Genomic DNA, 60948 nt, shown 5'->3' with positions numbered 1-60948 from the left:
TATGAGTTATATTCTTCAAGATTAAATGGCTATATATCATTCATGTAAAAGTCAAAACACAGGAACACAGATTGCCCCTTTAAAGGTTATAATTATCTTTGAATTGCATCAACTTTGATTCATATGGATATTATGCTTGTTGGTTGACGGATGTCATGGTATAAAGTTTACACCAATGACTTATATAACACAATTGTGTTGTTCAAAGTTCACTACAACTTTAAGAACTGGGAAATTCTGAGTTTTCTCCCCCTTCTTTTTTTTCTACATTTTCTTCAGGAAATCACATGGAGGTGCTGTCGTACTCACATGACAATCTGAACTATGGCAGGCGAGATCAATGAAGGTAACGTGCAAACGAAATCTCTATGTATATCAAGCGTTGTATCATGTTGGCTCGTTTAAACGAAATCAATCTTGTAAGAGTCATATTTGTTTTAGATTAGATTCAATATGATACGTGGAAGGGCTACAGTCAGTGTTCAGCCAACATTATTACGATCCCAACGCCATGATCTTGAAACCCCGTCAACTTTGACATAATTATGCTATAGAGTCTTTTTTGAGAACATGTGTTAATCAAGGCATCGCTACTATATAACCTTACGGAATACATTTGAGTTTTGAGGAATTTAGTGTTTGTTGTTACGGTAGTTTTTACGCTGGTGTTGCACTGGTTTTACCTGGCAGGGCGGACTACATTGGCTATTTGTTTTGGGGGCAACAGCCTATGCATTTTTCGAATCATTAAAATATTTTTAAGTGTTAAGGATGAACGTTTGCCAATTCCAAGTGCATATTTAGCACCTGTTAACTTTAACCGCAGTACAGTAACCTACTGTTATTGCGTGGATGCGCCCAAATGTCTTGCGCCCCCATGTCATGCCTCCTTTGCATAATTGAACAGTAGCTTTAAAAAAATAAGCGGGATGGGTGACACGTTAGATGCTTTTGTGAGGTAGATGCTCACTTGGCGCTTTCCTATTTCCGCGAAGTCACAACAAAATACAAATGTCAATTGATACAGCCATGCATTCTCATTGGAAGAGTAGTGCCAGAGTTTGGATTTGAGTACCGGTATTTGGAATTAGGGAAGTATTTACAGTAGGCTACATCTTCTCTTAATGAGAAAATAGCCCATCTGCAACACAAACTATTTCTAATATATTTGGGGTTTCATACAGTCCAAGACTGTGTTCATTTATCAACGTGACTGTAAATATAGGATTATTAGTTAGTGTTAAATCACATGGTCTACTATGTTGTTTGTATTGGTGTAGTACGTTTTGTTATGCTGTTTGTTCATGAACTGTCGTGACCATTTATCAACTTCCAATCTAATGCAATGTGCTCCTCTCAGGATCAGTTCCTCCATACTACAGGGAGGTGTATGAAGCCATCCGCAGTAAGACAGATGAAGGAGTACAGGTGGAGGTGTTCCAGCGGTTGCTCAACAGGACAGATCTCCCGAAAGCTGTGCTAGGTCAGGTGAGCAGAAATAGCTGCTTACCAGTACTCATCATTGAACTGCTGTAAAATGGCAACAAAATGTTATAAGGAAGCATCGACTGTTTAGGCTCATGCATTTTTCATTGCACACAGCTAAAACAGGTTTGTTATAAATGATATAAAGGGATATAGCCCTTAGAACTCAGAGTAGAAGAGTAAACAGCGTTCTTTGGCACATACCAAGACTGAGATTTGTTGTACTTTTGATGTAGTACTGTAAGTACAAGTTCCTACATACCAGTTGCTGGAAAGGATGGTCATTTGTGTGTTTTAAGAGTGAAATCATTTGGTTTCAGTAAAGTGATGGCATTTAATTATGTGCTTGGCAGTACTGACTTTCTCTTGGGTCCAGAGCAGTGGTATCTGAGGGTATGAAGTTGAAAAGTTATACAATTGCAGTTGGACATGGAACATAGAATATAATATAAAATTGAATGTCCATGGAAATGCTTCAGAGAGGAATCAACTAGTTTTGATTAAAAAAAAAAAAGAATGTCCATGGAAATGCTTCACAGAGTAATCAGGAATCAGTCCATGGAAATGCTTCAGAGGAATCAACTAGTTTGATTCACTAGCACTGTTGAACCGTGCAGTATATCCTTACTGTGTACTGGGCATGTATTGCAATGACAACCTTTAAGAGAGTCATATTATGTTTCTTTTCTTTTCCAGATTGCTGAGCATGTTGATTACACTGATGGATTCTTAAGCAAGTTGTCCCTCTATAAAGCACTGGCATTGATTGCTCTTGCTCAGCAAGGAAAGCAACCAAGCCCTAAACTACTGGAGAACTGCATACAAGGTAAGCCACTAAACTACTTGTTGTCAAATGACAGCACTGTAACGTGTAGCTTAATGAATAACTGAGCAATTCTTTAAAATGTGAGCGCAATAAACCTTCAGACCCATATAAACAGTTTCTGTTAGAGCAGGTTCACAGACTTTTTATTTTTCTTCATTTACAATGAGCTTGGTATTTCTTAGGTTTCTCATTTAATTTCTTTGTATACCCCTAGAGCCTCCTATTGTATGAGCTGCCAATGTATGCACAGACCATTAAATGTTGAAGGAACATTTGTTATGTCAGGATTATGTTTATCAGAATCGGAATTGCTTTTATTACATCCAATGTACAGGTCCACAAGAGTAAAATTCTTAGGCTTAGTTCGACATTGGCATTGCAGCAGGATACAAGATCAACAATAATAGAATAAAGTACAATAAAGTGATAAAGTGATGGTAGTCGTACTACAGCGGGACCAGTCGTACTGCAGTGTAGTGAAGGTTAGGCCTATAATGTTAGAGGATGTGCTTAGAATCTCTTAAAGAGATGGTTCACTATTTTGACAGACATTTGTATTTTAGATACAGTATAATCACAATTTTGCTGATTGACCCAGATGGTTTTAAGACTTAAAACCCAAAAATGGGGAAAAAAATGAAAAAAACGCGTGCGAAAAAATGTCGCGCGCGCGCGGTCAGGGCTATCCACCACCAATGTAAAAATTCCTGGAGGAAACACTGTAAGTGCTTAAATTCTGTAGCAGTTATGCACAGTTTCTCTGCTGTAAATAAAGTCCTTCTTATAGCAATGTGACTGCCAATGGCCCCTGGTCCTAGCATAAATAAATGTTTCTTATGATGACTGATCTATAGATGATTCACTTACCGTACTTTAGACAAATGGACTTGCAAGTCTGCTAAATGTCAAACATGTAAATGTTATGTCCAGCAGACACTATCATAGATAGATTGTGAGTAAATGGGGCAAGTGGCTTGCTCCATTAAGCACCAAAACGTCCTTTTAGAACTTCCAAAGCTCCTGTAGATCTAGCACATATAACTGATCTCTTTTGTGGTGTGTTCTGCAAATCAGAGGCAACGTTTGAGTAGGCAGGAATTCTGACTGGGGGCTTTCGGTTCCCTGCACTCAGGAAGAGAAATAGATAGTCTTTGATTCAAACATTACTTTTGAAGAATGATCTGATAATATGCCCACTGAGAGCCCTCAGTGAAAGTTGCTTCACAAGTAGATTTGGAATTTTTAAAAGGATGGTGCTTAATGGAGCAAGAAGCGACTTGTCCATGTTTATTCTTGTTCTATCTCCAAGTTGAGTGATTGCTGGTGGACATAACAGGGTGCTGCATCCGGGAATACACCTCCCCTCCCCTCCCATGTTCATGAAAAAGGCATGGCTCAACACTTTTCCTGCCTGTTCTATCCTCTCTACGAGCTCTGTGAAAGTAACAAAGATAGGAACTCCTGACTTTCTCTAAAGCACATTTTAATGCCTTGGTTATCATTTCACTTCCTCATTCTCTGGTTAGGTCTTTGTGAAGAAAAGCATGTATTGCAGTGTATTGATTGCCAGTAGGTTGGAGAGGAGAGGGAGGAGTCTTGGGGTTTTTCACAGAGCTGAGTCTTGGGGTTTTTCACAGAGCTGAGTCTTGGGGTTTTTCACAGAGGTAGCCATTACCCTGAACACAGCCCTGAGTTAGAGCTCTGTTCCAAACCACATATGATTATTTAAAGGTCCTTGTGTTATTTCAGGTGCTGCCAATATGGCAGCTGACTCTGGCTGCATACTCTGAAACGGACTTGTCACGTTTTCTCTGCTGAGCTAGACTTGGTTTTCCACTTCCACTTAACACATTTCATTCTACTTCTGCCTTTCTTCGGAATGTGTAAGGAGGTTTGATTTCTGGATCACGTCACTCACACCCACATCTTTATTGTTTGTGTGCAGTAAAATCTATATGCCTCGCCGGCGAAATCAAATTCCAAAGAGATACGTTTGAATGTGAGAATTTAAATATCTGAGGGCTCAGAGGGCAATTTGAGGAGGTGAAATGTCAAGTGTGTACTGCAACACAACATTGAACATGCTTGCTTTTCCCATACATGAACAGCTCGGACCTTTTGACCCAACAACATGAATGTAACTAAACCTGTACTACAGGAAACCATACATTATGTTTATTTGGTTATCTTCATTCTTACATAATGGTGCAGCACAAGCATGGTGTGATTTTTCCATAGTGTGAATGAATCAACCTGTCACTGTTAGGGCTTTCACACCGGCAAAGAACCGTTCACCGTTCATGAACGCCCACGGGCTCGTTCGCCAGACAGCGCCAACGTTCGGAACCGGCACGGTTCTTTGCCGGTGTGAAAGCCCTATGTGTATAAGAAAGCACATAGATGTACAGGTACTTGTTCCCAACTGCATGAGATTCAGCTACACTTCCTGTTCCTTGGCCGTCCTGTTAAATAGTCCCTTCTATTTATAGATGGATAAATGTTTTCTTTATGTTCTGTATTTGACAGAGTTCCCTAAGCCCCAGCTTGGTGAGCTGAAGGACTTGAAGACCCTCAGGATGCAGCCTGCTCAAGAGAGCCCCCTTACGGTGTCCCAGACCCTGAGCAAGTTGCTGGCCAAGGATACTGTCCAGGTGGAGCTCATACCTGAGAAGAAGGGGCTGTTCCTCAAACATGTTGAGTACCAGGTCACTAGTCAGGTAAGTTTTAATGCACACCAACATTTTCTTTTTATAAGACTGGTCAATTAAATGATCTGAAAGATTATTTTTTGAAAATTAGTTCTTCCTTCTAACCTCAAATTACAAGTTGCCCATTGGTAAAGCTTACTGTTTTAATGTACAACAGGAGTGAAGGAAGAAAGATATCGAATTATTTCCTACTAGTACTCTATGCTATTATTTTTGCATTTTTGACGGTTGTAAAGGTTGTAAAGTTTGTAATGCTTGTAAGAGTGGGTCCAATCATGAATGTATGCAGACATTGCATCGTTTATACTGAATGCCTCAGCTGAACAGAGCTGGTGTTGTCTCTGTGCAGTGAGCGTTCACAATCAGCATGAAGCAAAGCCAAAGCATGATGAACACATCCATTCACAACCAGTCAATTCACAACCAAAAGTCTAGTATTTTAAAAATCTCGGTTATTCCCTCATGATATCTATTTGCACCTTTTCAGCATTTTAAGATATCTGTTTACCGGCGATACAGTGATTTCGATGTCTTCCACGAGCTTCTGCTACAGAGGTTTGCTTACAGAATGGTGCCAGCACTGCCACCTAAAAGGATGCTGAAAGGAGGTAGGAACTAATTGTAAACATTAACCTATTAGGAGGGTTATGCTTTGATCTACAGACGGCAGTGTTCCACTGTTCCAAACATCAGCGCTGGGGTCCTGTTACCCCAAGGGATTTCCTACACACTCGCTTGCCCTATATTCCCAAGGCAGACATTCTCCGTACTGTAATATTAGTGTTTCAAAGTATTAGTTCATGGCTTTATTACATAAGACTATGGGCCGGTTTCAGAGACAAGGCTTAAGCCTAGTCCTGGACTAAATCACACTTTCAATGTAAAATCTCCATTGAAGATGCTTTTTAGTCTAGGATTAGGCTTAAGCCTTGTCTGTGAAACCGGCCCTATATGACATCATCTGTTCTCCACTGAAGGAGAATAATTAAAGATTTTGTGTCTTGGATTGACCTGTCCACAGTCCTGACCTCCATGTCTGACCGGGACTTCATTGAGGGGAGGCGGCGGGCTCTGGGAAGGTTCCTTAACCTAGTGGCACGGCACCACTTCTTCTCCGAGGATGAGCTGGTGAAGACCTTCCTAACCTTCAATGGCTCGGTATGTGGCTCTCAACGCATTGTTCTGGAGCCTATTGGACAATGGAAGTGAATGGTGCCAGGCATAACAATTACATTTACATTTTTTACATTTATCCAAAGCGACTTACAATAAGTACATTTGTCTAAATGACTGCACTGGCTCCCTGTCAGTTATAGAATAGAATATAGATTATTTTACTAGTCTATAAATCACTCCACTGCCATGCACCCAAATACATCATGGACATGCTTGTAAGATACACACCAGGTAGACCCCTGAGGTCCACTGGCACTGAACTCCTGACGGTCCCAGAGGCCAGGACCAGGAGATATGGAGAGACAGCTTTCAGTATGCTCCCAGACTATGGAACACCCTACCTGAGAGCCTGAGCTTGTCCAACACTCTGGAAACATTTAAGCGAGACCTCAAAACCTACTTATCTACCTACTAATCTCGCCTATGTCCATCTTAGTTGTTGCTTTATCTTCTTTGCTCTTTGTGAAGCGCATTGGGTCACATTTTGTGAGATGCGCTATACAAATTAAATTTGATTTGATTTGATTTAAGTAAGTGAATCATCTATACAAACTATACATATCAGTCGTCATAAGAAAAAAGGCTATGCTCAGACTAGGGGCCATTGGCAGTCACAATGCTAGGAAGGATGGATTACTTTAGCGAAGGTGAAGAGGTCTGTAGGGCAGGGGGTGAAGAGGTCTTTTAACGATAATTGCTCACTCAACATTTCTCTCCCACAGGATGTTCAACCTAAATTGCGTGATGCATTCAAGAAAATGGGAGATGAGTTCATGACTAATCGAATTGCTACACAGGCAAAGGTTTGTCATGCTTCTATTGTCAAATATCACACATTCAGTATTCTGTGAAACAAATGGCTACCTCAAATCCTGTTTATATATCTATGTGAGTTTTTTTTTGTAAATTTGTGCTGTAGGAATATCTACCACCTGATATCCAGGCCCAGTTTTCAACAAGCAGAGAGCTGATCAGAAATATCCACAACAGCTTCCACAAGCTGCGGGACAGGGCAGAGAAAATGGCAGAGCGCTCCAAGGAGAACGCAACAGATCTGCTCATGTTTGGAAGGGAACTCAGGTACAGTGCTTACCATTTAAGGGCATACACTTTCTCTGTTGCTCTCTTTCCCAAGTGTTTTTGACCAAGCAAACCTGTTCTCTTTTCTGTATAGCTCCCTGCAACTGGTTTCTTTGATGTTGTCAAAGATGGTTCTTTTCTTTCTCATGGTTTTTCAAAATGTTTCTTTTTCCACTACTTTTTATCAAGGCTATTGTAAATGCAAACAGGAATGTTGCTCCTGTGGAACACATAGGTTTTGCTTTTGTGCAAATTGTGAATCATTACTTTTATTTTTTATTCACTAAGTAAAAATATTTTTATTCAATAATATGCTTGAAAATAAAATGAAAATTAAATAGAAAATTAGCAGCAAGGTACTGAAACAAAGTTGTGCTCTATGATGGAAAGTCATGCATCCTTAAGATGTTACCGTGCGTGCGCCGGTACCTATGGAGATGTGAGTGGCAATTGCGCTCTACAATTTCCTCTGTTGCACTTGAATGTGCTTGAAGCTAGAAAGCCGTGCCGCATACCCCATCATCGCCAAACAGTTTGATGTGCACAAATGCACAGTCAAGATCATACAAGATCTGATCCACATGTTTTATTCAGAGTATGCTTACTCTGTATAAAGGGCCTTATTCTGGGTAACACACTCAAAATTAAGTGGTTACATGACTCATGCCTTATTCCTAAATATTGCAATATTCAGAGTAATGTTGGATTATTTGCATGCATATAAACAGTCACTGTTGCAGCTTCTCTCATAATGCTTTTGTGTTGTGCAGTACACTGGGCTCAGACGGTTCACCCATTCCCTCTATGGCCTCATCACAGAGCACCTGGGGCATCTTGCGACAGTCTCTGAAAGGCCTGTCTGTGGAGTTTGCTCTTCTAGCCGACAAAGCTGCTCAGCAGGTATAGCTCAGCCTCCGGTATGCATGTCTCATACTCTAGTGTCTTAAGTGTTATTGTAAAGCTGTGCCACCCTGATGTGCAACATAACTTATTCATCGATATCTTTAGGGGAGAAGAGAGGAGGATGACGTTGTGGAAAAACTGAATCTATTCTTGGATTTGCTGCAATCATACAGAGTGAGTTTGTTTGAGAAATTATTCTTTAAAGTTCTTAATTCTTTATTATGAAATAATTAAAATAACTCTTTGGATGACTTGGCAACAAGAGTGAGGGGAAGATGTTGTATGTTTTACTAATTGGTTACCCGTCCCTTTGTGTTGTGTTCCATAGGATCTGTGTGAGCGGCATGAGAAGGGAGTTCTCCATGAACATCAGAGAGCACTGCAGAAGTACAGTGTGATGAAGAGGCAGATGATGAGTGCCACAGTACAGCCCAAGGAGCAGGTGTCTGTAGAGCAACTGGAGTCCCGCATTGTGCAGGTCTTGTCTTTCTTTTTTTCTCTCTTTCTCTCTCTCACACACACACACACACACACACACACACACACACACACACTAGGGCTGCACGATTAATCGATTTTAAATCGAAATCGCGATTTGAGATGGTGCGATTAGCAAATCGCAAAGCCTGCGATTTGGGATGCATTATACAGCGCATTTGATTCAACGTCAATGAACGCACACACCCAACAACACTGCACGTGAAACGCCCAGGTGTGAATCTGTGAAGACGTTTCAGTAGCTAGCAACATTCATGGTGTGGATAAATGGCTTCAGCAGAGCCAGAAGCAACGATTTAGTCCCGAAGAAAAACAGCACTTCTGTTGTAAGTATTTCGGGTTTAGGACGACAGATGTGCAACAAAAGCAGGTGTTGCGCACGACCTGTCGTGGAACAATCTCTACATCCAGAGGCAACACCACAAAACTGTATCAGCACTTGAAAAAGTACCACGGGCAGCTCTATGACGGAGAGTTAAGTGAACGTCCCGTAGCCCGGTCTAACGTTAAGCAAACTAGAGTTTTAGAGTCGTTTGCGGCTGTTACGCCGTATGAAAAGGGCTCACGAAGGCACCGTGAAATAACCAATTCCATCACGCATTACCTCGCTAAAGACGTGGTGTCTATTAACACTGTGAGCAACGAAGAGTTTAAAAAATGGAAAAAAACATCAGTACTATGCAATAGGGATGGACGGTTTCCAATTATTGAAACCGAAAAACCGTCAGAGAGTAAAACCGCGGTTTTCCGGTTAACCGAAAAATACATAAAAATTTTTTTTTTTAAAAAAAACTTTAAAAAAATAAAAATAAAAAAGACCGCCAATTTCTATTTATTGAGCCCTACTGCTACAATACACTCATGTCGAACACCATTAAAACACCGTAAGCACAGTCGCAACACATTTAGGCTACTTAGTTTCACAAATATAAGTGGAAAGGCAGACTTTTGTAAGCTACACCATACATGAAAACACATGAACACTTAACACACCAGCTCCGCTGATCCAGGGTGCACGCCTGCACGGAAGATCATCTCTTGGAACAGCGTCTTCAAAGTTTCAGCTGCTGCTCAATGTATTTAAATATTTGAATACTGCTCAATAATCACTGAAATATTAGACTTAGAATTATGCAGTGAACATACTTAAAGCTTTTCATAAAAACCACATGCCGCGAGACTGACTCGTCCTGAACTGTCGTAAGTCAATCAACAAAGAATGCCCCATCAAAATAAAAGTGCCCATGGTAGAGCTGTCAAAATAGAGCTTTCAAAATAAATGTACTAATACAGATAGAGATAAATACAGAACTACCTTTGCGTCACTAAGTGACCGCGTATCTTCTGAGACATGCGTTCTGTCATCACTTTCAGTAGCGCCTTCACACACAGTGGCGCTGTGCACAAACACTCTTGATCCGTATAGCTCTTGTTTTATTATATTGTGGTTTAGTAAATACTGCACTTGGAGTTACATTCAATGCATGATTTGTGCTATAGAACATAAATAAAGTTTGATTGATTGATTTCAAATCAAATCACATTTTATTTCTATAGCGCATTTCTCACAAAAGTGACCCAATGCGCTTTACAGAGAGCAGCGAAAATGATCTTATTAAATGTAAGCGAGTAATTGTAAAAAACCTTTCCTATCTACCAATAACTGAAGGCAACTATCTTTCCCATAGAGTGATTCGTTACCCTTAAATATAATCCCAATTAGATATTAATCCTCAGTTATTCTTCACAACTGACCAAACCTCTCACTCATTGCGCGGCCGATTCAGACTGTATCATTGTTATTTTCACACACGACAAACATGTGACATGTTCCAGTTTTATTCTTATTCTATTTTATTCTTCAAAAAAAAAAAAAAAAAAAAAAATCCGGTTTCAGACGGTTTTGATAAAAAACCGTTTCTATTTTTATAAACCCCGGTTTTCGGTTTAACCGAAAAACCGTCCATCCCTACTATGCAACAACAACCGGTCTGCGGTCGAGCCGTGCACTTACATACATTACGACGAGTTGAAGAGTTGCCGGCAAACGGTATACTTTCCTGCTTTATCTATTTCAATGTTTACAGAAAGGACCTATTCTTTTTTACTGGACATTTTTTATTATGACTTTATTTAACTTGATTGCAGTATGTGCAATATTTAGATGCTGCTCCTGAGCCATAATTAAATAACCTTGTTTGTAGAAAGGTCCTATTTTATTTTCATATTGGAATTGTTCAAAAATTTTTGACACTTGAGAGAAACAAAATGGCAGCTGTTTAAAAAACCCATACATAAATATGTTGTTCTAATTCATATCATCCTTGCATTAGAACAGTTTGATGGCATTAGAGCAGTTAACAGTTTGATGGTATCATGTGGTAATGCTCTCTGAAATTAGCCCATGATAGAAGGTGATAGACAGATTCATCCAATCACCTGCCAAGTATTTTTTGAAAGTACCTGCCCTTTTCCAAACAGCTTCCAATTAAGCTTTCCTAGATGGTTGTGTGAAACAAACCACCTGAGTCAGGTTAGTAATGCTCCATCACATGTTTTAATCTGAAGCTTGATTTTAAAGCAACCCAACTTTAAAGCAACCCAATGTAAGTTTAGTTCTTTCACTCCTAGCTCGGGCTGTGGGGGTGCTAGAGGAGGGAGCCTCTAACTTAAGTCCCCTGAAGACGTACAAACAAACTGCACGTTGATACGACCTTCCTAGCCGGAGATATGGCCACACTTTACAAAAACTTCCTTTGGGTCGCTTTAAACAAAAAAACGCAAATTAAATCGCAATCGCAATATCTGTCCAAATAATCGCAATTCGATTTTTTTTCCCCCAAATCGTGCAGCCCTAACACACACACACACACACACACACACACACACACACACACACACACACACACACACACACACACACACAAACTCTATGGGTAATCTTTCTATGTTCACAGTGACAGAGTGCATTAAAACACTGTTCCTTCCTCATTAAATCAAGGTTGTCAACACCCTTTGTGTCATTGCAAATACAGCCTTGTGATCTCCAAGACAGCCCCATAATACCAACATCATCATTATCCTTAAACCAATCATCATATGCAGATGCAGCTTCCTAGGGAGAGACTGTGTCCTCTTTGATATTGAGGAAATAATATATGTCTTGCTATAACCTCTCCACATTTTTCATACCAATGTATCTGTTTTGTTATTCTTCACAGCAAGAAAATGCCATTCAGACCATGGAATTGCGGAACTACTTCTCCCTGTTCTGCCTCCATCAAGAAACTCAACTTATCTTCACCTACCTCCCAATCACCTCTCATATTCTGGGGGCTTTCGTGAACTCTCAGGTTCAAGGACACAGAGAGGTGAGACTGGCCCTCTGACCAGTTAATCATAGTTTTGTCATGCCTGCCCAGACAGTAAATGTATGTCATTATGTTGATGGTTGAAGTACATAATGTACTTGTTGTTATTCGCTCTGGATAAGGGTGTCTGGTAATCTACTAAAATGTAAATTAATGTGTGTGGATTATATCCCTTTATAATAACACACTTGTTTTCTGTCTAGATGGGTGAAGTGTGGAACGATCTTCAACCGAAGCTTGGATGTCTCTTTGGTGGCAATAATGGAATGCAATCCCCACCTCTAACGCCCAAATAGACAGTCTGTTAGAGAGAAGACCCATGCCTCATTGTCTCTACGCTGTTGAGAAAGATGACAAACTGCACACTGATTTGCTAGCCAAGATGGTGAACTGTTTTCATGAAACCTTGAAAGAAACACTACATACTGTGCCTTAAGTAACAGAATAGTTCCATGCCTGGATGTTTTCTGCGATGTATGATGTATACTGTATTATACATGCATCCAAATTGTTGTTGTTTTTCACTGGGTTTGACCAGTCAGCTGAGCTAAATGGAAAGGACAAGATCGCCTTGAAGTAACAACTGAGCCAAGGATGCCTGGTGGTCATGAAAAGAGAACAGTGTTGGTTTCATAAATTACCTGGGGAATCCACAAAATGATGATGATGATTATTATTATTAAGAATGAGAATTATTATTATTTAAAATGTTTTGTAGCTCTGTAATATGAGGGATTTTCACCAGCACTGTAGTGTCTTATTATGTATAAGAAAGTATGTCTATACACAAGTTAAGCTAATTGAAGATGATTGCAGTAAAATATAAGAAAATGGGTTTAGGACATCAGTGAGACAATTGGCCTCATCTTTGAAATAGACCACGATAACTACCATGATAAATAAATATATTTTTGTATAGATTTTAGAAGAATAAATGTTTATGGAAATGTATGGTCGGCTTACTATTATACGGTTTATTGGGACTACAACATTTGTATCATATTACTACTGTCTTAATGAATGTCTCTACATTTGGGCTTGTGTTTGATATCCATGTATAGTCATGATATTCATGCATACACTACATAGAGATGTATATTCCTTGCTTAATTCTGTTTAGTTGTTATACTGTGAAAAGCTACTTTAGTTGCACCTGAGCCTAGATTGCAAAACTAGCTACCAAGAGCAGTGAGAGGTTTGATGAAATTACTAATAGGTGTTTTATAATTTATGGCTGTAACAACACTCCATTGGTCATTGATAAACATACCAAAGATGAACAATACTTTGCCACTTAAGTAGTGATTAGTGCAATTATGAAGTCTTAAGTAATGATTTAATGAAGTTATATTTCAGGTAGAAATCAAACATGTTGTATTCATTATTAGTGTCTCTAACCAGTTGCAATGTTTAAAGGTTTAAAGTACATTAAGATGTTCAGTGTTTACATAATATATAGTCTTGACAAACACTAGATTTAATATCTTTAAGATAGTGTATTGATATAGTATTTTTTCTTGGATTCCATGTCAAAATGTAATAAAGATTTTTTTTAAAAACAATGTTGTTGAAAAGCAGATTTTTATTCTTTTAATGCCTTGCTCTCTTAAAATAAAGTTATGCCAGAATAAAACAACTACAGTACAATAGTCTATTTGTGATTAGTTGTAAACTAAGACCTGCTTTACATCCTCTGTTGACTGAGCAGTAGTGTACTGTTGGAGCACGGCACTGAACAAGGCCAACTTTTGCAATATGGCATACATTTTTTCAAACTGTTTCAGGAAGTCCTCAGACTCTCAAAGCTCTCCCACTTCTTCCAATTTGTGTTCGATGATCAAGTCATGACCCTGGAATTTAAAATAGCCCAGGAATTTCTTCTTTTGAAGCAGCAGTGGAAACCACAGAATATCGTCAGCCCACATCTGACTGAAGGGTATGTTGTCAGAGTCAAACCACCGAGGCATCATCTCTACAAATAACAGGAAATAAATAAGTTTAATTCCGTCTAATAAAAACATAATATTATATAAATCAAATACAAATGTTCACTTCAAAACAGTAGGCCTATAATGTATTACATTGAGAAGCACTATATATACCATCTGACTCTGTTGGTTCCCCATTGTAGGTGTCTGTACTGAAAACATGGACATCAAGCAACTCTGTTTCTCCGATGAACTCAAATTTGATATTTCCAACCTTCTCAAGAACATCCACTGTGAGGCCACTTTCTTCAAGTAGTTCTCTGAAAACAAAAAGAGACATGGTGCAATTAAGAGGTAGTATATTGTGTATTGTTTGCAGTTCAGAATGGGGAAAAAACATTTCGGACTGATTATGAATTGCTTAACTTAATGGATGCTATGTTTATATGCTCATTCATCACCTCCTGGCAGCCTCTTCAATAGTCTCTCCAGTTTCGACCTTGCCACCAAAACCATTCCATTTCCCTGCTCCAAAACCTCTCTTTTTCAGGCCAAGCAGCACCCGGCCTGGCTGCACCACCAACACCAGGGTCAGCAGCTTGGAGGTCAACATTGCACCAGACTGACTGCAACTACCAAGCAAATCAGTGAGTGACTGGATATCTCAAGAAGTATGGTGCAAACGTTGCTATAACTGCTTAAAAATATACGTTTACTTTAAGTTGTCAGTCGTAAGATCTGTGAGCTGTTTAAACTTTATACTCAATCAACGGTTTTAGACAAAACATTAGCCAGAAACAATAATTTATATGAAAGATAGTTTATATGATGCGCTCCCGCGTTTACAGTAAAAGCCGAACATGTGTTCGCACTCGAATACGATGGATGGATGAATGGATGGATGGAGCTGTTCGTCTTAGGGAATGTGAAATTCTGGATGCGAAGTACAGTTGTTTCGTTGTAGATCTGTGGGGGAAACTGTGTTATTCTCAAATGTGTTCGACTGGAAAGCGGTGGCCGACCACAAAACGGCCGACCACAAAATCAATTTTTCCAAACTATTTTACGCTATCATCTCATACATGTATCGAACTATAAGAATCCTCGAACGGCTGAAAAATATTATTATATTTTGTAGTACGGTACGGTACGGTACATGCGTGTTCATAATGCTGCCCGATGTGGTGTCCTGCGCAGAGTATTTGCAGCTGTGATGTTCTCGGATTTAAAAAAAAAGAAAAAAGATGGCATCTGATTCTTCTCTGATGTCACGATTGCAGCTAAATACTGCAGGAAGGATTGCATCTTGAACACTAGCCTGTGCATACGTCAAACTATGTGGAACTTATGCTACTCAGTTCTACGAAGATCATATCTACATACTTCGGCAAGTCTCCTTAAAAAGATACCTCAAAATCTGAAAGGAAAGAGTACCGCTGATCAGCGTTGGATAAATCGGCAGCTAAACGACCCTTTTGTCAAAGCAGCCCATGTGCAGCATTATCGATGTAGGAGCGCCTTCAAGCTGTTGGAGATGGATGATAAATACAAACTTTTAAAACCTGGATTTAACGTGATAGATTGTGGCGCTGCGCCAGGTGCTTGGAGCCAGATAGCAGTTCAGAGGGTCAACTCAACTGGGGCTAGTGAGTGAAGCCTTTTCTCATTCGAGTGACACCTCGCTTATTTAGAGGTTATCCAGACTGTGTAGGCTATGTGTATTAACAACAACACTCTATGCTGACTACTATGCAACAACATACATTAGTACAGTAGCCTGTATAGAGCAACTCAAAGAGATTGCAGTGACCGACTGCCTACAGTACACTAAGGTTCTACGTAGAACCAAACTTTTTTTTTTTTTTACTGTCCCTGTTAGAACCATGTTGTGTTCCATAGAACCCTGTGTGTGTGGATGTTCTACATGAAACCCAAAACGGCTGTCCAGTGATTGTGAAGAAAGTGTTATATAATGCTATTGTAAGACAGTGACTTCCCACATGTCCACTTTATTTCAGATCAAGAATTACCCAATGGCACTGTGGTTGGGATAGACCTTCTGCGTATAGCCCCTCTGGACGGGGCCCACTTTCTGTCCCACCATGACATCACAGACTCTGCCACACATGCACAGCTCCTGGAACTTCTCCCCGGTTCCCAAGCGCATGTCATTCTGAGCGACATGGCACCCAACGCCAGTGGTTTCAGTGAGATGGACCATGAGAAACTTGTCACAATGTGCATGTCTTTGATTAAGCTGGCTGAGAGAGTATTATGTCCTGGGGGGTCTCTGATTTGTAAATATTGGGATGGGGCTCTTGCACACCTGCTTCAGGAGAAGCTTTTAGGAGTTTTCCGGGATGTCAGAACTGTCAAGCCAAAAGCCAGCCGAAAAGAATCATCGGAGTTGTTTTTCCTTGCTAGGATGTACAGAGAAAGAACATGATCAGATTGTTTGTCCTTTTCAGGCATTGATCACAAAAATCTAAGCCAAAAGCACACCAGATACAGTCTTTACTTGATTTATTTTGTATGTTGTTTATTAGGTATTTCCCATGATAATAAATGAACTATGTGGAAAAAAAGTGTCACAAGATGAAAAACTGAGGCATTTCTGATGAAATAGGAATTACCAGAAGATGGTGCTCTTGAGGTGTCAATAAGCTGCAAAAGTGTACCCCAAGTATTCTTCTGTAGGGGCCATTATCATCCTTACAGACAATTGGAATGCAGGCCATTGGGTATCAAACTCCATGTCCCACAAGTGTACAGTTCTTTGCATTTTAGAATTCATTGTCCTTTATAATAAATAGTTCAGGTTATAAAGTTAATGTATTTTTAAAAAAAACAAAAAAACCTGTCCAATAATGTTTTCATTAATGGGTTATAAAGGCATATAAAGCATGGCTAATGAAAAGGCTGATGCTACTAAAGCTGTGCATTATACATATTGTTGCTTGGCTTTCTGGGGACAGAGATATGCTGTGTTATTTGAAATGATTTTTAGTGGATTCCAATGAAGATTCTCCACCAGATAGTGAATACCTTGGGATCGAATGTTGCTCTGGCAGTATTTACGTTGCCTCTTTTTCTCTCTGTGCTTGACTGCTTGCTCTAATTATATTCCTTTCCGGTTTTGAAGCCACCCTGCTGGTAATAACTGGAACAAAAATGTATGTATCAATGTTGCAATAGACTACTTGAGTATTAAATATGGTAGGGATAAAATAGAGTAAATAGTGCAAATAATCTCACTTTAAAATGGACTTAGAGGATGTTGTCATGGTACCTTTGTTGGAAGAGCCCTATCTACAAGATATGATGAACCTTTCTTTAGGCAGTGGGTTATGAACTGCATGTCAATGAGTCCTCCCTAGCAGCAAGTCCGTTTAATAGACTGTCATTTTAGATCATAAAGGATTTTAATATTGTCGACACATGGTATCAACCATTCCATGTTAGTGCTTTGTCGTTTTCACAAAGAATGTCCAATTACCAATTACTATGTTTTCAAGCCAATTCTACACATTGATGCCTTAAATAGTGACTATATTCTGGTTCCACACCAGTCATGTTAACCATATTACAATGTGGTAATATTTATAGTGTGAGCTTATTGGTATGCAGGTTTACTTCTCCCTCCTTGATTTCCTCAGGTCTCATTAAGTTTGTTATCACTGTTGACTCAGAGGTTATCATATAACATAGTAGAATCATGACAGTACAGTATCTGCTGTGGTTTCTTCAAGCTCTTTCAGAATGGTGCCGTCTTTATTTTACAATTTACAAAATAATAGCATATACAGTCACGGCCAAAAATATTGCATTGCTGTCATCTCCACAAGCCCTCACCACTGGGTTCCTCCAGGGAACCTTCTACACCAAATCTCTTGTCTCAGTAAGTTTCTCACATGGTTTCTCCTACCACTGCTACGCAGACCACACTTAACTCTTCCTTTACCCCCCTCTGACTCACAGGTGGCAATATGTGTGTGTCTGCGTGTCTTGCAGACATTTCTGGATGTCAGCCCACCACAAGCTCAACCTTAACAAGACTGAGCTACTCCTCCCTGGGAAAGCCTGCCCTCTCCAAGACATCTCCATTACAGTAGAGAACTCTACAGTGACCTCCTCCCAGACAGCCAAGAACCTTGGGGTAATCCTTGACAACCACTTATCTTGTGCAGCGAAAATCACAGCGACAGCACACTCTTGTGAATTCGTCCTCTACAACATCAGAAGGATATACACCCATTCCTCACCAGAGAAGCAGCTCAACATCTGGTCCAGACACTGGTCATCTCCCGCCTTGACTACTGCAACACACTCCTGACAGTCTGATGGCTGACTGGCACCACCGCCTCTACGGGGTTGCAGCAGTCGCACTACCATCATTCACTTTTGTCGGGACAGCTGGTGGCTTGCATCTAAATACTAGCCAATTAAGGGGGAAAAAACATTTGGAGGGAAAGAAAATTGTCTTCAAATGTAATTATGGCAATGTTGTGATCACCTCTTTAATCGTCTGACTACTGGAAACAAATCTCAACGGCCTCAAGGGGACTGTTTGAAGTTAACTTTGTAATTTGTTTCTTCCAGGGAGCACTGGGGATCTCCAACAAACTTTTTATTATGAATTATGAGAGAAATGTATGAATGGAAATGTATTCCCCCATGGGTTCATAATAGATCTAACCTGCTCTCTAAGTGTTGTCTGAATGAGTTAATTTGCTCTTGTGCTACAAGCCTGCATGCTGGAGATTAGGAAGCTCTTTCAGAGGTTAAATGCATATAATCAGTCTAGTCATTTGAGTATATGTTTGTGCGTCGGAATTTGTCATACAAAAGAATTGTTAACTGAGTATTACATTCAGATGCTTCCCTGTTCCTTTTATATGATTTCTCTGGTTGAACTAGTTCTTACAGCACTTACAGTTAAATTAACTTGAAATCTCAGGATGGTGTTTGACTCTTTTTCTGCAATGCCACTTACAGTTCATAATTCGGATGGTTGAGCAAGCCAATTGACACAAAGACATTGAGAGACCTGTCTGTAAACATCTGGGTGCAGCGTCTCCTGGATTATGTGGGAGGGTAAAATGAGGCATGCAATTGAATATTCATACCTGCTCAAGCATTAGGTTGCCTGGTTACAACAGGATGTGCTCAAGTGGATCTCTACACCTTTAAGTATCTTTAAATCAGGCTTGCAGATGGTGTCCCAACTTCTCTGTAATTAGAAATGTCTCTTTCTGGAATGAATGTGAACATTGCACAGGTCCAGAAGAACTCAAGTGTTGGCTCTCCTCATCTGGGATATTTCAGTTCATGTCCATTTTGGAGAGAGAGGGGGGGAAAGTGAAAAGGGAGGCGATATCTTAAAAAAAGAAAAGAAAAAATCCATACATCCGTCCATGCAGTACATGCCCCAATCAGAAGTTTTCTTCTTAATTGCATGGGGTTTTGACAGTGGTACAGAGCTTGAAGGACCCTCCTGTTATGGACCAATTATTCCTTTCATTTAATTAACTTGTCAAGGGACATGTGTGTAACTGGTTTCTGGGGTCGTAGGGCTGGGCTGCAGGCTGGAGGACATATAAATGAGAAGTTACAGCAGGGATTGAATGGAGAGTGTGAGACAGATGGTGCAAGGGCTAATTCTGGGACATCTTACTTAATTTAACCTGTTACCTGTCAGACAGGGGAAATTATGTGGATCCTACTACAAGGAAAATACGGGGTAGGTTGAACATTTGTTCACAACACTTACAAAGCTCATTGATCACTAATATTGCAGTAGAAGTTGTTCTAACTTGATGCAGAATGGACTTATTGAAGCCAAACGTATGCAAATTATTTCTTCCCCCAAGACTGACACATTAAGTAAGTGCATGATTAAAGATGTTCATATTTTCCTTTGCACTGATGGGTAATGGGGATACTACTCTTTTTTTCAAAGAACATTATTATATACACATCTCCCTAAGGCAACACAACTTCATCACATTCATGCCTTCATGCCAGGTCTTAATTGCAATAAATTATCCTTGCATATGAAATCGAACAATTTGACCATCAATTCATCCACTTACATCTCTGGTTATGGCTGAATGCCCCCCTGGATTTCTTTGGAATCCAGAGGGGACGCTTTTGGAGTACACATGGTCATTAATCTCTCTAAAGATGCTGAAGGCAGAGTCTGACATCCCACTACAGTAAGTCCCCTTAGGGCCTATGTCAATATAGGAAGGTGGTTGAACCCTAGCAGCCACTTTTTCTTTTTTCTTCAGGAAGGTCTTAGACAGGTCTGACTGGCTGTCTGGAGAACCCAGAAGGCCCCCACGGTGCTCTGTTGGTCATTTCAGTTGACTGCTTTCATTCCTAGGAGGTGCAAAGACTCACCTATGGTGAGAGTTATCATGCTACCAGCAGGAGAGTTAAATGACTTTTGGCAAGGCATCTAACGTTTCTTTCAAAATGGAAAGCAACAGGAGGTCCACAAACGATGAGGAAAAAAACACTGCTCTTGCTGTTACACAAGAGCTTTGAATTATACATGTAACTTGTTTTAAATTGCACTATGGACTTGTTAAAGCTTTGCACCACACCACTCTGCTGAGGCATGGCAACCACATTTGAATGTTAACATGGCCTGATAGATTTTCCTTTGGTGTGTATTAATCCGCAGGACATACAGCACTAGTTTGACATCCCATATGATAACCAAGTTGCACACCACTACTTTATCTACACAATGTTTAACCAAAGATAGGCTCCAATAGAGTGATGAATGTGGGTTAATCTATGTATTTAGCAAGCCTTCTACCAAGGATATTATGATACATTTGCAAGGGGGAAAGGGTACTATCTGACATAAAACTACTAATTATACTTCATAATCGTTTTATATAAAACATGAAAAGAAATTCAATATTCATACCAGTTTGTATCCCCAGGATAAGTAATCAACTAGTGTTTAATAAGATATTCAGAAAGTGTGTATGTACAGACTGGCATAAACATGATTTGCTCAGGGGTGTTTTTGTTTTGTCTAATTGCCACAGGAATTTACAAAAAATAATTAAATTTGGCTTTGAAGTTAGCTAGCTAATAATCTAACACATGATCTAATATTTATGAAATCTTAAAAGTATATGCACCATGTAGCATCTCTTTTGTATTATATGGGTTTATGACTGCCAGTCATATAATGACAGATAAGGTATTTCAAAACAGAATAAACAGAATGTGAATAACGACAGTCATTTCATTTTCAAAATGGAAATCAGTTAATTAGGCAGTTTGATTCCCAGCCAGCAGTGACAGCTTTGAAGCTAGTTGACACCAACATTGTTATCTCATGCCACTGAGAGTGACTACAAAGAATCAAGACGCCACAGTAGGTTTATAGTGTTGTTGTCACCCACCTGTTCTGTGATGAGTCGTTAATTTAACATCCAGTTGACAAGGGACTCTATCTGGATTACATGTTTGGATATCGGACATTGAAAGGACAAGTTGAGGAGACAAATCACACTTCATTTTATCCTCCATTAGAGAGAATGACATAGGCATTAACCACTCTAGGAAGATTGTCTGATATGGTTCATTTTTCAATTAGGATTAAGATAAACTATTGTGTTCAGTTGAAAAGTAAAAAGTAATTCAGTTTTCAACATGGAATAAATGCATACAATGATATTGCATTTTAAAACATGCAATCTTTGCCATGAGAAATGATGGTGTTAAATATCAGGGGCGTCATAAAATAGCTTGCTTTTGGATTTGTTTTGTATTGTTCCTCGGAGAGGAACACAATATCTACATAAACTATAATGTACTTTTCAATGTTGAAAAATATTCAATTGTTATAGAGATGTTGATATGTGTGATATGTTGTTATTGGAGTCTATGACTTAAGTCTGTTTTGTCTGAGCCCAAGGACCACAATTACCGGTAGTATATACAGTATGTTCTGATGCCAGACAGCCATTGGTTTGTTTCCCTCATTGTGAGAATTGTCATTGGGGAGACTTTCTGATTAGACAATGGGTTTGGCTCCAGTAACTGACATTGCTCAGAGAGACCACACTACACGTCCCTCTGTCTGGATGGATGATCAAAGCAGATCTGTTGTTTGGACTTCAATTAGACCCAGCAGACTTAATTCCATAGCACAGTGATGTGCAGGGTACAGTGGTAAATGGTTAAACAATAATTATTATTGGCTGTCAAATAAGTCAAAATATACAGTATAGTATACAGGTGTTTGATATTTCAACTTTATTATAAGGAGCTTACAACTTTGCAACAGTATTTTCTTTCCACTCTTAAATAGGAACCACAAGCTGTCTCAAAGTCTGGACCAGATGGTGAAAACCTCCCTCTTTGGAGCCAGAACCTGAACTTTTCAAAAACACATTAATGGAAAAAGTGTGCTTAGATTTAGAGAACCTCTTGTTTCAGCAGTATTCTGAAAAGTGTTTGGTTTCGTAGATAACTTTAAGAACGGTAGGCTACCCTCAAAAGAGATTGGCATCCTATGATTTTAAATCTGTAAGCTTAGTTCAGTTGTGTTTAGACCAAAATTATGCAGAGAACAGTCACATTCTATCTATTCTTGCCTTTGCTGTCTGCAGCAGTTTGTGGTTCCTCCTTCAGGGGACAGGGGTGCCATGGTAACAACGGCTGACAGTGAGAACACTTGGACAAAGCTGGCAGAAATGTAAAAGCACCAACCATTGGTCATCACGATGCAAGGTTGAGCTTCCCCAGATTCATTATGGCTGTTACAAATATGTTAAGGGCCAAGGCAAGGCAATGTATGAACATTATTTACATGCTTACAAGATGGTAACAGAAAAAAAAGACAAGATGTGAGTCAATTGTCAAGAGGCCTTAACATATTTTCGAGGATAGAACAGCCATATGAGCTGTGAACTTCAGATGCAAGTAAACTATGTGGAATTCCAGTGTGTTTTTAAGATCCATGCTGAATAGATACAGTGGCGTTATGTAGATTTTGATATCAGAGGACTAGTCATGGTTGTTGATGTGTTATAGTGAGACAGCAATGGGAGTTTTGTGGAAATGAATTATGCATGCTGTTGCCTCTTGATAGGCCAAGCTTGACAAGAGTTGAGCAAGTAATTCAAAGGCTCTTTCCCTGTCGATGCATGAAAGTAAAAGATAATTAGTGCCAGTGTCTGGCATAAACGTGATAAAGTTAAACAAGGAGACAGGGATGCTTGTAGAGAAATCTGAAAATATATTATGAAAAAATATATTGACACGTCGTGTTTTTTCTACAGTATACTTTTACAAATGTTTGACTTTTAAGTGGATACCACCCTACAAGAGATCAATAATGGCGTCACCCATTTGCCAAAGGTAGCTGTTTTAATGATGAGAATGTCTCAAAGTAATTTGCTTCAGAGGATCCTTGTATCGATAAGGGTTCATTAGGCATACCACTATATGGGGAAGAATGAAGGTTTGCAAATTGTAACTCTTTTTCTACTCTAAGGATCCTATTCTTTAAGCTCATATGAATTATTCATATGAGCCATTTTTCGGACTTCATTAATAAATAGTGTGAATTAGACTGACCAAGAAATGACACTTCACAATTGTTATTTTACCAATTCTTATCTGTCCATTGTTGTTGTTTCAACATTAAAAGGCAATAATTGCATAATACAATTATTTTCCATGACATTGTAAAAGTTATATAACATGAACTCTTTACCACACCATCCAATATACACTCAATGAACACTTTTTTTTAATGGTGTTGGGAAAGCTTTCTTAACATATTTTGGGCCGGTTAATACCAATCAATCGTCACTTGAATGCCACAGCCTATTTATGTATTGTTGCTGACCATGTGCATCCCTTCATGGCCACAATTAACCCATCTTCTAATGGCTACTTCCAGCATGATAATGCACCATTTTACAAAGCAAATGTCGTCTCAAACTGGTTTCATGAACGTGACAATGAGTTCAGTGTTCTTGAGTAGCCTTCCCAGTCCCCGGATCTGAATCCAATAGAACACATTTGGGATGTGGTAAAACAGGAGATTCTCCGCTTGAAAGTGCACCTGAAAAATCGGCAGTAATTGCGTGATGCAATCAGCTATTTCCCCCAAGCAATCAGGCTCCTGGAGAAATATACTGTAAGAATACAAAAGACTGCCACCCACTAACCAACCCCACGCATACTACAAAAATGAACACATTACAGTATTATAACTACTGCACACTACTGGATTACTTGTATATCATTGGACTAACTTACTACCGTACTGTATTGTATTACTTATTGTTACTTATTTATTTATTTTTTGTATCTGAATGCTGCAATGTCAAAAGCCAAATAATTTTACTCCTGTGTACTTCTATAGTAAGATGTAATAAAACATGATTCTGATGTCATCATGGACCAGGATCTCAAAGGAATGTTTCCAACATCTTGTGGAATCAATAACACGAAGAATTTAGCCTGTTTTGAGAGCAAAGATAGGCCCTACCCATTACTATAGTGTTAACCTGGGGCATGACTCGCATGAGACATGACATGATACATAATAATAATAATAATAATAATAATTATAATAATTATAATTATAATAATTACTTAATTTCGAAGAAAAACAAATAGGTAGATTGATCCAATCAAAACAAGACAACCGAGTAACAGCCGTAATGACGTTTACTTTTGAAAATCCAATGGTCCAATGAAAAAAGAGAAAATATTGATTGATGGGACTGAAAAATGTATTTGTACGAAATATAGCCAATTGGGTTAAAAGGGGGCGGGTTCTTTGACGCACCTATATATACGTGTGAGCAGCCGTTAATCATGTGACATATTTGGCCAGTATTCATCGCGAGTAAAAAGCCAGTGGATTGTGTAAATTAGCTAGCTAGCAATAGGCATTATTCACTAACTAAAAAAAACCTTATTTCTGTCATACACAGTTACTACTTTGAATCCTCATCAACATAATTTTGGTAAGTTTTACTAGCTAGCTAAGGAGTACATTGTCTTGTGGTTTTCAAAGTAGGTAAGCTAGCTAGCCGGCTAGTAAGCAAGTCCAGTTTAGCTAGCTAGCCAGACATTGTCTTAACAAAGTAAATCTTTCTGTGGCAAATGAACGACATTGAATGCGAGATTGTGGTGTCTCAAAATCGATCTGTTTTTTTCTCCCTCTGGTGAATTGATTGATGAAGGTGTAAAAATGAAGTTAAGAGGCAAATGGGTTCCCGAGCGACGACATGGGCGTGTCTGCAATACACCGAGGCGCTATCCAGAACCGGAACGTGAAGGTATTATTTTTTTTTTTGTCACCAACTTAGATATTGAGATTGAGATTGTTTATTAAGGTTAAGCCCCTTGAGAAGAATCTTCTCATTTTCGAGGGGGTCCTCACATATAACAATACAAACATAATAACACATAACAAATAACAATACAAAGCACCTACACACACACTCACACACACACACACACTCACACTGTGTGCCCCCCCGCCCCCCCCACCCTGCAGCCAAGGCGGTTCCCAAGCAGACCACCACCAGGAGGGGAGGGAGGAGGTGCACCCCCAGAGGAGCCCCGCGGGGGGGAGCACCGCGGGGGGGCCCCAGCCACTAGGGGGCCCCCTAACATTGGATCCCCTTTTTTTAATTTTTAATTTTTTTATAATGTAAAAAAATATAAAACAAAGAAAATAAGTGGCCCTTCATTGTGTCAACCTTAATTTTAATATATAGGCCTATATTAAAAAATATATACATAGTTAGCCGTATCCAATAGCAACATGACTTTGACGTCACACGTAGGCAGCGAGACACAAGGAAAATGAGCAAGCGAAAATACAATACAAAGTACAATAAGCATTCTTTAGGTGGTGATAGATTCTCTATTCGGACATTATAGCCGCTATATGTGGGACTGTCGGTCCGATATTGTAAAAAAAATCTAATAAAAAATGTATGTTTACGGAAGTACATGTCTCAAGTATTATCTCGGCGGTTAGTCGAGTGAAAGAAAAACAACATACAGATGATAATTCACACAATATAAAACCACGAAAGCGTACAGCACTAAACAATAACATTTATTTGGGCAGCATCATACTCAAACTCAGGCAGAAAGGCAGGGTCCGGCCAGGTTCACAGTCACAGGCTGTCAGTGCATCATACAGGTACATAATTCAGCATGGTTAGGCTATATATAGCTGTTTCTTTTTCTATTCTACTATTCTATTCTACTTCTGCTGTCTGCGTCTCCCTGGGTATTCCTAGACCAGATGGCAAACAGTAAAGAAATGTCACAATATACCAGGACTTAAGAAACGAGATGTCCAACAAAGGATTTGACTAACCCTGTCCAATTTTACGCAACAAGTAGACTCTGATGCAGCGGAGACAGGGTTGCCAGATTGGCTGGTTTTTGGTGGATTTAGAAGTTTTTAGATTGATTAGGTTGGAAATTCTCAATCCCATCTGGCAACCCTTAGCGGAGAGTCTACAGATATGTTTACAGATATCACACTGCTGTGCACACCACACTTTGTTAAAATAAATAAAGCTTGTACTATTCTACTTATAATACATTCTACTGATGTAGTGTAGTCTACCATTTGGTTTTAGTTATAGGCTATTGCTCTCACTTGTTTGTACCGTTTGCTAAGTCAAGCATTTAGAATGTAGAGTGCATATTGCGAAATTTCGCAACGTCAATAACGCATCGGCCTCTAAAAAACGCAGTTTTTTTTTTTTTTTTTTACTCCGTTGCGAAAGGGCCCCCGCCGCCACCTTGCGGGGGGGCCCCGGGATTTTGCGCTACGCCACTGCTCTGTGGCCATGTCAACACGGAGCCACGACCCTGCAGCCAAGCAGACCACCACCAGGAGGGGAGGGAGGAGGCGCACCCCTACAGGGCCCAAGGTGAGACCCCCCCCCCCTCCCTGACCAGCTCCCTTCGCTTCTCTCTCTCCCCCTGTCTTTCTCTCTCTCCGTCTCTCTCTCTCTCTTTGTCTTTCTTTCTCTCTCTTTCTCTCCTCCTCCCCTCTCCCCTCCTCCTCCCCTCCGCCTCCCCCCCTCCCTCCTCCCCTCCCTCCTCTCCTCCTCCTCCCCTCCTCCTCCTCCCTCCCCTCCTCCCCTCCCTCCCCCCATCTCCTCCCCCCCTCCCCTCCCCTCCTCCCTCCCTCCTCCCCTCCCTCCCCCCTCCTCCCCCCTCCTCCTCATCTCTGCATCTCTGTTTTCTCACACAAGCCCCTCACAGGAGCCCCCGGTGAGTCCCCCTCTGTGGCCATGTCAACACGGAGCCACGACCCTGAAGCCAAGCAGACCACCACCACCGCCCCTCCCAGCCGCACCCCCAAGGTGAGACCCCCCCCCCTCCCTGACCAGCTCCCTTCGCTTCTCTCTCTCCCCCTGTCTTTCTCTCTCTCTCTCTCTTTGTCTTTCTTTCTCTCTCTTTCTCTCCTCTCCCCTCTCCCCTCCGCCTCCCCCCCTCCCTCCTCCCCTCCCTCCTCTCCTCCTCCTCCCCTCCTCCTCCTCCCTCCCTCCTCCTAACTGCCCATTTCAAATTACAAGGCCTGAATGGGACTTGGCTCAATGTTTGCTTTAATTGTCAACCAATTTCACAGATTTAATTTTATCATTTTTCAGACTCCACTCCCCTGATGCTTTTGGGTTTAATTTCCCTGCAATAAAACCCTGTTATTAAAGTCCGATTGGCTTCAAATGGAAGCCAAAAATGAAAAACAATGTGATCCATTGGACACTCAATAGACTCTTGCCAAAGCCATCTCTTTCCCTGCGGTAGGTGTCTTGGTGTTAATTGGATACTGTTGTTCGTGTTGGGATTGATATAGGAAATCAGCAGCAACGGGAGTTTAAGCAATAACAAGTGTGATGCCCCTCACCTTTTGTGTTTTTTTTAAATAGTTTTTGCAGCAGAGAACTTTTACCGACAACTTTTATTCATGACAAAAGTGCCTCACCTTTACATGCATGAATTGAAATAATGGGACTGACTTATCACACAGTCTTCAAGCTAAACACTTTTTTTGGTTTAACACACACAACACTGTGACTAATAGATCCAAGAGCACAGTATGATACATGCAATACAGTTGCTGAAAAAAAAAGCCTGAGGGATTTGTTCCATTAATTGCTACCCAATTCATGAGCTGACCGAAAGTGTGCCTTTCAGCAGTCTCTGCTGCTTTGTTCTTACAGTCAATTGGAGCCACGTTTACCGGTAGTTGTTTCCTAATTCAAAGACATGAGGTTAAAGCAAGTCCAATACTGGCATTCTTTGAATGATACAATTGCTTTATTTCGAATGGTAAGATTTGTTCTATATTTTCAGAAGAAATACAGGTGCACTGATATGTCCATATTAGATGATACAGTACAATGTACAGTATGATGTGTTTTTTTGTGGTTTTCATGTGAAATGTTTTTTTTGTGATCAATTTTTTATAATTATTTCAGGGAGTAAAACAAGGGGAGTGGTAACATACAAATAAACAAAGGAGAAAATAGAATAACAAAAATACGGTTTACCAGTACAAATACAAAATGCGCATAAACCTTTCAACCCCCCCCCCTCCCCTTCCCTTCCCAATCTCCCTTTACCCCAATAGTTCCCCACCTACCCCTCCTCCCACAAATGTCCCTCCCGCCAGATACCTCCCACCCACCCGCCCAATCACAACCCCCCCGCCACCCACCCCCCCCTATCACAGCCCCCCGCCCACCCCCCCCCACCCAATCACAGCCCCCCGCCCCCCCCCCCTACAGGACCCTATGGAAGGAGCAAATCGATTAGCCTATAGTAGTGTCTTGAGGATGGTTATAGTTTGGTCCCAGCATGAAACATTGTCCGAAATTGCATGATGCCTGTTGGCTATCCAGTGTTCCATGCTGGCTATATCTATGAAGTCTAATATCCACCTCTGCGTGGTCAAGAAATGGGGTGACTTCCACCTGCAAGCTATAAGCCTTTTGGCTGCTGTAAGGCCGGCCAGCCAGATGCGTCTTTGTTTGATGTTTAGATCAAGGTTTGAACTGTCATTTAACAATAGGACTACTGGTGAGTGTGGAATGTGTTTGGACAGGATCAGGGACAATGCATCACAAACTGTCCTCCAGAAATCAGCCACTCCCGGGCATTCCCATACCATATGAAAAAAGGTGCCAACTGTATTTCGAGTGCAAAGAGTACAGTTAGGTGAAGATTTATTTCATTTATCTTATGTAGCAGATATGGAGTGAAGTATGTCCTATGAGTAAAATTGAAATGGATAACCTGGTGGTTGGGATTTCTGGAGGAAAGGGATATGTTTTGCCAAATTAATTGCCAATTTAAGTTATTGTGTGATAAAGTATCTTTCCACACTCTGTCAATGTGTAATGGTTTTAAAGAAGCCTTAACCAGGATGTTCACCTTGATTTTACATTATGTTCAAAACATGTGTTTAATCTTAACATGATCTCCTCTCTCAGGGTGCCAGCAGGACGGCAGAGGATGGTGAGCGGGAGAGGAGGGCGGAAGAGGGCGGAAGAGGGGGACGAGCGCATCGTAGGGGTCCCACGAGCGGGAGAGGAGGGCGGAAGAGGGCGGAAGAGAGGGACGAGCGCATCGTAGGGGTCCCACGAGCGTCCGCCGCACGGGGCCTCCCGCCAGGTCCTAACCCACCAGCCGCCAACCGAGTCAGGAACGGACCAGAGCAGGCCATCTCTAACCCCGCCTCGCGGGTCCAGCCATCTGGTAAGCACTCAACAGAGAAGAAAAGATGGCGCCCTATCACATTCTCATTTGTAGTCATTGGTCCTGAATATGCTGTATATCTGAATGCACATTCCTCTATATACACAGGATGAGTTGTTTAGCAGAGCAGTTCTATTCCGAAGGTTCCTAAATGTCCTCCTCTTCTTCCAGGGAACACATCGCCGCGGGCCATTTCTCGTGCCGAGCGGGAGAGGAAGGTGAGCATGCGGCTCCACCGAGGGGCTCCCGCCAATGTGTCCTCCTCTGACCTCACAGCCCGTCACGACCAATCCCGAATCTCCACATCACAGGTACATAAACGCTAAACCCCACTCACTCACTATCTTTCCACACTCTGTCAATGTGTAATGGTTTTAAAGAAGCCTTAACCAGGATGTTCACCTTGATTTTACATTATGTTCAAAACATGTGTTTAATCTTAACATGATCTCCTCTCTCAGGGTGCCAGCAGGACGGCAGAGGATGGTGAGCGGGAGAGGAGGGCGGAAGAGGGCGGAAGAGAGGGACGAGCGCATCGTAGGGGTCCCACGAGCGGGAGAGGAGGGCGGAAGAGGGCGGAAGAGAGGGACGAGCGCATCGTAGGGGTCCCACGAGCGTCCGCCGCACGGGGCCTCCCGCCAGGTCCTAACCCACCAGCCGCCAACCGAGTCAGGAACGGACCAGAGCAGGGAGAAACCCCAAGCGTTCTTAATCTATTTGACAAGAGACTGAGATAAACGATTTCTCTGAACCCAAGAAAGCTTTACAAAGTTGCATAACAACAGTCAGACAAAACAGAAAACACAATACACAATGACAATGACACACGCTGAAGTAGGGGCCGGAGGCCTTGGTGAACATATGGGTTTGGAGGCTGTTGTCATTCTTGAGTTGTCGTACACATTTAATCTCGTCAGAGTGGCAACTAAACATGTTTTTTAAAAAGAGAACTTACAAAACACTCTTTCCTTCCCAGTGCAGTATGCATTTTTAAACAAGGTCAAACAAACTGTGTATGTATACTTAATGCAGCTTTGCAAATCTAGTTCTTGTTTATGTATTTATGGAACCGTTTGTGTTTTAATCTGAGGTGGTGGTTTTGAATTGATGGTGGCTATAAATCTTAAGATTTGTTTTTTTTAATGCTTTTGTTTAATGGAGGTCTGATGGATGTGCCAGCTCTGTAATGATTGAACAGGAGGGTAGGGCATGAAGTGGAATGAAATTTTTTACTTCACTGTAAATATTTTTGGGGGGATTTCTGTGTAAAGCCAAAATGTGGTTTGTTGTTTTAAGGTGTAATGTAGAAAAATACATACTAAATACGTCAATTGGGGCTGGGTTCAGAATTTTAGAAAATATTAAAAAGTACTAAATTGGGACGGGTTTTAGCAATTGTTACACTGCCAGCTGGGTCGTAGAATTTGGCCATTGTCTTTTTGTTTTTGTGTGTCTATGTTCACAGAAGTTTAAGGCTGAAGCAAGTACTCCTAAATGCACAGGCCGTTGCTCAGAACGCAGGACTTTGCCTCAGTATGTGAGGTCATCTGTTGTATCATTCTCATCTATGTATGTGTCTCTCACTGTTATTTATTTTCTTAACCTACATTTTCTTGTCTTGTGTCTTAGGAAACTCCTGAGCGCTGTTGCTCCTTGTTGCTTTTTCCTCTTGTTTTGTTTTTGTCCAGTTTGTAACTTATTAGCTGCAGCTTGTTCACAGCCTGTTGAGTCCTCGGCACTATACTGTATCCCCATCGTGCCACTGTTGTGTCCTGTTCCAATACTTAAGAATACTTGTTGCATCCTTCCTCCCTCCCATCCTTGAAGTAATCACTGACGAACATGAGTGGATTGGTCAGAGAAAGCTTTCCACTGTGTGACTTTCACTAATCACATCCTGTCAAATCAGTGATTATGGGGGGGCGGGGGGGCGTAGGATGGATGCATTTAAGGTTGTGGAGTATTCAAAACAGGGCCATAACCTTGCCTCCAAAGGCAGTCCATATTCTTAACCAATGACCTTGTAAAGGGCAGGCTGCTTTTCCTTTAAATCACTTAAAAGGGGGAGTTGATGATAGCGGCTTGATGTCACCACTCACCACAGCTTCCTATTGAGAAATGGAAGGCTCTGGATGTGATTAACCAGCGCCCTTGATGTCATTGATAAGAAAATAAATATTCTGGGACTCCGGTCTCAGTGATGTCACAGATTCAGCAGAGGCTGGTGGAGATATAAATCAGGGGACAGGCACAATGGAATGGAATCAGGAATGGTGTCAACAATGTGTTTGATGCCATTCCTTATTCCACTCCATCCATTACAATGAGCCAGCCCTCCAATTTCTGCCTCCACCACCCTCCCCTGCACAGATTCTGGTAATGACCTGTGTTTGTTCAATGTCCTCCTCACAGGCCAGTGAGACCCAGTGGCAATGTAACCGTGGGGTGGGAGGGGCTAGAGCTGGTCAGGGATGGGTTATGGGAATTCACTTTATGTATTGTGTACTGATATCTTGTACAGTTCTTTAACACACTTTAACTTTATTTACAACAGTATTTGTGTATATTTTATGAAGTAATAAAAAACCGTTCCTCACAATGTTTGGTCTTGAGCATTTTGTTTATTTTTTTTGTTCCTTATATTGTGTCTTAAATGTTTCTGTCTTAACTATATTGATATGTATACTTTATTATGCACTAATGTTTTGTGTAAGATGCTGAGTTTACATAGTAGAAGCTAGCATAATTGTCGTAACTGAATCGACAAGTCAAATCAATTAAGTGTGAAAAGTCAAGGCTGGACTTTGTTGTCTGGCTTTGTTGACCTTGCCTTTATGGAGTAGGGGGTGGGGGTCTACAACAATGAGCACATGCAAGACCAGCTGGCGCTCATCATTTTTCATGGGAAAACATCTCGATGCATTGCGCTTGCGTAGAAAAAGCACTGGAGGACTTTCCATCGCTAGCACAGCATACTGTACTGATCATTGAGAGGTAGGGGGAAAATAACGGTGCTGGAATCATTGGAGATAGAAAGAAGGCCCGTTAGATGATTGCATTATTTTAGTCAGTGAATAAGTTGAGTTTATCTGATTGGGATGGGCTATTAATACAGTCCAAACTTTTGTTTCGTTGCTTTTGAGGAGTTTGCCAGCGAACAGACAGCTAACGATGCTAGCGGCCAATGCTAGATAAAAGCCCATCTCTGTCTGTGTGTAAACATGGTGTAACGTTCTAGGTGGTTAGATAGTGCTGTTCAGATGTTGTAAGATTTCGTAGATTTATTTATTTATTTATGTGCATGGGTTTTCGGCCATAATTAATCTATAGGGAAAAATTAATGCTTGGACTCAGACAACTGCAGCGCGTGCACATCAGACAACAACTGCAGCAGAGGAGGTAAGACAGGCTCGCGCTCTGGTGTGTGTTTGGAATGGGAATCCGAGGAGGATGTCTCAAACAGCAAACAAATGAAACGCAGATTAAGCTTGATATAATATTGGGATAAGCTTTGCAGATGTTTGTTAACACCTCTTAAATTCAATGGTCTTATATATAATCATTATACATAATGATTAGGCCATTGTTTTTGTATTCATATGATACAAGACATCTTTAGCAGCAGCTTTTTGCTTCCACCATGTTTTTTTTTACGCAAATCAATTGCTTTATCTATATCGTCATTTACAGAGGATGGAGCTTTTTTTGGTGTTGGTGTTTAATGTTTTATCATTGTCTCCTAGCTAATATACATCTAATAACGCCTGATTTGGATGACTGACGGGATTCAGGTCAAAGTACAAAAGATGTTTTGAAACGCACTCTCGGGTCTAGTCAGCAGGGTTGAACTCAACTCAACTGTCTCTGGATTAGATAGATAGATGTTATGAACATCAGCCACAGACACCCTATTTGATGCTTAGTTTGCTTGCAATGCCCAGTCATTTTGACCATCTTGCCATGATCCACCTCTTCCTAGATTTATCCTTAATTTATCAATATCTGTGTCAATTAATTAATTAATCAATCTATTCATTTGTTTATTACACATTCCTCCTCATATTCACGTGTAATGAAGTCATATGCAATTTGCCATTCATTTCCCATACTCCACACAGAATTCCACCTCAGTAGATTGCCTATCATCACCAGGCCTCTCTGGTGAAATAGATTTAATCCCAATGAGACGAACCTGGATTGATAAAGCTTCAATAAAAAACAACTAAATTGTCATCCAGTAGAGAGGCCTCTAAGAGAAAACAAGTGTGAGTTGTGTTTGTCACTCAAACGCAACTGTTCTGGTGAGGTAGTTAATGTCTTCCAGGGCCAGGCATCATCAGGCAGAGTGTGAGTCATTCAAAAGTTGCAAAAATGAAGCGGACGCACATTAGTGGGGCCAAAAAACGAAAAGACTGAAATACAATTATAAACATCAGTTGCCTTTAAATATTGAATTTAACTCATTTTCTCGGCTGGTAACAACATCGTTAATTTTATGACGAGCCACTTAAACTTCGCATGAATTACAGTAGGCAACGTTTTTCCAGTGCGGCTCACATGCCTGTAACAACTCCGCATAACCAGTAGGTAATGTACGTAAGCAAGTTGAATACTCGACGTCGAGCTACGATCGTTTCCACGTTCAAATCGACTCACGTTGAAATTTTATAAATCACTACGTTGACGTGGTTTTCTACGTACGACACGGGTAAGATCAAAATTTGATCTAAGCACGTGTTATGAATGAGGCCCCAGGTGTTACAAGACAGTGACTCTTTTTATACCAAGAGTGGACTTTGAGTGGAGCTTCTTTGTTCTTCATCATTCTAGTATGAACCTCTGTGGACAATATGGGTAGAAAATAAAAGTATAATACTCTGTGAAGTAAATATTCTGTTGTGAAACTTTTACGGAACACTTCATATATTTTTCTGTATAAACGCATGTAATCTTTTTCCAACGTGATCTCACTCAGATCAGGCTGGTTCTTCAGTTGGTTAACATTTCCCGGACATATTACAGTTAGAACTTAAGCTTATCAGGAGGTGGTTGCCTGTCATATTACTATTATTCTTGATGAACCATTGACTTAAAGTACGAAATTTACCACTGCACTGCACCACAGAAAAATGCATAGTATTATCACCATTATTACTAATTTCCACCCAAATGAATGTCCATTGTTCTCGACTTAAGTCAGAGGAAGGAACTTTAATTCAACATCAATGCAAGCCCTCCTTTATGTAGACTTGAAAAGTCAGTTATTTGATGATATTCCAGTGAAGCAAAGACATCCCATTGTCATAATGATGTGATGATGTGTCTTTATGATTTGAACACAAGACTTGATGTACAAAGACACCCACTGCATTTCCAGAAACAGAAATCACAGGAGAATAAACTACATTCAGAAATCTTTTGAATTGCTCCAAATGATTCTCCCTAGCTGCAGACTGCAAAACAGAACACCTTGAAACACAAGGCATCAACACAATAGTAATCAGGTGAGTGGCATTCTGATTGATACAGAACCCTGGGATGTAATTGACTCTGTTCTTGATTGCTCTATTTAGACCTCCTGAGCTGCTGCAGGTGCCATGAACATGTTTGGCTAAGAGGGCTCCAGAGCCAAATCTCCACAGAAGTAGTGTATATATTCAATGATGGCCTAATTTCCAGCATATTCAAATTACGTGGTCCAACAACTCCATCTCAAGCAAGTGATATTGTGTTTTATGTGCATGTTTTGTACCCTGTCGTGCTCACTATAGAAAGTAAAAGCCACAAGGCTTCAGCCCTCCTCTTCATCTGAGACACTATTCAGAGTAGTCTACGACCTATACAATGTGTATCATAGTCAGGTCATACAACAGTCAGATATCATAGCAATTCTTTTTGGTTGACATAGTGGATTTCACAGTTATTCAAAATGAAAGTGCTTCATCTGATTTCAGCAGAGTGGCTCAGAGTGCATTTCATCCACACCACAGATACAGGTAGAACACGCATCCATGGAAAATAAGCCCTGCATAGTTCATTACCAACTGATATTTCACAGGATATCCACCATGATTTTCTTCCCTTGAAAGACGTGCCGGTAATTATTTGACAGTCAGTTGTTCTCAGGTCTTGGTGAAAGTGCCTTATACTGTACCTTGAAAATTCAGTCACAATGACAAAGCGGTAATAATAGGACAGCCTCAGGGGTGCAATACAAGTCCTACATTAGAAATAAAAAAGCATAAAGCATCAAAACCAGTGATGAGACCGTAGAAACCGTAGAAGAGAAAAAGGCACAGAGATTACTTTAATTTCCAAAATGAGTGTGCTTGACATTTAAAGGAGATATCAATGCTTCCCCTTTACAGTGTAGGAATAAGATGAGTGATTTTCTAAGATAAGGGACACATACTTGATTCTACTCTATGTTTTATTTTACTCAATCACTTTTGATTACTCAAGTATCAAAAGCCCCTCTGTTCGTGTTCCCCAGAGACGTAAAGCAGGTGGCATTCGATCAAACCAGGTAAAAACGTTCCTTTCATGTGCACAATGGTGAAACCCACCACTGAGAATTTGTCATTTCTTAAGGTGATGTCAAGTTAACACAGGGGTTACCAGACAATAACCAGAGCATGTGCTTCCAACTCAAACCTTATACACTGAGCCATGTTAAGACATGTATGACTACATTTCGGTCTCAATCTAATCTGGCGAATGATGAATGTCTTTTTCAGCTGTCATTCTAACATGCCATTTGCTTTCTTTAAATATTAGAGGAGAACTGAGTCATTTGTTTGAGTAGTTCACAATCAATACTGTGCATTATGCTAGGAGAGAGTCAAATTGAATTCATAACATTGTAATAACTCAACATTGTATTACATTTACATTTACATTTTTGGCATTTAGCAGACGCCTTATTCCAAAGCGACTTACAATCAATACATTTGAATACTAAGCATGTGAATCATCAGTCCACCATTCGTGGCAGGAAGAGTAATCTAGCTCAGGCCCGGGGCCATTGATAGAAGGAGAAACCTTCTTCTACCACCTTCTTCTAAAACTTGTTTGTATTAACATTATGTTACGTTGTAATTTTGTAATTGCTTTGTAATTGCAGTGATGAGTTCAGTTTTTCTTTTTAACCAGTGCTTATTTCATGGGTTTACTATTGGCTTCATGCAAGCAACTGGCATGGTGAAGTGAGATTCTGATGTGGTTCCAACATTAGTAATACTAGGGAATGTCTATTTGAACTTCTAGTTGAGCAACTCAAGCCCTTGCAGAACATGGATATTATCAGGTTGAGCTTGTCTGAGCATAATGTGAACATCTATGAACAGCTTTCAGGATATTTTTAGTGTTTGAAATGTTTGTGGGTGGAGAGTTCAATATGCAGCGCTGTTGAGAGGGATACATCTGTTCAGTACAACATAGATTTTTGTACAAATAATGTATTTTGCAAATTTAGCATCTTAGATGAGGCAGGCAGGAATGCACTTCAGAAGAAAAACAATTGCTTTGTTTTATCTACTGGCCCGAATTGAACCTCTGCTTTCAATGTTTTCACCTTATTGCAACAACACACACAATTACAGCAGGTATCAGTGATCTGTATACCCATTTAGAGAATTCATCGATTGTTGCTGACTGGAGCCTGGAGGTTCAATTAGGTAAATCTTTTCCTTGTCTTAATGAAACATACCAGTAAGATTGAGGTTAATAGAAGGATGTGGAAATGTCCTTGTGGATAAGAAATTGCTCTCGGGACAGAAAGGAGCCTTTTCTTGTATTAGGGTTTTGGAAATGAGTTTGACCATTTAGACGACCTTTATTAAAGCACATCCTAAAAGACATGTCTGCTGCTAACTTGCATGCTGACATACTTGGCTGCTTGTTGGTTCCATTGATTTGTACATCATTGTACATCATCATATGCGTTTAATGGATGTCCCATATGCTATTATTTCCATGAACTGAGGTAGGGCTAACATACAACTGAGATCCTTCACAAAACTAGTTATTGTTAGTCAAATTCGAATACTGGGCCAATGCACCTAGTTTGCAACTGGTTTGCAAACATCAAATTAGCGTTCAGGCCCTCATTTCAATAACTGATATTTCACATTTATTGTGTGAAAGAGAGGAGTTGAGAGCAGCACACAATTTACAGCAGGAGAATAAATTGCTCTTTGAGACTGCATATCATGTACAAACTTTGAGATTTTGGTGGTGTTAATTGGGCTCTCACAGACAATGTGCAGAGGTGGAATCTGCTGGGCCCACTTCGAAGTGTGTTCCACTGTGAGGAGACATATGCTGACAGTGGGGGTCTCCTGTTATCTAGGTAGCATCTGCAGGCAACTGTGGAATTTCAATAAACTGCAGTATCCTGGATTTCCAGCAGATGGAAAGGAAAACAGTGTTGAGTGACATTGAAGAAAAAGTATAGACTACACAACTTCACCAGGCACAATAAGGTAGCTTACGCATCCCTTTTGTTCAGCTGTGTGCTGCAAAGATTCATATTGTTGAAGGTTGTCCTGTGAAAGATGGTAGAAGTGGTGCAGTTGAAACGGTTGTAAGGAGGATCCTTTAATCCCCCCTAACTGGACTGACTCTTACCTAAATGCAACAGTGTAGAGATGATTCATGTTTCAGAACCAGGCATGTTCCAAATACTGGAAGCCAGCTAAATGTTCTTTGCATAATTGTATATTACCTATGTTTACTGTAACGACTCTTAGACTATTGTCTTCGTCTACCATCTAAATGTAAAATATACTGCATAATTAGTGCCCCCACAGTATGTTTCTTAATGTTTTTTTTAAATATCTGTTGGGAAAGAGAGCGTATCATATTTTAGATGTCCCAAATGAGCACAACAAGAAAGACAGAAGAATGTCTTGCTTTTACTGAGGGGTTGCATCTCACAAATAGGACTAATTTGGGAAATAATGGGTGTATTGTGAGCATTTAAGGTGAGGGGTGAGTCAAGGATGTGGGATCAGGGAGAATAGACATAGTTTTACAAGCACATATTGTGAATACTAATGGTGCCTCTAATTCAAATTGTGTTCCTGTTAATCAGCAAGACTGACAACAGGCAGAGCAAGCTCTAGAGGACTGGGAAGAAATCTATTAACATACAATATGCTTTTGCGCTTGTTAAAATAATGGAAAGACTTTAGGGGGAGGCTGACCTAGGTAGGTGCATTGTTCTCCTAGCTGTCGCTTAAGTTAATTGCATTTTTGAACCCTGAAAAGCCTTATGGAAGTTGCAATTTGACGAGCTTCACTCTGTTTTGAATTTCAAAATCCCAATAAATGGTTTCCTCTGGCTAATCCTAATTGAGCATGTATTGGCCAGGCAGCTTATGTTGTTCTGGCACTTATTAATAGCACATCAAAAGCTATTTTTAATGGTGTAAGGGAAGCTACAATTGACAAGAGATAAACAGAGTCCAGGAGATCTTCTTCGCCTCCATGGATACTTGTAATGCAGGACCTGTCACTAAAGCTCCTCTAATTGGGCCCTGGTCCATGATGGGGGGATTGGAGACTGTTACTACAGTGTCTGATAGTTCTCACATTTGTCCTTATCAGGAAACTAACTTGTCACACTGTATGTACCGTATGGCAAAAGATTTGCTCACTTTAAAGTTTGATATCCCATTTAATATTTATTTATAAGTACAATCTTAACACCACACCTACATACAGTTGTAACAATACACTTAGGCCCAATCCCGTTTCTATTTCCTACCCCTACGGCTCGTTTTGGAGTGCTACTCAGCTGTGCAATTCAGCTCGCACCTGTCTTCACAAAGATCTTCAATCTCTCCCTGAGTCAGACATCCGAGCCCTCTCCTGTACTCCATCTATCTACACCCATGACTGTACCCCCACCCACCCCACCAATGCAATAATTACATTTGCGGATGACACCACCTTTTTTTTTTGAACTTTTTGTTGACATGCGTAAGTGACATTTTGTTTATAAAAGTTTCAATGTTTTGATTATGCATTCATGGGGGGACATGCATACATGTAACAAGGGTAGGCGCAATAAGCCACGGCTTCAGCCTACACCTTTTTGGTCCTGATGTTATAAATTGTGACTATGTACATTTTCTTATATCTGTATTGTGAATTGTATAGGGGACCAAAATAAACATTCTCAATGAATCAATCAAACCTTGGTGGGGCTCATAACTGGAGGGGATGAGTCAGCCTACAGGGACGAGGTGCAGCGGCTGACAGAGTGGTGTGTCACAAACAACCTGACTCTCAACATCAAGAAGACCAAGGAAGTGGTCATGGACTTCAGAAAGGTAAAGGCAGACCCTGCTCCACTCTACATCAACGGAGACGTTGTGGAGAGAGTCCCCTCCTTTAAGTTCCTGGGAACCCACATCTCAGAAGACCTCACCTGGTCAGCCAACACCACAGCGGTGGTAAAGAAGGCCCAGCAGCGACTCCATTTCCTGAGAGTTCTCAAAAGAAACAGGGTGGAGGAGAAGCTGCTGGTAACCTTCTACCACTCCATCATTGAGAGTGTGCTGACATTCTGCATCACAGTATGGTACGCTGGCTGCAAAGTAGTGGACAAAAAGAGACTGCAGAGAGTGGTGAAGTCAGCGGAAAAAATAATCGGCTGTCCCCTGCCCTCCCTGGATGACGTGGCATGCTCTCGGTGCCTCTCCAGAGCAGGAAGGATTCTTAAAGACCACCTCCACCCTGGTCACCACCTGTTCAGCCTGATGCGCTCTGGAGTGAGGTACAGGAGCATAAAGGCTAGAACAAACAGGCTGTCCAACAGTTTCTACCCATGGACCATCAGAACACTGAACAATAGACATAAGACATGTTCATAAATGTTTATCTTCAGGGGAAAAAGTGCAATAGAAATGTGCAATAACTCTATTCTAAGTGCCTATTTATACATTTATATATATTTTACAGTATTATTATAGTATTATAACGCCACTGACCTCATGTCTTTTAGCTTGCTTTTATAGTTGTTTTTATTTTCTTAAGATTGTTGTCTTTATTTGCACTTGACACCACATTGTCTCTTAGCTTGTTTTATAGCATTTTCGCTTTTTAATTGTCTAGTGTGTAATATTTGTGATATGTTATATGTGCATATGTTTGTGAATATGTGAATATGTTTTCTGTTTTTGCACCTTCAGAAGAACCACTACAATTTCATTGTATAGGCAACTGTACAACAACAATAAAGTCTATTCTATTCTATTCTATTCTACTCACTTTGGAGCCAGGGCCTCCGAACAGAGCCACAAGGTGGTAGTGGTTGATAATCCCAAATGAAATGGGATAACCCTTCAAGACCCTGCTACCTCAGTAGTGTCATAGAAAATCATTGACGCTCACGATTTGTTCACAACTTAAGTTTCATTCTATCACTCGATCAAACAAGTCGTCAAATAAAACAGAACAATTACCAGGCCAGTTCATGGCAGAATAAAGGTGTTCGGTAGGCCTGTAACGTTATAGATAACTGTAATATTGTACTTATTAATAGGCATGACACCTGTGTGGTAGTAAATAAACTTGGGATTCTCTTTATTCCGTTCTCCTCTCCGTGTCTCACTCCTATACTCTGCTCCTGTATTCTACCTAACCCCTGCTCTCTTAAAGGGGTATCCCACTATATCCGATATGAACATCACAATAACATTAGTAGACACGGAGCGCAGTTTTGGTTTAATAAGTGCCACAGCTGTGATCATCCCTATGTTCCCCGGGTCCTATGTTCTCCGGTACCTTAGCTCCCTCCCGAAAAAGGGTCCTATGTTCCCCGCTCCCTAAGGTTCCCCGCTCCTGAAAAAGGGTCCTATGTTCCCAGCGCAAAAAGGGTCCTACGTTCCCCGCTCCCGAAAATGGGTCTGATCGGGCAGGGCAGTCTCGCTCGTCGGCAGCGTGTGGAGGTGCCCCACGGTTGTTCTATATGGATGATCGGTGACATTATTCTGGTGCATTATTCAGGTGCCGTAAGCTTTCACCCAGTAGAGAGACGCGCAATGGGCGGGGGGTGGGTGCGCTCTTTCAGGCCCCGTCTGTTGTGGGCAGAGACACCTGCTACCTCGTGCTTCGATGCGAACAACCAAAATTATTCACTATCATGCACAAATCAACCTAATTTTAGATAGATAATTTTACATTAAATATGTCTACCATAATCCGCAGTCAAACGGCACATGTAAGAATTTATTTCTAAATAAACAGGATTGTACATCTTGTTCTGGAGTGGAAATGTGAATCGCGCTCTGATGGCATGGTGTATTTCTATAGGAAGGCTGTTGCCTGGGCGCTTCAATTGGACTGCCCGGGGTGTCGGGACGCGGGGGTGCTCATACAATCAATGCGTTTGTTGCAGAGGAACGCAGGAACAACTCCACACGCTGCCGGCGAGCAAGACTGCCCTGCCCGCTGTTCCCCAGGGAACATAGGACCCATTTTCGGTAGCAGGGAAGAGGGATAGAGAGGGAAAACAAAAGGGAAGGAAACACAACAAGGACACACATGTGGACGTAACACTGCGGAACGCATCTTTCAGGGGGAGACACTGCAGGACGAGGAGTTCTCTGGCAGTGAGGCAAGCAAGCTCTCTTGCTGCACCTCCAATACAGAGTTCTCAGATGGGGATGAGGACAATTACTGTGAGTTGGACCCTCTCCCATCTGCCCAGCCTATGGGAGGAGAAGAAAGAGGCGCCATCCAGGCTGCTGTCCCTTCCTGGATGCGGTCCACAAAGCCGCCTCCAAGCTTGAGATCGAGCTCCCTGGACTCCCGGACTCCCGGTCCTGCCACCCCCCAAGAGGACTAGGCTAGATGGGCGTATAGGGCGACCCCCCATTCACGCACCAGTGTGTGCTCATCCTCACTGAATGCATTGAGGCTATCCAGTCGTCGGGGAAGCAGCCCTTCTCGGCCAACCTTGTGGTGAATGACTCAAACCACTTCGAGGCCCACGATGAGGAGAAGGCTGTGTGACTCACCTTGCCTCTGATGGAAGCTTTGTTGACCGGTTTACCTCAACCCAAAGGCTAACTCCTTCACTGGGCCCAAAAGCTTAGACCGGTTTATTTAATAAACCAACGACAGGATCTAACGCTCTGCGGTGCAGGCGGCAAGAGTGGTTTACACCTACTCTATTTTGTTGGTTTCCCTGTCAGTGTTAGCGAGCGACCTCTCTAGAACAAGGGGACAGGTTCCTCTATACAAGAGACTTCCAGCGTTTCAGTTTGAGTTTCATTGCTCCATCTGGACCATCTCATCACAGGAAATGACGTGAGCTTATCTCCACACAGTGTCTGGCAGTACTGGGGTGATGGAGAGACCAACCCCCCTGCCTTCAGGGCTCCCCCATTGGGAGTGTCCTCGATTGAAGGGTTGTAACGACAAATGCATCACTTCAGGGCGAGGGTTACACAACAGGTGCTTGGTAAATCGTGCATGGTCAGGTCCGTTATGCACGACCCACATAAATATCCTCAAGCGCTTTCTCCCATTCCTGCAGGGTGGTGCATGTCAGCCAACTCCTGCCTGTGGCATGGAGGTTGTTGATATGGAGCAGCAAGCATTTGTTATCCCCCAGGGGAGTGGCAACTACACCCACAAGTCATCCAAACTACTCTTTGCGCCCCCTTAACGTCTCCTGTCTCCATCTCCTATGCAGACACCTACTGTCCGACGTACCCCCTTATCTATTGTTTCATGAAGGGAGCATGCCAGGGTTCCATATTGTACATAACCCAAAGTTTTCAATATAATATATTCAAAACAAAAGCTATACTGTATTGTATATTCTAGCAAATTAATTTGTCGGCAGGTGGAACCAGTATATGCTGCCGCTGTGGTATTACTCTTGTCTTATTTGCCGATGAGTCTCATGAGACCTATTATGTATTTCCTGTTTTCAATGAGAGAACAGATGTGTCAACTCTTTGAAAATAGCCAGGAGAACACAACATCCTGAGAGTGGAAACAAAATGAAATGTATGCATAGATTAAAGGCTCTTGTCAAGTAAATGGAAGAGAGAGAGAGATGTGTGAACTGGAGCCTGGGTGCTCAGTCCTTGTGACAGGCTGTTCACAGGCCTGGGTCTCGAGGGAGGTGTGCAGAGAGGCGTCACCAGTGTGCCTAATCCTCTCAGCAGACCTGGACAGCAGAGAGTGGCAGCCCCCAGGGAGGCCCACTCAGTCCTGTCCACTCACTGGCTATCGCTCAAAACACACACTGTCAGACATGTCCTTCCACAGAACATCCCAAACTTTTGAAACTACTGCCTACTTACCCGTGCTTAAATTGTGACCGTTTCAAGTAATTCTTGGTATTGGTAATTTTGGATTTTACAAGTAATTGTAATGCTGACTGGTGATAGTGTATACATAATTATTTTGCAGGTTGACATGACATCACGTACCACCCCTGATGAAAGGTTAGCCAATGGCTATAGTTTGGAATACCAGGAAATAGCAAACAAGTCCAGACTCAAGATGCATCTGGACTTCAGACTTTTTGTTGTTGTTTGTTGTCCTGCTTCTCTTCTTTTTCTTCTTCTTTATGTCCTTTTGAGAAAGGCGCTTTTAAATTAAACCTATTATTATTAGTAGTAAAAATAGCTAAGTGTGCTGAACAACATGTTGGTAACCATAACAGTTCTCTTGTGATATTGAGGTCTTGTGCAATTTCGAGAATAGGGCATCTGTGTCCTCAAGAAGTTGGGAAAGGGGAAGGTGCCGATGCCACCTTTCACCACCTGCCACCCCAACCCCCCAACCGTCCTTGCTACGCTAACCCAAAAAGTGATTGAAATGTGCTCACTGCTCTGAGGATGGAACAGACAAAGCTGTGGTTTGACTTGGCATGTGGAGACGTAGAAGTAAAATGGAATGTGGATCTTAAATGATTCTGACCTAACCAACTTTGTTACCTGATGTCAATCAAATAATCGCTAATAGGCAATCGTGCCAAAAACCAATTTTGTTCCAGTGAATCTGCCAGTCAAAAACTCCCACATAAAAATTGGAGGCACTCTTTGGAGACACTTGCAGGACTGCAGAGTTAATTAAACCCTGCAATCAGAGGTCCAATGAAAGAAGAGTTGAGCATCGCTCCTCCCAAGACAGCTATTAACAAAGAAGCCCTATACTGATTAGTCCTGCAAAGTGATGATGTGACAGCTGAAACTCTGGATCTTTTCACAAAGTTGTATATCAAAACCTAAATGAGACCTGTGCTAGATTCACCTGCCACCTGATAAGGAGATGGATGGACTAGAGGAAAAAAAACAAGAGTAGTTAAAATCAAGTATTCAAAACTACTGTACTATACAAACGGCTCTTGTGGATATGGGGGCTATTCCACGTAGGTTGGATTAGTATATCAGCGATTAAAATAAAAGCCGCGTTCAGGCAACTCGTGATTCGGATTCAAGCCTCAAGTGATTCCTCGAACGAGGATCAGCCTTGTGTCATCAGTGTTCACAGAACACCGGTTTGGAAATACTCGATTTGGGCGCGGGCACGCAGACATAAAGAGCCCTGAAGAGTCGAACTGTCGAAATGAAGATACTAGCCTGCGCAGCGGTCCCACTTATTGCGCAGCGGTCTACTTATTGATCTTTATGAAGATGAAAAATAAGATGTAAAATAGTGCAATACTGCCGCAATTAACAAGGCGAGGGAAATGGTTTGGCAAGAAATTGCTGACCGATTAAATGGGTCATACTAGCCCCAGTTATTGTTATATGTTCATATTTTAAGCACCCACACCATCTCCTCCCACAGCTGTCCTGCATCGCTCAATCAGCAGGGAGAGAGCCTACAGTGCAGAACGCATAAGAACTTTCCCAGACCCCAAATATCGCTACTACTAAATATAATTCCACAACTGGATACTACTTCATCTTAAGCTAGATTACTTATCAAATGCACATTTGTCATATGTTTATGCAGTGCGCACCAGTGGCATTTCCAGTCACTCCCTCGCTTCAACTATGCTTACTCAGGCCGACAATACAATGTGGACTGCACTGTTCCGTCTGTTTATTGTTACTAGCAATATGTCAAATTGAGTTAACTCGTATTATGCTTACCATCACCAAGTTCTCCAATACTGTGTATTTGGACTAGTATAGTATGTTTATATCAATGGTAATCAAGTGCTTTAGTTGGTGAGCGAACTTAACTCGCTGTTAAATTAATATGAAAAATAAGATGATAAATACATATACCGTAAAACGGAGGTATGATCACTATTGCGTATGTAATTTACACACACCCAACAGTGCCGGAAAAAAGGCCATAGCAACTGCCACTCTTCCCCTCATGGCAGTCTCCTCGCGTGACTGTCTCGTTTGAATTCACGTTTAGTACGTTCCAGTTCTGTTTCCTGTTGAATGCAGGATTCAAGTAGCTTGTGCAAGTAGCTTGGGCATTTAGCTCATGTGAGAACAGCGAAAATCACTGGTGGTTCCAGGTTGGGATTCCATGTAATTTACAGGGAACTATGTGTGAAAAGGGCTTATGGTAGGGGGTCAAACACCGAGCTGCCTGGGGGGACTGCTGCGCCTTTTTGACTAAGGAAGAGGAGTTGAGGATCCAAGAGAGGTCCTCGGAGATGTGGACACCCAGTAACTTGAAGCTGGGAACATGCTCCACCTCCATCTCATTGATATGTATATATTACCTCTTGTAAGAGAATTTCTCTACCATGCCACGACATTGAATTTCTAATCTGACTTAAAGTGTGTTCATATTTTAATTAGCATCAAACAGGATTATACTTTGTCCATTACTTTTCTACTTGACTAAAGCAAATGTGTGACTGAATTGCATGTGTAGAACAGCCGTGCCTTTTTTACCTACTATAAGACCCGCCGGGGTCAAATGACCATAGTCTTTACAATGGAATGCTGCTATTTACACACAACAACCACTAGTTGGCCACCTTGTAAATTAGCCTGCCTCCTACACAGAAAAACTTCAAAATAGCTTTATACTAGCTTATCCTGATGTGATTTTGAAAATGTAAGGATACTGGGTGGTAGAACGCACATATCTAGGAAAAGTCATGAAAGGAGGGTCCTGAAATTTGATTGAGTGCAAAGATATAAACATGTTTTTTACTCACAGGGTCAAATGACCCCTCCCATGGCTGTTCTAGTGTTAAGGTCTTTGCATACCCTACTACCAAGTCAGCACAGCACTTCAAAACATTACTGTAAATTAGAACATGATGTCTTTTAACCAGGATGAAGATCATTACAAAGCTCCCATAGATTATGTTTAGTACCGTGTTCCCAGAAGGACTTTTCACCTATCAGCAAGCAGACTATTATTCTGAGGATAATGAGAGAGAGGGAATATAGGTCCTACACACTTTGAGAGGCAACAACAAAGCTGAATGAGCAAAATGGCAATGATAAGCACTTCTCTTACCAGAGGGACACATTGTTTGAAATACATGAGGTTTTTAGATACAAAAATGAGCTGCATTCTCACTGGATAAAAGTTAAGATGTATTAGGTTTAATTGATTAGGTATAATTTGAGCACAATGAATGAGCAAAAAGTATAGTACAAAGTGGGAGCAGGCCTTAGGGATGTATTAATGTACAGTATGTGACACCCAGAAAGTGAGAAGAAAGGAGATGCCAGTCTGTGGGCAGCAATACCACGGTGCCTTGGCACAATACCTTTGGTCTGTCTAAGTACTATGTTCCTACTCTACAGACAATATCTTTGGGTTTCGTCTTGAAATTTTAACACATAGCACTTGTTTTCAGACTGGGTCGACCAAGCTACTTTAAATTCTGAAAGGTTCATATGGGCATTCATTGCACCATGGTAGCATTCTCACAGTATAAGCAGATTTCCTGATTCACACTAACATTTCCAAAAATGACTCCCTGTGTACACTATGGTGAGGCTCTGTTGTGCAACAGTACAGTACCTGTGTTGGTATTTTCTCCCACCGCAGTGTATGTCTTCATATTACTGTATGATTCAAAGGTAATGTTGTCTAGGAAAAGGTGAAGGTGAAGCTCTGCAGAAAGTTGGTTAATTCCTGAGGCCTATGTCTGTGCTCTAGCCACTGATCTCATGAGCTTATCTGTCATAAGCTTTACCTAATTGCTGGATTGCTCCCTCACCCTCAAATTAAGGCAGTCACCGAATCCACAATAATCCGCTTTGCAGGTTTAGCAATTTTGATGTTTTGAATTGGTTATGCTAACAGGAGGGACCCAGGTTCCCTCATGCCACATAAGACAAAAACATCTACAACTAAGATTCTCACAACGCTTCTCCTAATTTCAGTATGTTAAACATGATTCTTCCTATTGTGCCTGTGTGCATTCTAGTAGGATTGCAATAGTCTTATGTGTTGAGCATGAATTCCTCCTTGGAATTCATTATCTTTTGACAGTTATGGTTTCTTTGAGAGATGCTCACGGTGATAGAATCCTGAGATTTAACCTTGTTTTTTCCTACCATAGAGTATTCTAAAAAGCTATTTATTACTATGGCTCATGTATTGGTTAGTCAGGGTTGTCTCTCTGCATCATTTTGCATTGATCTAATGATATTTGATGGATTTATAGGCTTCACCTCTTGTTGACCAGGACTATTTCATATTGATGAAAATTGATCTTCTTTGAGAGTGGATGGTCTGGTCTTCAACTTCAAATGATTTTGAAGCGCACCTAATACAAAATCTCTGTAGGGATTTGTGGGTTGACATATCTTCCATTTGTATTGTCCCTTCATAGTTCTTGCTGAAAGATATTCAGCAGTGAACACCCCATTCTGCCAATGTCAACGATAATACGGAATAGATCATTACAGGTATTGTCAGAAAATTCCTTCAATATTCATTTTTGCATTCAATCAAATAGTTATAATTGGATTAAATTAACCAGTGCTACTATTGTATGATATTACAGGCTTTTATTCAAATTCCCTCAAATTCCCCCCAAACTAATTTAGCCCTTTGAGGATATACTGTACATTTCAACACAGTACATACCAGTGCTTCATTGTATGTTTAAAGTTAAGTATTGTAAAGTTATTCCAAAAGTACATAATAGTATATACTGTATTTTGTAATAAGGGCACCCAAAATATACCTTGATCTCAAAGGGACTCTCCTGAATAAATAAATAAATAAAGTAAAAAATCCTACATGATCTTATCAATATTCACTTATTTCAGCAATCTCAGTGGGTGTGTTCGAAATGGCATATGCATGAGGTAGATTTCAGTATGTAGTGCGTTTCCACTACATAGTATGTGAAATTTGTGTATGCAAGAAATGCCTGGATGTATACTAGATTAGCCAGAATTTGAGTATGCGGCGTGAGGTTACATTTCACACTCAACTGCCCCAAAATGCATTGCGCATCTCTTCAGTCTCGTCAAAGTGTGTCATGATTACAAAGATGCCACTTGAAATGCATAACATCTAAATTAATTTGTGGATTATACACGTTTGCCTAGTTTGACTGCCTGTAGACACCCAGTCACGAATGGTCCCAGTATTGTAGCTTCAGATGAAGGAACAAGTTGGGTTTTTGAATCCTGTTCTTCTGCTAAGACAACAACATAGCAAGCTAGTAACTAGCTAAAGATATTGACCCACAAATCATTTTAAACTTGTTTAGCTATTTGTTACGACGTTTCTGTCGAAACCCGCAGTAAAAGTATCTAACTAATGTAACATAGTGTAGTGACTACATTATGGGTTCATGTTCTCCTCTTACTGTTGGTTGTGTAGTGGGAGGGAACCAGTTCTGGCACTAGGGGCAGAGGGGAGGATTGTTAACGTTGCAACTTCCTGTTTAGACACAACAGTTTTGGTGATCTATTTTCTGGTCCTGTACTGAGAGTACAAGTTGTTATTTTGATTAAACAGTTATCATTACGTTGCCTACGTCTTTCCTTTTTCCTCCGGCACTACACTGGTGACCCCGGCGTGGATTTTTGTTAACGTAATTGTGTACAAAAACCAGCGAACGAACATTACAATCCTGCAAAATGTCCGGGCGAGGAAGACGTTCAAACCAGCGGCAGCCATCACCATCCCCTGTCAGGGTAACGCGTGGTGCGCACACTCCCACTCTCAAGCTACCAGAGTTCTGGGACTCAACGCCTGCTGCATGGTTTGCTATTGTAGAGGCACATTTCAACAAAAGTGACATCGATGACGACGACGACCGGTACAACCATGCTGTGGCAATGTTGGGCAGCTCCACCGCAGCTCGAGTGGTAGGTTTTTTGTCTGCTCCCCCGACGACGAACAAATATGAGCGCCTCAAGGCCCTGCTTCTAGAGACATTTGAACTGTCCACTGCGGAGAGGGTGCGTCGCCTATTTGCCATGTCGGACTTGGGTGACGAGAGGCCTTCTGCGCGCATGGAGAGGATGCTAAACCTGCTCGGTACAGAAGACCCCATGATCCTCTTCACAGAGCTGTTCATGCGCACATTGCCAGCTCAAGTTAGGATGGCGCTGGCCAACACCGCCATCATGGAGCCCCGCGCCCTGGCCAGGGAGGCGGACCGGTTCGTCTTGGCCATGCCTCAACGGTCCCCCGACCTGCTCGCTCCCGCGGCCGCCCCGCCACCCGACCGTCGCAGGAGAGCGAAGGATGACGCCAGACCTTCTGGCCAGCAGGGTAACGCTGCGGGCCATTGTTTCTACCACGCCACTTTTGGCGCCAAGGCCAAACGGTGCCGCTCACCCTGCACCTTCGGACCGACGGGAAACGGCGGGGCCGGCACTCAGTAGTGGCCCTGAGCGCTGGCGTCACCAACAGGCTGCTCTTCATACAAGACACCGCCTCTGGTCGCAGTTTCCTTTGTGACACAGGTGCCCAGTGGAGCATCATTCCGGCAGAGAGATCGGATGTGGCGAAGGAGGAGCGTGGTCCGCAGTTGGCAGGCGCGGACGGCACACCTATCTGCTCTTATGGCACTAGGGCGGTGGACGTGTGCTTCGGAGGGCAATGCTTTTCGTGGGATTTTGTCATAGCGGCTGTCACATTTCCCCTCCTTGGTGCGGATTTTCTGTGCGCCCACAACCTGTTGGTGGACGTGGGGAACAGGCGCCTGGTCAACTCACAGACTTTCGCTTCCTTCGCCTGTACGCAGGGGGAGGCGGTCTACAGCGGGTGGTCCAATACGCTCGCCGAAAGTGACCAGTACCTTCGGCTGCTCGCCGAATTCCCCGACCTTACCAAGCCCACCTTCTCCGCGCCCACGGTGAAACACGGAGTGGAGCACCACATCGAGACCGAGGGGCCTCCCCTCCACGCCAGGGCCAGGCGCCTCAACCCGGAGAAGCTGGCCATCGCCAGGGCGGAGTTTGCGCATATGGAGCAGGTGGGCATCGTTCGGCGCTCGAGCAGCCCCTGGGCGTCTCCCCTGCACATCGTCCCTAAGTCAGACGGCGGGTGGCGCCCATGTGGGGACTACCGCCGCCTCAACGACGCGTCCAAGCCTGACCGCTACCCGGTCCCACATGTCCAGGACTTTTCAGCGAACCTGGCAGGCAAACGCTTCTTCTCCAAAGTGGACCTGGTACGGGGGTACCATCAGGTGCCGGTGCACCCCGAGGACGTCCCTAAGACAGCCGTAATCACGCCATTTGGACTCTTCGAGTTTCTGCGGATGCCGTTCGGCCTGAAGAACGCGGCGCAGACCTTCCAACGCCTCATGCACTCGGTGCTCCGGGACCTACCATTCCTCTTCGTCTACTTGGATGACATCCTCGTCGCAAGCACCACGGAGGAGGAGCACCTGTCCCACCTCCGGGCCCTTTTCACACGGCTCAGCCAACATGGGCTGATTGTCAATCCGGCGAAGTGTGAGTTCGGACGGAACACCATCGACTTTCTCGGGCACCGGGTCTCCGCAGAGGGGGTGACCCCCCTCCCCTCGAAGGTGGAAGCTGTCGCTGCTTTCCCGCGCCCCAGCACAATCAGCGAGCTCAAGGGGTTCATCGGGATGGTAACCTTCTACTATCGCTTCCTCCACCACATCGCTCACATCCTGCGGCCTCTGTACGATGCCCAGAAGGGCAAGACTCTGAAGCAGCCGGTGGACTGGACGGCGGAGCGTGTCAAAGCCTTTCAGGACACCAAGGCGGCCCTGGCCCGCGCTGCCATGTTGGCCCACCCCTCGCCCTCGGCACCCACTGCTCTCACCACGGACGCCTCTGACTTTGCTGTGGGAGCGGTGTACGAACAGTGGGTTGGGGACGCCTGGCAGCCTCTTGCATTCTTCAGCCGCCAGCTGTCTCCCAGAGAGCAAAGGTACAGCACATTCGACAGGGAGCTCCTCGGGCTGTGGCTTGCTGTCAGACACTTCCGTTTTTTACTGGAGGGCCGCGAGTTTACGGCCTACGTGGACCACAAGCCACTCACGCACGCCATGTCCAAGGTGGCGGAGCCGTGGTCCGACCGCCAACAGCGCCAGCTCGCCTACATATCCGAGTTCACCACAGACATCCAGCACGTTGCTGGGAAGTCCAACCAGGTCGCGGATTGTCTCTCCAGGGCGGTGGTTGGTGCGGTCCAACTGGGTTTGGACTACGCGCGCATGGCTGCAGACCAGGCCGCCGACCCCGCCGTCCAGGCTCTCAAGTTGTCGGACACAGGACTGCGCCTAGAAGAGGTGGTTTTCGGTGACGCAGGGGCCACGCTCCTGTGCGACGTCTCCATGGGTCAGCCACGACCGGTGGTCCCCGCCAACTGGAGGCGCCCCGCCTTCGAGGCGATACACGGCTTGTCTCACCCTGGTAGGAAACCGTCCTCACGGCTGGTGTCAGAGAAATTCGTCTGGCATGGGCTCAAGAGGGATGTGAGGGCCTGGGTAGACACGTGCATCGCCTGCCAGCGCGCCAAGGTGCATCGACACGTCAAGGCCCCCCTGGAGCAGTTCTCTGTGCCTGAGCGGAGGTTCGATCATGTAAACGTGGACCTGGTAGGGCCGCTGCCCCCCTCGCACGGATACACCTATCTCTTTACCATGGTGGACAGGACGACTCGCTGGCCGGAGGCAGTTCCGCTCTCCTCAACGACAGCCCCCGACCTGGCCCGGGCGTTCATCGCGGTGTGGGTCTCCCGCTACGGCACCCCTGCTGATCTCTCCTCTGACCGTGGCTCACAGTTTACTTCAGAGCTGTGGGCAGCGGTGGCGGAGAATCTGGGGGTCAAGCTCCACCGCACAACCGCCTATCACCCGCAGGCGAACGGGCTCTGTGAGCGTTTCCATCGATCCATGAAGGCCGCCCTTCGAGCCAGCCTCACGGACAGCGACTGGCTTGACAAGCTGCCGTGGGTCATGCTGGGGCTCAGGACAGCGCCTAAGGAGGACCTCCAGTCGTCGTCCGCTGAGCTGGTGTTTGGACAGCCGCTGCGGGTCCCCGGTGACTTCATTCCCAAGTCAACGGAGCCCTGGTCCGCCGCCGCTCAGCGCGCCTCCCTGCTGGACAGCGCCAGGACCTTCGTCCCGGTCCCGACTACGCAGCATGGTGTCCCTACTTCGAGGGTGCCCCCGGAGCTGCACTCAGCGAGGTTCGTTTTCATTCGTCATGATGGCCACAGGACTCCACTACGTCCTCCTTATGACGGGCCTTTCCGTGTCATCGAGGCCGGAGCCAAGAACTTCATGGTTGACATGGGGGGTAGGCCTGAGTGTGTGTCCGTTGATCGCCTCAAACCGGCCCACTTGGACCTTGAACTGCCCCTGGACTTGGCCCTGCCACCGCGCAGAGGCCGGCCTCCAGTCCTACCTCCCCTGCCGCGCCCTGGCCATTCCCCCCTCCGACCCCGACAACCCCCCGCAGCTCGCGAGCCCCCGGTCGTCACTGCCCCCCGTCCTTCCCTGCAGGAGGACGTGATGGGCGATGTCACACCTCCTCCCGCACCTCCTGACTTTACCTACGATCGTAGGGGCCGGGCCATACGCCCTCCTCGCCGTGAGGATTTCCAATATTGAGGTGAACACTGGGGGGGCTGGTGTAGTGACTACATTATGGGTTCATGTTCTCCTCTTACTGTTGGTTGTGTAGTGGGAGGGAACCAGTTCTGGCACTAGGGGCAGAGGGGAGGATTGTTAACGTTGCAACTTCCTGTTTAGACACAACAGTTTTGGTGATCTATTTTCTGGTCCTGTACTGAGAGTACAAGTTGTTATTTTGATTAAACAGTTATCATTACGTTGCCTACGTCTTTCCTTTTTCCTCCGGCACTACAATAGCTAGCTAACGTTAGCCTACAGAAGTGGAATACAAATGTCAGATTGGATATTTAAACAGGTTATTTTGATAAACTGGCCATTTTTTGGGAATATACATGGTTACTTTCTCACCTGAAAACATATTAAAACTTAATAAACATGTTAACACTTGTAGAGCCAAAATTATTTTTAGCCTGCTTTAAAATCCCCGCTCCCGGCCGGTGCGAAATGCATTCCGGGATACTGAGCTGAATACTTAAGTGTGAACAGTCTGCTGGTATTGGCATACTTATTATGAATTCAGTACATACTCATTGAGTATGTAGTAGGCAGTATGTTAGTATGCCATTTTGAACACAGCCAGTGTTTAGGTAAGTACCTTTGGTTAATGACAGGAAATGTTAGTTCCTCTTTATATACGTATATATTTACATACAGCATAATTGATTGGTATTATTTCCCTGTGACTTGTTTGCACTTAGTACTACATTAAATAGTAATAAAAGAAAATGATTTAAGAAATGCATTGCATCTGGCAGCCTCTTGAGTCATATTTCTGGACTGACATGATAACCAGCTTGAGCTGATTGAGGGGGACGACCTTCACAAACGATTATCCAGGGCTTGACATTAATGGGCGCCCAGGGCAACCTAATATTGGCATTGGACCATCCCTACATTCCTAATTAATCGACTGGCCTCTTGGATCAGGCAACCTCCATCGAGCAAGATCCATGCAATTATGTTTATCGCAAATCTAACTGCCTAGTGGATAAAACAGGTTGTTGTGCAGTTTGCTGATTGGGGAAAGGGGATTTGATTCTCTAAATGAAAACATCTTCACAGATTTTTCTTTAGAAGCTTAGAAATTCCCATCACAACTAGGGTCAATGGTTTGTGCAGTAGTTTGTGCAATCTATTCCTTCATTAGATGTGTCTGCAGTAGCACCCTATTAGTCACCTAGAAACTTCCAACGAGCGGATTGACCAACATCAATTAGTCTACCTCATTAAATCGGTGCAAATAATAGCTCTTTGAAATTGTAGAATAATATAATTGTTCTTTATATTGTATACCCTAATGTTTTCATCTTTATATTTCTTAATTTTCTAAGTTTCTTGAGTTGCTGTCCACAGGAAGAAAAAATTATTAAGCAGACCTCAGAGGAAAGGTTCTGTATCAGAGTAGTCACGTACCTGACCCTGTGGGGTACCCTCTAATGTCGGAAATCTTTGCTAGAATGGTGCTTCAGTATTTCATTAGATGTAATGATTTTCATTAATTGTGCTTAAAGTTTAAGAAATGACCTACTTGAGAAATAGATTCCTCAATTTTCACCTTTTCTCAATTAGGTTTTTGAGGACCTTATTTCCCTATAGACATGGAAAGCACATCATTCCAAATCTGTAGGATGGTCCTGTGAAGAACCACACAATTGACAAATGTGGGTTTCAAAATGGTCATTATCAGTGTGCATTAGAAAACACTAACATTTTATGATGTTAACTGACTTTAATTGTGCTTATGATTGCTGTTGTGATTATACATAATAAGGTGGATCAACTAAATTACCAATTTACCAAATAGTTTCAATTATAGTCTTATTTGACGTGTTAATGTTGCTATGCAGTTGCTACATTTGTATAATTTACAATACAAAAGTGTTTATAATCCCAAAACTATTAAAATATCTCCATATGCTAACCTTTATATTAACATATCTTTCATACTCTGTGTCTACTTTTCTCTGACTAATCTTATCAATAACTGGATCAAAGCTTTAAACATCTAATGCTTAGCAAATTAAATGTGGCAATATGAAGTTGCTTACTCCAACAGTATACATTTGACAGCAAAAGCCAGTGACGGATTTATCTATTTTGCTGAGCAGTGGAGAATTATCGGTGAAACTGATCAGTGAGACTGATCTGTCATGATCTCTTAATACTTACACATTACTCTGAGGTTTTACTGCTTTAGCCTCAGCCTGTGTCATTGTACATGATCACTAGATGGAAAAAGGCGGATATTTGTCGTTTCTGGCAGTGTTCCAGATGAGTACGTCTGAGCATTGTCACAAGGCATCAATATACAGAGAGCCGCCTGTGTGGTTTGAAGGCAAAAATAAATGTACACTGGGTAGAAGGCCATAGCTTTGGCAATCTCAGGTCCCAACCAATGCCTTTAAAGAGACAAATCACACAGACCACTCACCCCCAACACATCACAGACCACTCACCGTCAACACGTTAGTAAATCACACAGCCCACTCACCCCCAACACATTGTCTCCTCTTTGATTAATACAACAATTATCCCCTCCATTTCTGCCACTGGATTTCACAAGGTGACTTTAGTTGTCAATTCTGTTTATTCAAGAGTAAAATGCCATGATGGGAACATACCACCGCCCCCTCCCATCTGCCTTTTCTGTTCATGTCATTATATATATCCAAGTGTTGGTTTTTAAACAAGACTAAATGATATTGAAATGATCCACACCTCTGATATCGTGACAGCTCTATACATTGGCAAATTATTTTGAATCAGACGTTGCTTCTCTACTAAGGCTATTAAGCTTTTCTTTTTTTTTCTCCCTCTTGTACTATTAAGGTTTCAGGCGACTGTACTTCTACAAACCAACCCATTAGAACACAATGTTTGGTGTTATGGTTAGCTTATGGCCTATCCTTAACTACCCTAACTACCCTAAACTACAGTTTTCTTGTTTATCTTGGGGAAAACACAGTCTAACAAGGCTATTTACAACGTACAAGTAACTGTGCGTGAGCATGTGCTGTATTATTGCATGGAAGCTCACATGGACCTGGGTGCTGAATTCTTGGACCGTAGCATTGACCACCGATGAAACTATGTGCAATTTGGCGCAACTTTATCTACATTTTAAGGTTAGTTTGATTCCAAATGTTATTTTGCATTATTGGCTATACATTATCTGCAATCAAATCAAGACGACAATGGATCTATAGGGGACACAGTCATAAGTTGCCACACTACTATGCTAATTTATTGTCAGATATTTGAAGGGAACGTTTGTAATTCATCAGTTTTCCTGAGAGTATGATTTGAGTGCTATTTGCCTCTCTTCTCTAAAACAACAGTTTTTACCAATTTTCTCAGTGGGTGAGCTTTTTTGATGGAAATCCTGCCGCCTGGATCCCTAAGAGGCAGTGTTGCATGGGGCTTGTGATACACCTCCCTGAGCCCATGCCTTTGATCAGTGTTTCTCAAATCCACTGAGTTAAGGGTAGCCTGGAGTGTGCACCTGCGACCTGGCTGGAGAGATTACTCTATGTCAGTGTTCATCAACCCAAGGCCATTTAAATCAGCATGGCCCTGAGCTCTCTGAAACTCTTCAGGGGATTGGACGACAACTTGCTATCTCATTTGTATATCTAGCTGTTTGCCACAGCTTCTATTACACACCCGCTGAACAATGTTATTGCTAAATGTTTACTTCTCAAGCTTAGCACATCAAACCGGATATGAGAATGCTGATGGGATACCATAGTTAGCATGCATCACCAATGAAGGTTCTGAAAAATGAGCTATCCTTCAGGAAGGTCATCAAACCTTAATATATATATACAGTATATATATATTGGTATGTTTTGAGCACATTGAGAGCCTATACAGTGTAAACAAATATTGTAATTACTCACTGTTGCACTGCACTTAAGTCAAAGCAAATCTTACCCATGTTATCCAAAAACAGAATTATACTACTTTCTGCCTGGTTATTTCAGAAATAACAAAACATTTAGAGTTCATAGGGTAGAGTATTTAGAGTTTATAGGGTATGCAATTTACTTTAGTTCAGGCTGCTATGGTCACTGACTTCATCTAAAAAGTTGTCGAAAAGTAATCAAGAGAGGACAGAGCTGGATTCTTTAAAAATGACATTATTTTCTTGGTATCATCTCTCAGTTGTCTGGGATCAAATAAATATTTGGAGTTAAATGGTTAATATGATGGCAGCTAACCCTGAATGCACGTCTGTCCCAGGAGCTGCTCATCCCAAGATGAGCTGAGCGAATCGCTGCCTTAACCATGATGAGGTGCTCAGTTCATGTTACCAGTTTAGCATTGACTTCTGAGAACCTCCCTCCTAAATCCTCTCTGTACTCTGATTGAATGAATGAATGAATGAATGGTCTTTATTGTCATTGCTATAGTACAGGTACCAAACAACGAAATTTGGGAGGGGTGGCTCCCCTGGTGCTAGGAAAGAAAAAAAAACTAAAAAAACAAGAAGGGAAAGGAGCTGGTTTACATAAATAAAGGCTATGTACACTATCCACTATACTATACTGTACAGATAAAACGACTAGGGTTGTCATATTGCACATAGTGTTATTGCACATTCATTTAAAGTGTCGCAGTTTGCAGGCTTGAAATGTACACATTTGTGCCTCAGCACTACACCTGATTTTTTCAATCCAGCAGCTGCCATCAATCCGTCCAGACTGTCCAGGGCCCAGAACCTAGGCCTTTGCTGTGTTCAGGGCCTGGATGGCCCTGGGGTAGAAGCTGAGCTTCAGTCTGTTTGTCCTTGCGGCCATGGTCCTGTACCGCATTTTCGAGGGCAGCCGGGCAAAGTGTTCGTACCCAGGGTGGGATGGGTCTCTGGAGATCTTGGAGGCCTTCCTGAGGCAGCGTGTGTTGTACAGCTCTTCCAGAGAGGGGAGGGGGCCGCCGGTGATCTTCTGGGCTGTTCTCACGACTCTCTGTAGCGCATTTCTCTCTGCGGTTGTGCAGCTGGAGAACCAGTTGCAGATGCAGTAGGTGAGGATGCTCTCCACTGCGCAGCGGTAGAAGGCCACCAGTATCTCCTGCTTGTTGTGTTCCTTCCTGAGGACTCTCAGGAAGTAGAGCCGCTGTTGTGCCTTCTTGATGGTGGCTGCTGTGTTGTTCTTCCAGGACAGGTCATCCTGTATGTGCACCCCCAGGAATCGGAGGGTTGAGACTCTCTCCACGCTCTCTCCGTCGATGAGCAGGGGCTGGACCTCGGATTTTTTCCTCCTGAAGTCCACGATGATTTCCTGGGTCTTTGACTGGTTCAGCAGCAGGTTGTTAACCTTGCACAGCTTGCTCAGCTGCTCTACCTCATCCCTGTACGCCGCCTCGTCCCCCCCCGAGATGCAGCCCACCACGGTGGTGTCGTCTGCAAACTTTACGATGGAGTTGCTGGGGTGGACGGGGGTGAAGTCGTAGGTGTAGAGGTTGTAGAGGATGGGGCTTAGCACGCAGCCCTGGGGGGACCCAGTGCTGAGTCTGAGGGCTGTGGAGGTGTGGGAGCCAACCCTGATTGTAGTGACCCTAGTGTAAATGAATCCTGCTTGCCACTCTTTCACCTCTTCACCCCATTCTCTATTCTGATTGCCAGATGAGAATGCTTGACTGAGAGTAAGCCAAATGGATCACATATGATGGGATTGTTTTTATGACACCTCTACACTTACTGTTTCATATCTTTCCTGCTCACAGCTCATTATAAAGCACTCCAGTGTCATTTACACTATATCCTCTTCCTGCCACATGAAGGTGTGACTAAATATACCAGTCAGCTGTACTATAAACTACCATTTGTGGGGGGTTTAAAAGTAAAACGCTCAAACTTAAAAGAAACATCTTAAAATCCATATCCATGCTGCATCTTTCCTCCATGATTCGTACCCTCTCGTATGCTGTGCCCAATGCAGTCAACATCTCTTCACTGTAATCTCCAATGTTGTGTTCTGCAGTTTGGGAGCAACAGTAACTGTTAATCTCTAACTTTAAATTGCAAAACACAGTACAATTTGTGTTGTTTAAATGTAGCTTTACAATGTGCTTCACAATGGATATACACAACCAATAAATGTAATGTCAACAAGAGTAATGCTGTTATTACATGCTTATAAATATGTGAAGAGATGTTTGCTTTTGATTTATTCCATTAATTGCAGCGGGCGAAATCCATACAACTTCATATTATATGCAGGGACATAAAAGGCAGGTCACAAAGATGCTCACGGTCCCAGAGGAGTTTGCAATGGTGGGCTGGGTTTGAATACAGAATAGAGAATTTAATGAATTTTGGTTTTGTAGGGGCAATCAGCTTACAACACTCACACATGTTTCTGACTATGGTGTATCATATACATAACCCATATGACCATTAATATGTTATAGATGGGACTAGTGTGAGGGAATGAGAGGTCAGTGCTAAGCACATCCTGACATTTTATTTGTGCTCAGGTCTATGATGTCCAGAGGCCTGCTACCCACAAATCCAAGCAGACAGACATAGTCTGCTGGCTATGTTTGCCTTTGGCTCTAACTCATGTGAAATTGATGTGAGGTGGACATTGATCCGTGTTGAAATGGGACAACACCAGAAACAAATGTCAAAATTATTTTTATCCATGCACCCCACTAAGCACTACCATTTTCTCGGCCATGTCCCTAACTGGTAAGGGAGCTCAAACATGCTTATTGATGCGGCATACACAGAGAGATGTCATGATGCTCAGGTAAACTAAAGGAAGAAGTGAAGGTTAGCCCCATGAAATCCCTAATCTAATTCTTCCCCCTCCAGGGACCTCTAGGCAGAGCAGGGATGTGCAGCCCTGTCACTCGTCCCAGCAGGCACCCTAGGCCCCACATGGCCAAGCCACAGCTGTAGAAAGGAACATGACATGTTTTTTTTCTTTCATTATTGGGTCACGTAGCTCACTGTGATATTCTGTCCTCATTTGACCTGAGGTTTATCTACCTTCGTGCTACAAAACATCTCTGAAAAGAGAGCAGCCCTGTCATTCATCCTCCTATAGTGAGTGACCATTGTATAGGCATTCGCAATAGCAATAGCATCAGGCCTTGTAAGTACAGTCTTATCTGAAATGTG

The 60948-nt window shown here is 42.4% G+C and overlaps 2 protein-coding genes across 2 annotated transcripts; one reads left to right on the top strand and one right to left on the bottom strand.

Moving 5' to 3' along the window:
- The first annotated feature begins 279 nt into the window (after positions 1 to 279).
- snx8a (sorting nexin 8a) lies at positions 280 to 13456 on the top strand. Its single transcript, XM_080524869.1, has 13 exons — positions 280 to 346; positions 1361 to 1488; positions 2182 to 2311; positions 4838 to 5028; positions 5507 to 5627; positions 6041 to 6177; positions 6918 to 6998; positions 7115 to 7275; positions 8046 to 8175; positions 8284 to 8352; positions 8507 to 8656; positions 11898 to 12047; positions 12251 to 13456. Exons 1-13 carry the CDS (start codon positions 325 to 327, stop codon positions 12341 to 12343), a joined length of 1563 nt encoding a protein of 520 aa, XP_080380995.1. The 5' UTR covers positions 280 to 324; the 3' UTR covers positions 12344 to 13456.
- Positions 13457 to 13672: 216 nt separating this feature from the next.
- On the bottom strand, positions 13673 to 16091 carry nudt1 (nudix (nucleoside diphosphate linked moiety X)-type motif 1). Its single transcript, XM_080524933.1, has 4 exons — positions 16006 to 16091; positions 14437 to 14607; positions 14150 to 14295; positions 13673 to 14019 (listed from the first exon to the last, which is right to left on the bottom strand). The coding sequence occupies exons 1-4, from the start codon at positions 16077 to 16079 to the stop codon at positions 13847 to 13849; spliced, it is 564 nt and encodes a 187-aa protein (XP_080381059.1). The 5' UTR covers positions 16080 to 16091; the 3' UTR covers positions 13673 to 13846.
- Between the last annotated feature and the right edge of the window lie 44857 nt (positions 16092 to 60948).

The sequence above is a fragment of the Nansenia antarctica genome (assembly GCF_963989245.1).
Source record: "Nansenia antarctica genome assembly, chromosome: 2".
Classification (NCBI taxonomy): domain Eukaryota; kingdom Metazoa; phylum Chordata; class Actinopteri; order Argentiniformes; family Microstomatidae; genus Nansenia; species Nansenia antarctica.
The sequence above is the reverse complement of the archived record's forward strand: the minus strand, read 5'-3'. Positions and strand labels throughout refer to the sequence as shown.

Coding starts and splice junctions, on each gene's coding strand:
- nudt1 (XM_080524933.1), bottom strand. CDS start 16,079: ATGGTGGGACAGAAAGTGGGCCCCGTCCAGAGGGGCTATACGCAGAAG. Junction 14,608..16,005: donor CCCAACCACAGTGCCATTGG/GTAATTCTTGAT, acceptor TTTGCTTGGTAG/TTGCAGTCAGTCTGGTGCAA. Junction 14,296..14,436: donor ATTGAAGAGGCTGCCAGGAG/GTGATGAATGAG, acceptor TTTTGTTTTCAG/AGAACTACTTGAAGAAAGTG.
- snx8a (XM_080524869.1), top strand. CDS start 325: ATGGCAGGCGAGATCAATGAAG. Junction 347..1,360: donor GGCAGGCGAGATCAATGAAG/GTAACGTGCAAA, acceptor TGCTCCTCTCAG/GATCAGTTCCTCCATACTAC. Junction 6,999..7,114: donor GAATTGCTACACAGGCAAAG/GTTTGTCATGCT, acceptor TTTGTGCTGTAG/GAATATCTACCACCTGATAT.